Genomic DNA, 72,089 nt, shown 5'->3' on the forward strand with positions numbered 1-72,089 from the left:
AATCCACCCTCAATCTGGGTGGGCACAATCTAATCAGCTGCCAGCATGGCCAGAATAAAAGCAGGCAGAAGAATGTGGAAGGAGTAGACTGGCTGAATCTTCTGGCCTCCATCTTTCTCCTGTGTTGGATGCTTCCTGTCCTGGAGCACTGGACTCTTAAGTTCTTCAGCTTTGGGACTCAGATTGGTTTCCTTGCACCTCAGCTTGCAGACAGCCTATTGTGGGACCTCACCCTGTGATTATGTGAGTCAATACTCCTTAATAAACTCCCTTTTATATATATCTACCCTGTTAGTTCTGTCCTGCTAAAGAACCCTGACTAATACAGGGGGTTAGAGATGGGGGACAAAATAGTCAGTAAATGCCATTTGGAAAAACATAAGGATTCTAACCTTACCTGACGCCATACATAATACTAAAAATAGAGTAAAAAGTCAAATATAAAAACCAAAACTATAAGAGAAAACATAAGGGAATATTTGTACAGTCTTGGAATGAGGAAGGCCTTCTTGAGAAGAAAAATAAAATCCAGAATCCATAAAGTATAAGACTAATTTAGCTATATTAAAAGTTAAAACTTGTTATAAAAAAGACACTGCTAATAAAGTTCAAAGATATTTTACACACAGAGGGGGGGAAAATGCAACAAAAGGAATGGGGGGATGGTATGAAATAAGAAGTGGGGTAAACTATGGAGGACTGCAAGGGGCATGCTTTGGAATTTCAACTTTTTTTTTTTGTATGAGACGAGTCTCGCTCTGTCACCAGGTTGGAGTGCAGTGGCTCGATCTTGGCTCACTGCAACCTCCGCCTCCCAGGTTCAAGCAATTCTCCTGCCTCAGCCTCCCAAGTAGCTGGGACTACAGGCACATGCCACCACACCCAGCTAATTTTTGTATTTTCAGGATAAGAGATGATGACCAGGCTTATGATGGAAGTGAAGAGTAGTGGGTACATCCAATCTACATTGGAGAGATAAGTGAGGGAGTGAAGTTTACAGCCGATGGTCATAAAATGGCATGGGGCCAGGAGTAAGGCAAAGGAAAGTGTCAGGAATTACTTCAAGCTTTTTGACTTGTGTAACTGGATAGGTGGTAGATCCACGAAGTGGGACAGGAAACAATGGAATAAGCACATGCTTGGGGAAAAAAAAAAAGTAAAAGGTTCAGTTTTAGACATGTTGGATTAGGATGGGTTTAAGACCTTACTGCCAATGTATCTGAGTTCCATGGGTTGTGGTTAACAGGATAACAGGAAAACAAGATAACAATATAAAGATGTCAAAGTGTTGGCGTCTAGGAGAAAAATGAACAGATACTCTTTCTTGGCTCCCAGGAGCTTTTCCTCCCAAGAGGAAAGGAGATGCCCATACCATGAGTGATAAACAGCCATCTGTGAGGCCACACAGACCCTGTTGTCCCCTCATGTGGGGACACTTCATTTGACTCCAACTGAATCTGTGAAAAGTCTTAGGACTGGTTGAGTCTGAGGATAAGAACCAGGCCACTAATGTCCCAAGTTGGTGTGATCACAATAATCAAGATAGTGAGATTACAAATAAACGTAATTTTCTTCCGCTTGTTCATCACTTCTAAATTTTCTCTAATGAATTTGTATTACTTTACTGCAAGACTAAAAAATCAGTATAGATGAATTTTTTTAAATATGTCTTACAAAGAAAGAAAAATTGAAATACCGAAGATCACAAATGATTATTTTTCTTTTATTTTCCTTTAGCTTATAATAACACATAATATTTTAAAGACTAATCACATTTGGGAGGAAACACAAGCATGGAGGAGGCCCTGCAAGCCATCCATGTCCCAAGGCATGTTAAGACTCCATGGAGGAGGGGAGGGACATGGGAGGAAGAGCCCCAGAAGGAACATGGAAGAGAAACCACACTAACATCGAAACCAGCGACAAGCTGCAGCTGACTTCTTAGCTTAGAGTGACAGTCCTTTTTTTTTTTTTTTTTGAGACGGAGTGTCTCTCTGCCACCCAGGCTGGAGTGCAGTGGCGCTAACTTGACTCACTGCAGCCTCTGCCTCCTGGGTTCAAGTGATCCTCGTACATCAGCCTCCTGAGTAGCTGGGATTACAGGCCTGCATCACCACACCTGACTAATTTTTTGTATTTTTAGTAGAGATGGGGTTTCACCATGTTGGCCAGGCTGGTCTCTAACTTCTGATATCAAGTGATCTACCCTCCTCAGCCTCCCAAAGTGCTGGGATTACAGGTTTGAGCCACGGCACCCAGCCAAGGGTAATTTCTTAACAAAAATGTATTCAGAAAATTTCAAAGATGTCCTTTTTCTGTTTATCAGGATTACTCAATGCAGCTTCCAATTTGGAGTCTTTAATATTAAAACTTATCAAAGAAATTGAAATTAAACAAACTTCTTCCTTTCCACTGCCAGTTCTCTCTTATTTTCTTTTCCTTTTTTTTTTTTTTTCTCTTTCTTCTTTTTCTCGCTCTGCCACCCAGGCTGGAGTGCAGTGGCATGATCTCAGCTCACTGCAATCTTCACCTCCCTGGTTCAAGCGATACTCCTGCCTCAGCCTCCCAAATAGCTGGGATTACAGGTATGCACCACCATGCCCCACTAATTTTTTGTATTTTTAGTAGGCAGGGTTTCACCATGTTGGGCAGTCTGGTTTTGAACTCCTGACCTCAAGTGATCCACCTGTCACAGCCTCCCAAACTACTAGGATTACAGGCATGAGCCACCGCACCTGGCCTCTTTCTTCTTTTTATCTTACCTTTACCTAGCAATATGGATGCTCAGAAAATATTTCTTTTTGGCTGACTCGCTGATTCCCTGGCCCTATAGGATTTGGGCAGGAACATCTTGACACTTCCTTAGGTGCAGCCAGGATTAGTCTGCCTGGTGAACGCTGCCCCAGGCCCAGTTCTGCTAAGCTCCAAATCCTGTCTGGAAGAGGGTTTGTACCTTTCTGGACCTTCCCTGTCACTGACAAATCCCTCTCGGTGCCACTCTGAGCTGCATTTTAGAGTGTAAACAAGCAGATTATCTGACAGCTGCTTCCTGCCTGTGGGTCCCTTGTCTCATTTCCATCTCCTTCAGCCTAAAATTAAATGACATCACTAGGAAGATGTTCATCCCAAGAAAAGCCATCCACCCAGCAACACAACATGGCCCCAAATCTCAAGCTACCATTCTTGGAATCAGCATCTAATTTACACAAAAGGAGGCAAGCAGGAAGGATTGCCTTGGGGAAGGAACCACATAAGTAATTCAGTGTACCATCCTTCCCCAAAAGGGAAATTGGGCCCTCTATTACATTGAAGTTTCTCCGCAGCACCACAGAGAGCCCAACTCATGTTCAAAGTTGGGGTGGGAGACCTTAATGTTCACAACAGCATAAAATACAAACCTGGAGCTGTGTTAGCATCTCTGCTTTAATTAGAAACTGCTAGGAAGCAGTTAATTGTAAGACCATCAGAAACATCCCTTCTCTGACCATACATATAAATATAGGTATGTTTGTGAATATGTGTTTGCGGCTATAGATATAGATATAAACATAGATCAGCAAACTAAAGAAACTAAGGAAGCTAGGCTCGTTTTCTTTTTTTTCCCTCTAATCAAGATGCATTTTTTTGGAGTCTGCATTCAATTCCAATTAAGCGATGTTTTTATACCTTTTATAGAGGAACAACTATATTTAACACCACCATTCACTCTAAATAGTAATTGGATTTTACAAGGTATGAAGCTTTTAAAGCTACCTTGAGTCTCAAAACCTTCTCTCTGTTGCTAATGAGCCAAGTTGGCTGAGCTCAAAGTACAAGTGCACTGGCAGAGGCTACCCAGGCACCAAAGAATCCCATTGCACGTCTGCTGGTGTAGAGCAGAATCATCTGTGAACGTTTGGCTAATTTTCACAATTAACAAATAAGTAATTCCTTTAAAATATATATATATATATATATATATATGTGATTTAAGGTAATTGGCACACTGGCTTTTTAAATAATTCACAATTAGGTTTTAAACATAGCAACTAAAAAGAAAAAGGAAAAAAACATGTTTTCAGAAATATGTAATATTCTGTTGGAAAAATGTATCAGCTTTTTTTTTTTTGGACGGAGTCTCACTCTGTCACCAGGCTGGAGTGCAATGGTGCGATCTCGGCTCACTGCAACCTCCACCTCCTGGGTTCAAGTGATTCTCCTGCCTTAGCCTCCCAAGTAGCTGGGACTACAGGTGCATGCCACCATGCCCAGCTAATTTTTTTTTTTTTTTTTGAGACAGAGTCTTGCTCTGTGGCCCAGGCTGGAGTGTAGTGGCGCGATCTCGGCTCACTACAAGCTCCACCTTCCGGGTTCACACCATTCTCCTGCCTCAGCCTCCCGAGTAGCTGGGACTACAGGCGCCCGCCACCACGCCCGGCTAATTTTTTGTATTTTTAGTAGAGACGGGGTTTCACCGTGTTAGCCAGGATGGTCTCAATCTCCTGACCTCATGATCCACCCGCCTCAGCCTCCCAAAGTGCTGGGATTACAGGCTGAGCCACCGCGCCCGGCCATGCCCAGCTAATTTTTGTATTTTTAGTAGAGATGGGATTTCACCATGTTGGCCCGGATGGTCTCGAACTCCTGACCTCGTGATCCACCCGCCTTGGCCTCCCAAAGTACTAGGATTACAGGCGTGAACCACCGTGCCCGACCAAAAAAAAGGACTTTTATAATATCCATTAAGATTAATCATAATGTCTTCCATCTCAGTCTGCCTTTATGGCCACAAATCAAAATTTCTCCAATGTCACAAAACAATTCTCTGTGCAAAAATTCCAATAAGCCAGAATGAAACATCAATTGTGTCAACAAGATGATTTTTTTTTTTAAATTGACCCTTCAGACATTCTATCTGGAATGGGTGAGGCTTTCTTTCCTACCATCTAGCTTTCTGCTAGCACCCACACCACTTCCCTCCACATGCTAGTCAAGAGTTGATGGACAAAAATGCATCAAAAGGGGTCTGCTGGATTCTGAGAAGATGATGATGCAGTATGCACCAGAGATCTGCCACCTAGACAACAATTGCACTGGCAGAATTGTCTGATGTAACTATTTTGTAGCACTGGAGTCTACTGAAGGCTTGCAACTTTCAGGGGAAAGCTTGGATGGTAAACTCTGGTTAGTTGCAGTCAATTTCAGCTCTTAGCTCCCCAGTGGCTACCCATGCCCCCTACCATCAGTTCCGTGGTTCACATTTTCCTGAAGCAGCTGTCATGCAGCTTTCAGGTGCCAGGATTGGCAATGAGAAGCCTGTCCTCCAAAAATTGGGGATATATGTTCTGATAGCTGATTGCTGCTTCTGATCATGAAGGTGCAGACACAAAGGTGGGCAGCCATTGTTGCACTCCCTCCCCATTGGAGCAAGTCCCTCCCCACTGTTGCAAGTCCTTCCCCATTGTTGCACTCCCCCCCATTGTTGCAAGTCCCTCCCCACTGTTGCACATGCCTCCCCATTGTTGCAAGTCCCTCCCTATTGTGGCAGGTCCCTCCCCATTGTTGCAGGTCCCTCCCATTTTTGCACTCCCTCCCCATTGTTTCAAGTCCCTCCCCACTGTTTCAAGTCCTTCCCCATTGTTGCCCTCCCTCCCCATTGTTGCAAGTCCCTCACCATGGTTGCAAGTCCCTCCCCATTGTTTCAAGTCCCTCTACATTGTCGCAGGTCCCTCCCCATTGCTCCTCCCATTTTTCAAGTCCCTCCCATTGTTCAAGTCCCTCCCATTGTCCCCCCCCCCTTGCTGAAGTGACTTCCAGGGGGATTGAAAATGTTGGTGCTTTTTTTCTTCTCTTTATTTTCATCTTTTTCTACTTTGAGGAGCTAGACATTACAGACTACGGCATTCAAAATCAATTGCATAAACAGGAGATGTTAGAAAATTACTGCACATGCCCAGGAAAAGGCATCAGCTCAGAAACGACCTGAGAGAGTGTTACGTTTACACCTGAGGCTGATTCTTGGCACAGGGACAGCCTAAAACATTTTTAAGCAAAACAAAAGTAAAAAACAGCAAACCCTTGGGGAGGCAGAGAATCTGACTTCCAGAGTTACCACATTATTACATTCAAATTTTTCAACAACAACAAAAATCACAAGGCATACAGAGAAACAGGAAAGTATGGCCCGCTAAAAGGAGAAAAACAAACCACCAGAAACTATGTCAAAGAAGAAACAGATAACAGACCTGCTAGACAAAGACATTTAAACAAAAGACATCTTCAAGATGTTCAAAGAACTAAAAAAAAAAGTAGAAAGTCCAAAAATGATGTACAAACAAAACAGAACTATTAATAAAGAGATAGGAAATCCAAAAACAAATTATAGAACTATAAAGTACCATAACTGAAATAAAAAATTCACTAGAGCGAGTCAAAAACAGATCTGAGCAGGAAGAAGTAAAAATTGGTGAAATTGAAGATAGGACAACTGAAATTATTGAGTCTGAGAAAAAGAAAGAAAAAAGAATGAAGAAATGTGAACAGAGCCTAAAGGACCTGTAGGATGCAATAAAGCAGACCAACAAATGCATCGTAGGAGTCCCAGGGAAAAAGAAAGAGGAAATGGGGCAGAGAGATTGTTCTCTCTATTGGAATAATGGCTGAAAACCTCCCAGATTTAATGAAAGACATGCATATAAATATCCAAGAATCTCAACAAACTCCAAATAAGATGAACTCAAAAAGGCTGACACAAAGACACATCATAATTAAACTGTTAAAAGACAAAGGGATGATTTTTTTCTCTCTGCTTTCTCTCTCTTGAAAGCAGAGAGAAGAAATGATCACATATGAGGGGTCCTCAGTAAGATTAACATCGGATGTTTCATCAGAAACTTTAGAGACCAGAAGGTAGTGGGCTGATATATTAAAAGCACACACACAAAAAAAAACACTGAGGAAGTTCGTTGCCACTAGACCTGCCCTGCAAGAAATGTTCAAGGAAGTCCTACAGATTGAAACAGAAGGATACTAGTCAGTAACTTGAAGCCTTATGAAGAAATAAAGATCTCAGTAAAGGTAAATAACATGGGCAGTTAGAAAAGCTAGTATTGTATAACAACAGTTTATAGCTCTACTTTTTGTTTTTAACATGATTTAAGGGACTAAAACATTTTTTAAAAAATAATTATTAGTCTAAAAGCTAGTATTATTGTAACTTTGGTTTGTAACTCCACATTTGTTTTCTACATAATTTAAGAGATTAATGCATGAAAACAATTATTAATTTACGTTTTTGGACACATAACATATAAAGAAGTAATTGTGTGACATTAATAAATGGAAAAGATGGGGTTGGAACTACAAAGGAGCAGATTTTTTGTCTGTTATTGAAGTTGGTATAAATTCAAATTAGAATGTTTTAATTTTAGGATATTAAACGTAATCCACAATAACTACAAAGAACATAATTATAGAATATACACAAAAGAAAATTATAAGGAAATTAAAACATTTTACTACAAAAAGTCAACTAAGCATAAAAGAAGACAGTAAAGCAAGAAATGAGGGACAGAAAAAAGGTATCATGTATGTAGAAAACAAATAGCAAAATGACAGAAGTCCCTCCATATCAGTAATTACTTTAAATGTAAATGTATTAAACTCTCCAATCAAAAGACAGAGATTGCCAAAATAAATTTTTAAAACATAATCCAATTATATACTATTTACAGAAGATCCACTTTAAATAAAAAACACAATAGTTTGAAAATGAAAGGATAGAAAATGATATTCTATGAAAATAATGACCAAAAGAGACCAGGGGTGGATACGCTAATGTCCGACAAAATAGACTTTAAATTTTAAAAAATCACAATAGACCAAGAAGGGCATTATACATTAACAAAAGGTTCAACACACCAGGACAATATACTAACTATAAATAGTTACACACCTAACAGACCATCAAGACATATGAAGCAAAAATTGACAGGATAGGTTGGGTGCAGTGGCTCATGCCAGCACTTTGGGGGGCCAAGGCAGGTGGATCACTTGAGGTCAGGAGTTTGAGACCAGCCTGGGCAACATGGTGAAACCCTGTCTCTACTAAAAATACAAAAATTAGCCAGGCATTGTGGGGCACACCGTGGTCCCAGCTACTCAGGAGGCTGAGACCCTGCCTCTACTAAAAATACAAAAATTAGCCAGGCATGGTGGTGCACACCTGTGCTCCCAGCTATTCAGGAGGCTGAGACACAAGAATCATTTGAACCAGAAGGTGGAGGTTGCAGTGAGCCGAGATCATGCCACTGCACTCCAGCGTGGGCTACAGAGCAAGACTCTGTCTAAAATAATAAATAAATAAAAATGACAGGATTAAAAAGAGAAATAGACAATTTTACAATAATAATTGGACACTTCAACACCCCACTCTCAAAAATGGGTGGAACAACCTGACAGAAGATAAATAAGGAAATAGAGGACTTGGACAACACAATGAACCAACTGGATTTACAGACATATACAGAAAATTCCACCCAACAACAACAGTATATACATTCTTCTCAAGTGCACATGGACATTCTCCAAGATAGACCATATGTTAGGCCACAAACTGAGTCTCAATAAAGCTAAAAATCTATGTATTATACACAATATTTTATATCACAAGATAAAATTAGAAATCAATAACAAAAGGAAAACTGGAAAATTCATAAATCTGTGGAAATTAATCAACATGCTCTTAAGCAATCGAATGATCAAAAAAGAAATCACAAGAGAAACTAGAAGCAAAAAAATATATATAGGCCAGATGTGGTGGCTCAGGCTTATAATCCTAGCACTTTGGGAGGCCAAGGCAGGAGGATCGCTTAAGCACAGGAGTTCAAGACCAGCCTGGGCAACACAGAGAGACACTGTCTCAAAAAAAAAATTAAATTAAAAAAATACATACATAGATATACAATTTCCATATGATTTGGCAATTCCACTTCTGGGTATGTATCCAAAAGAATTGAAAGCAGAGTCTTTAAGAGTTATTTCTTTGAGAGCAGCATTATTTACAATAGAGAAAACATGGAAGAAACCCAAAAAATGAACAGATAAGCAAAATATGGTATTTACATGCAGTGGAATATTTTTCAGTCGTAGGAAAAAAATTCTGACACGCTACAATATGAATGAACTTTGAGAACATCATGCTAAGTAAAATAAACCACTATCAAAAGACAAATACTGTAGGACTCCACTTACATGAGGTACCCAGAAGAGTCAAATTCATAGAGACAGAAAGTAGAATGGTGGTTGCCAGGGGCAGAGAGGAGCAGGGAATGGGGTACTGTTTTTGAATGAGTATATAGTTTAAGTTTTGCAAAATGCAGAATTTAAGACATGGATAGTGGTGATGGTTGCACAACAATGTGAATCTACTTAATTACACTGAATTGCATACTTTAAAACGGTTAAGGTCATAATTTTTTATATTGTATGTGTTTACCACAATTTTTAAAAATTTCATTGGCTATAAGCATTGCAGCTAGAGGACATTTCTCGGAGTCTACCAAGGTCTGTTCTTTGTGGAATGTGTTGTTCAAGAGCTGTGGGGCTGTGCTACCTAGGTTTGATCCCAGCTCTGCAACTCATTAGCTGGGTGACCTTGGGTAATTTATTCAAACTCTCAGTGCCTCGGTTTTCCTATATATAAATGAAGATAATAATAGTCCCTACCTAATAGAGTACTTGTAAGATAAAATGTTAAACTGTGTATACAGACCTAATCAGAATTCCCAACCCATACTAGATCCTCAATCATTATTATTACCATCATTGCAGAAAAACAAGCATTTTAGAAGAAACCAGTCAGGCCCCAAAACTCATAATTCTACATTCTTCTTTTGTTTTCCACTGTTTTCATGGTCTTTTTAGTGGTCTCCCTTCCTCCAGTCTTGACTCCTTCCAATCTGGTATTCACCTTCAGGCTAAGGAAAACCTTCATAATGGCAAATCTGATCATGCACCTTCTCTGTCTAAGATCGTTCAAGTGCTACTGCCATGATCCGGCCCCTGTCAGGTTCTTGAACCCTACCTCTTGCTGTTCTCCAAGGCTTCACCCACGCTGCATTTGCACTGAACTGCTTGCGGTTCCCTGAGACTGCTTTTTTGCTTCTCACACCTCAGTGCTTTGTCCACACGGCTCCCCTCACGCCCCAGGAAAGTCCTTCCGTGCTTGGTCTACCTGGCAAACACCACTCATCTTTCAAAGCACAGCTTTATGGTCACTTTTCCATGAAATGTTTTCTGGCTGCCTTGGCAGTTGATCACAGGAGCTGTAATACTTGAGTGCATTACTTGTCTCGCTCTGGCAGGAGCTGATGCTTATTCCACTTCATGTGCCCAGTACCCAGCATGGGCCTGGCATATACTACAGAAATAACATGGAATGAATGGACCTACTGTGCACCAACAAAGACAAGCAGACCTAAGTCATGGTGTCTGCTCTCAAGGAACCTAATATTGAATTAAGGTTAGAGAATAATCCCAGTCAATAGTTCAGAAGGGATGCAGTTAAATGTCTCATGAGGGTGCAAATAGAGTCTCACCTTCAAAATGATGGCATAATTTGGGGAGATTTTATAAACATTAAAACAGCAGCCAGTATCTATCAAGCACATTTATTATATATATATCAGGAACATGCTAATTATGTTAACATTATTATCTCAGTTAAATCTTTTTGGTTTTTTTTTTTTTGAGACAGAGTCTCACTCTGTCACGCAGGCCAGAGTGCAGTGGCGCGATCTTGGCTCACTGCAACCTCTGCTCCTAGGTTCAAGCAATTCTCCCTGCCTCAACCTCCTGAGTAGCTGGGATTACAGGCACCTGCCCCTACACCGGGCTAATTTTTGTATTTTTTAGTAGAGATGGGGTTTTGCCATGTTGGTCAGGCTGATCTTGAACTCCTGACCTCAGGTCCACCCCCTCAGCCTCCCAAAGTGCTGGAATTAAATCTTAATATATTAAAACATCAGTCTGAGAAGATAGAAATCAGACACTGACATTTTACATAACTGAACTTACATCAGGCAGTCCTTGGTTATTACATCCATTTTCTCTTCATATGTATATGTGTTGATTTGTATTTATTAACCCTGTTATAGAAAGAATACAAACAGAAAGAAAAGACTTAATGTAATCTTATATAATCTTGGATTCTACAGAGGAGCAATGGTTTTGAAAGCCAAACTTTAAAAAAATAAAATAAAACCAGAGGAAGGGTGACCTTACCTCCAAATACTTCTTGTTCACATATCAGAGGCAATTCTGGCCAACTTGAAGGAGATAGTTGTACTGTAAACTGTGGATAGGGGGAACCCAGCTATGAAGTCAGGGAAGTTTCTGCCACAAGGAAAGGGGAAAGCCCATTCTTTCTGGCCCTCTGGAATGTGGGGAAAAGAGAGATGCAACAAGAGGTGAATCAAAGATGCCAGAGCACTGATCAACTTCACTTAGGGTGAAACCTAGAGGTAGAGGAGCAAAACCTAGAGGTAGAGGAGCAGATTTTTCCAACTCTGAAGGGAATCTGGAAGTTCCGTGTGTCCCAGAGGAGAACCCAGAGGGATTGGAAGGGCATATAGATACATAGCTTTAGAGGTGAGCCAAAGAGGCTGCAGAACATGGGCCTTAGGATCAAAGGACAATGACCCAGGCCACAGTTTTCAGCATTAGGTGCTCATGCAATATCCCAAAGTACCATATGACTTAGTCACACCTAAGCAGACACTCTGCAGGGATCCAGGAACAGGGTTAGACCAGTCACCCGGCAGGGAAACCAGTAAGGACACAGAAGACACCAGAAGATCATATACTTGCACAGACTAAGATGGACCTCTCTTCTCCAGGACCATCAGGTCTTAAAATCTCTCACTGTAGGCCCAAATCATTTGGGGACAAGCAAGGAGAGAGAAAGAAAATCTGAATGACTGAACATTTAATTAAAAGAGATTTATCTGGATGGGCACGGTGGCTCACGCCTGTAATCCCAGCACTTTGGAAGGCCAAGAAGGGTGGATCATTTGAGGCCAGGAGTTCGAGATCAGTCTGACCAACATGGTGAAACCATGTCTCTACTAAAAATACAAAAAAATTAGCAGAGCACAGTGGCACATGCCTGTAGGCCTGTAGACCTAGCTACTTGGGAGGCTGGGGCAGAAGAATCGCTTGAACCCCGGAGGCAGAGGTTGCAGTGAGCTGAGATCATGCCACTGTCCTCCAGCCTGGGTGACAAAGAGAGACACTGGGAACCAGAAAAACAAAGAACCTACATGCACAGATCTTGCATTCTAGTAGATAAGACACACACATATCATAAAAAAAAAAAGAAAGTATGTCTTATATCAGAGGGTGATGAGTACTAAGGAGGGGGTTGAGAAGTGCAGAAGGTTGCTATTTTATGCAAAATGGACAGGAAAACCTCAATGATAAGGTGGCATATGGGCAGAGATCCAAGAATGTGAGCAGGGAGCCAGAAGGATGGCTGGGAGAAGAAAATTCTGGGTAGAGGAAACAGCAGGTGCAAAGGTCTTCTACTAAGAGTATGTTCTGGGTGTTCAGAGAAAATCAAGGAGGCCAATATATCTAGAAGAGACAGACCAAGGGGAAGAATGGTCAAAGAAAAGCAAGGGGCCAGATCATGTAGGTCGTATGGGCTTCCATAAGAACTTTAGCTTTTGTTCTGAGAAAAATGAGAAACAAATGATGGATTTTGAACAGAAGAACAGCATGATCTGACTTATATCACAAAAGGATCACCTCTTGGCTAAGAAATAGTAATAGAGGCCGGGCACGGGGTCTCACGCCTATAATCCCAGCACTTTGGGAGGCTGAGGTGGGCGGATCATGAGGTCAGGAGATCGAGACCATCCTGGCTAACATGGTGAAACCCCGTCTCTACTACAAGTACAAAAAATTAGCCGGGCATGGTGGCGGGTGCCTGTAGTCCCAGCTACTCTGGAGGCTGAGGCAGGAGAATGGTGTGAACCCGGGAGGTGGAGCTTGCAGTGAGCGGAGATGGCGCCACTGCACTCCAGCCTGGGCGACAGAGCAAGACTCTGTCTCAGAAAAAAAGAAAGAAAGAAACAGTAATAGAAGGAAAGAAATGAAAAGAAGCCAAAGAAAGACAGACACATAGTAAATTCATAATAAGGTAATATGATTACACATACACATACATCAATAATCATAAACAATACAAATGGACTAAACTCTTTAGTTAGAAGACAAATACTGTCAAAAGGGTAAAAACATCAGCTGCATGTTCTTTATAAAACACGTTTTAAACATACAAACACAGAAAAATTTGAAAATAAAAGAAGAAACTGCTAACCAAAAGAAAATTGTCAAAATAGACTTTAAAATAGAAAGCATCACTAAAGATAAATTAAGTCATAAATGATTAAAGTTTCCATTCATCAGTAAGATATAAGAATTCTGGTGGCCTCCGTGCTTTGTAGATTAATGAAAACCTCTCTGGAGGAGAGTACATCCATGCTAAGCCTTAGGGAACTTCACAAATGATACTTCAAGGGAAATGGTGAACACACAGTCAAAGATAACCAAAGATAAAGACCAAGATTATTGACGAAAACGTTCAACTGTCCACTTTTCATAGAAAACAGCTAAAACTCGAAAAATAGAAAGATTGAAACTAAAAAGATATCACTTACAAAGCAGCTAAAAATAAAAAGAATACAGAACATGAACAGAATCAAATATAGCAAGAAATCTAGCATAAGGTAGGTAAGGCTTGAGGGACAAATTGTAATACTTATTGAGAGGCACTTTAAAAAGGCAAATGATTGGAGAAATGTACAATATTCCTGGATAGGAAGATATTAGCCCTTTGTCAGATGAGTAGGTTGCGAAAATTTTCTCCCATTTTGTAGGTTGCACTGTCAGTATTAGACAGATCAACGAGACAGAAAGTTAACAAGGATACCCAGGAATTGAACTCAGCTCTGCACCAAGCGGACCTAATAGACATCTACAGAACACTCTACCCCAAATCAACAGAATATACATTTTTTTCAGAGGCGGGTTTTGCCATGTTGGCCAGGCTGGTCTTGATCTCCTGGCCTCAAGTGATCCTCCCACCTTGGCCTCCCAAAGTGCTGGGATTACAGGTGTGAGCCACGGCGCCCAGCCCAGAAATGTTTCTATTCTTTTATTTATCTCCTCATCAAAAAAAGTTTAAAGAAAAATTGACTTCATGAAAATTTCCATAGTTTATTGTCTTTTCATTGTTCACGTTTGGCTTAATATTATTCCTTCTTTTTGTTGTCGTAAAATTTTATTTGCCTTTATTCTTCAAACTCGGGTTGAATCTTTGGTCAGTTTCATTCATTTCCCAATTCCTATTGTTTACTTTCATTATTTAATTTGAAATCTATTTCTTTCATCACTGCTTTTATAGTACCTGTGAGTCTGATATGGAGAACTCTCATTTTCACTGTTTTCTAAGATAGATAGATAGATAGATCGATAGATAGACAGACAGACAGACAGACAGATAGATAGATGTGTGTTTTTGTTTTGGATTTTGTTTTTGTTTTTGTTTTGTAGAGACAGGGCCTCGTTTTGTTGCCGAGGCTGGTCCTGAACTGCTAGGCTCAAGCAATCCTTTCATCTTGGCTTCCCAAAATGCTGGGATTACAGGCATGAGCCACAGAGCCCAACCTATAATATCTCCAAGATATTTTAAACCACAAGTTTAAGTTGAGGGTTCTTTTTTTTTAGGGGGATTTCACTCTTTTCCCATGTGATTAAGGTTTAGGATAACAGAAAATGCACATATCATTTCTCCCATTGGAAATGTATTAAGGTTTTCTTTGTGATCTAATTACATCTCATAGTTGTTCAACGAACTCTTAACAAGGACTATTCAACTATTTGTAAGATACAAATTTCAGACTGGGCGCCGTGGCTCACGCCTGTAATCCCAGTACTTTCGGAGGCCGAGGAGGGTGGATCACAAGGTCAGGAGTTTGAGACCAGCCTGGACAAGATGGTGAAACACCATCTGTACTAAAAAAAATTTTAAAAATTAGCCAGAGGCTGAGGCAAGGGAATCGAAATTTTAAAAATTAGCCAGAGGCTGAGGCAGGGGAATCGCTTGGACCCCGGAGGCGGAGCTTGCACTGAGCCAAGATCGCGCCACTGCACTCCAGGCTGGGCGACAGAGTGAGACTCCTTTTCAAAAAAAAAAAAAAAAAAAAAGACACAAATTTCAATTTAGTCTATTTAATTAAACTTAGTAATGTTATTATCCAGATTCACTATGTTCTCTTTTTTTTTGAGACGGAGTCTCGCTCTGTCGCCCAGGCTGGAGTGCAGTGGCGCGATCTCCACTCACTGCAAGCTCCGCCTCCTGGCTTCACGCCATTCTCCTGCCTCAGCCTCCCGAGTAGCTGGGACTACAGGTGCCCGCGACCACACCCGGCTAATTTTTTGTATTTTTGAGTAGAGACGGGGTTTCACCGTGTTAGCCAGGATGGTCTCGATCTCCTGACCTCATGATCTGCCCTCCTTGGCCTCTCAAAGTTCTGGGATTACAGGCGTGAGCCACCGCGCCTGGTCCAGATTCACTATGTTCTTAATTTTGGCTGCGTAATCCTCCAGAAATGTAGAAAACTATGCTTAAGTCTTTCTCTTCTAGGCTTTAAATTTTTTTCTTCTTGTGTACCTTATATAAAAATCTTTTACTGCATATGTCAATAGCATGTTATGGATTGCATGAATATTCCTAATCATTACGTCTGTAATGTGCCTTGTACTTTTCACAGGGGTAAAATGACCCTTCCATCATTTTTAATGCTTTTATACTTTTAATTCTTAATGATATATTAATATAGGAGTCTTTTAGTCATGATTTTTGCTTCTTTGTTTGTTGTCTGCACATATTAATTAACCCAACATGTTGGTTTCGATCTTACTGGGTTTTTTATTCGTCTTTCCTTTCTTAATAGATGTATCCTTTACAAATAACACATAATAAGATTTTGTTTGCTGGGGTTTTTTTCCCTATACTAAGGCTAATTTTATTTTACTCGAATATCTTGACCTATTTATGTTTACTGTCATGAATATGTAAAATGTATAAAATGTTCAATATTATTTATGTTCATCTTGTTTCATGCTTTTGGTTTTGGGAGAAATCTTTATTGTTGTTTTTCATGTTTTCTTATAGTTTCACATCATGTTCTATTTATTGTGCCTTCTGTAGTGATATGAAAATTGTCAATTTTAAAAATGTATACTGGTGATTACCCTTGAGTTCCACATTAAGACTTGAAACAGGCCGGGTGTAGCGGCTCATGCCTGTAGTCCCAGCACTTTGAGAGGCCGAGGCGGGTGAATCACTTGAGGTCAGGAGTTTGAGACCAGCCTGGCCAACATGGTGAAACCCGGTCTCTACTAAAAATACAAAAATTAGCCAGGCGTGGTGGCAGTCCTCTGTAATCCCAGCTTCTTGGGAGGCTGAGGCAGGAGAATCGCTTGAACCCGGGAGGCAGAGGTTGCAAAGACTTGAAACGTCTTATAGTTAAGTATTATTTCCTAGTTGATACTTTCCTACTACAGCAACCCTATTTTTTACTTATTTTGGTTCATTTCCTGGCCATCTTCAACGTTTTGTGGATAATATCCCAGAGAAAAGGTTCATGGGTATTTTACATTCTGGGCCTTTTAGTGTCTCCTAACACCCCTCCCTACCCACCAAAGAAAAAAGGTCTCATTGGTGCCTTCACTTACGAATAATTTTGGTAATACAAAATTTAGGGACTCAGATTTTTCTTTCAAAACAGTAAGTTCAAGAAGACTAGAGTCAGCCTGGATAGAAATAAATTAACTGCTGTCGTGTTTTCCCTCCCGGATTGGATAACTATAGAGCAATCTATGGATATGAATATAGACACATCTTTATGAAGGTACCACAACACCAGATGGCCTTCGTGTTTCCTTATCTTTATTTTATTAACTGTATTTGGTACTTCTTGGGCTTCAGACAGGTTTTCTTCTAGGTCTTTATCATTATTGCTTCTCTTTCCTTTGATCTCGTCTCCTGGATTTCTACTACTTTCAATACCACACTGTGCTTCAACACTACGCTGTGCTCCATGTCATCTTCTCTTACCATTATCTTTTTTTTTTTTTTTTTTTTTTTGAGACGGAGTCTCGCTCTGTCACCCAGGCTGGAGTACAATGGCGTGATCTCAGTTCACTGCAACCTCTGCCTCCTGGGTTCAAGCAATTCTCCTGCCTCAGCCTCCCAAGTAGCTGTGATTACACGCGGCCGCCACCACGTCCAGCTAATTTTTGTATTTTTAGTAGAGATGGGGCTTCACCATGTTGGCCAGGCTGGTCTCAAACTCCTGACCTCAGGTGATCCACATGCCTCAGCCTCCCAAAGTGCTGGGATTACAGGCATGAGCCACCAAGCCTGGCCAACCATCATCGTTTTTTGTTTGTTTGTTTGTTTGTTTGTTTGCACTTTTCTTCCAAACATTGGGAGCCTTTCTTAATTTGATTTAACATGAGGAGTTTTCTAATAGTTTTAGCCATAGAAACAATTTCCAACAAAATCTGATGCCCAAATTATAAAGAATTGTTTTTTAAAAAAAAAGATCAAAAATAAGCTGCTGTGGTTGTGGTTGAAGTGGGGCTAAGGAGCCCTTGGCCCACTCCCTAAAACCCCTTCACCCCCTACCCCAGCCTCTGAGACCCTATCAGGTGGCTCTAAGTTGCTCAGTTTGAAAACCACTGCATTTCTGATTAAATTTTCTGCAGGGTTGACTTGCTTTTTTACTACTTCTAATGTTGATTTTGCTTCTATGATTTCATTGTTAATACCAAATACTGTTTTGTGTATTAGACTCATTCCTCACTTCCTAAAGTTGTGTATCTAATTCCTGTATACACCTGTAACTTTAAAAAGCTTAGACCCTACATATAATTGGCAACAGAACCAAATACTTTCAGAGAAGTAAGATTTATTAACATTTGGAGAAATTTTAATAGCACATTTGGCATTCATTGATGGTATGTCTCCTCGAAAAGCCAGAGTAGTAAAAAAGGAATCTGTTTAACAATTTTCTATTCATGAAAAGAGGCTAAATGTACATTTTAAAATAAATTTTGAACTACTAAAAACATCTGTCCAAAGGTGGGAGGATTACAGGATGTAGAATTAGCCCTGGTAACTACATAAATTAAAAAGGAATGCGATGTGCTATATATTTGTTGTTAAGTTTTTGCTTCCAGATCCTTTATCAACCATTTAAAAAGTCATTAAATTTTAGTTTCCTTAAAAGCTTTCCTTATCACAGTAATCTCCCTTTTCATCAAAGTCTATTGTGTTTTCATCTCATCCTTGCCTTCCTGAAGTTTATTGAGCTCAAATTAGATGTTTTCTAAAATTTTCTGCTCTTTCCTATAATAAATTTTTTCCACGGGACACTATTTCTCTGCCTCTCTGGTTTTATGTTTTCTCTCTTCCACGTTCAATCCTTTGATCGGGGAGAGATCTGTTTTGATATTTGCTCACAAAAGCATGTGTGGTTTTGCTTTGGTCCCCATGCCTGTCTCTCTGCCTCCTGTTATAAACCAAATGTCTCTGCCCATTCTGAGACAACTTTCCCATGATTGCAACTTACTTAACCTACAGAAGGGTCTCCAAGTCATCTCTCTGGTCTGAAGCAGTGTATATTTCCTTGTCAAAAACATTGAATGAGAAACTTAGTCTCCTATTTGTACTAACCCCTGTTTATTCAGTTGCCAAATTCTCATCTCTTCATTAGCATTATTGGGAATTGTAGCCCAGGAGTAGGTGAAGAGAGAGATGGAAAGAGGGAGAAAGAAAGAGAGAAAGAGAGAGACTCTATAATGGGGAAAGAATTTCCTATGACCTCTTTTTCCCTACATGGCCTTACTTTGTTCCTTGAGGCTTCTTCTAAGTTCTGCAGAGTAGAAATTTCTCCTGGCTTCCAGTAAGTTGTTAAGTAATACTTCTGGCTTCCAACTCATGGAAATTTGAATACCTTTCTATATTTTCATAATTATGTCAGTGGGAAGGTGGGAGGGGTAAATGGGAAGTCTCTAGTATCCTGCCATCTTAACCCAGAAGCTAGTGTGGTAATTCAAATACGTCAGGCCACTGATCAAACCCGCGATCTTCTCTGAAATTTTGGGATGATTGGTAGTATTGAGACTGAAATCTGTGAACATGTACAAAAGGGAAATGTTCAACCCTAGGCAACCCTTGAAAGTGAAGAAGGCAGTGGAGGACTTGTGTGTATGCATATGTGCGTGCCCGTGCATAATGACGTGGACATGTCCGTGTCCATTTATATACATGATGCGGAGGTGGTAAAAAAGAAGGCAAGGGGTGAATAAGTAAGAAATTTAATAACATTTAAAATCAGTTTGTATACTAACTTCTGGAGTGTTCTTTGGGGAAACACTTGAAGGTCATTAATTTTCCTTTCCTCTGGACTCCAATCTACTTGGTGCATAGAATTGCAAGGTGCTTTGGTGGTGAGCCACTCAGCATCTACTCACCTCTCTCCCATCTTAACAGCACCCAAGTTTTGTTTAAATCCTCCAACTCCCTCACAGAGCCCTTGTGCTTTGAGGAACATTGACCTAACACTAGTGCCCCAGGTGGATCCTGATTGGTCTAATCCAATCAGGGTCATCCCATCTCCCTACCACAGGGGTTAATCAGGTAATTGGCCTAAGCCAATTAGCACCTGGCTATCCCCAGCCTCAGGGACTGATCTTCATAACCTTGGCATAGGCCAATGTTTCTTTTAAAACACACATACACACACATACACACACACACACACACACACACACAAAGGAAAAGATCGGCAAATTGGACTTCGTTAAATGAAGACTATTTATCAAGACACCATTAAGAGAGTGAAAGGCAAGCGACGGAGTGGGAGAAGAGGATTTTCATGCAGCACGTATAAAGAACTCCTACATATCAATCGTTAAAAAGAGAGACAACATGTTCAACCCTAGGCAACGGTCTTGAACAGGAACTTCACAAAAGAGCATATCCAGATGGCCAAAATCCATGAAAAGTTTCTCTACATTATTAGTCAGCAGAGAAATGCATGTTAAGAACACAATGAGATATCTCTATACATCTGCTAGATCATGTTTAAAAATTTCATGTAACAATACCACTTATAGACAAAGATGTTGGGCAAATGGAACTTTCATAGACACCTGGTTGAAGTAGAAAGTGATACCACCACTTCAGGAAACTATGCCAGTATGTACTAAAGCTACAGGTATGCCTACCCTATGACCCATCAGTTCTATTCCTATACACATATCCAAAGAAATCGCATACATATATACACCAAAATACATTATAAGAATATTCCTAGTATCATTATTTTAATAGCCAAAATTGGGAACAATCCAACTGTCCATCAGTAGTGGAAAAGGCATCTGGGGTGTTGGTAATATTTTATTTATTAATCTGGGTAATGTTTATGCAAGTACTTGCCCACATTGATCTAAAAAGTGGAAGGATTTCAAACTCAAGTATATCTGACTTCAAAGTCCTGTCAATTACAGTATTTTAATAAATGTGAGTATGTGGTGGTGATGAGGTCGACTTTAAAATGTGTATGAATTGAAACATGTTCCAATTACGTCTCCTTTTATCATCCTTTTGGTGACCAAAATTATATAACCATGACTAAGAAACTACTGCCACCTAGTGGTACCCTTCCCTAATTGCAGGATAAAGTATTGTGAGCGTGACTCAACTTCAAGCGTGTAGTCAACTTAAAATAGCATGATGACAACAAAAACTTCTGTTAGATTTCCCCACACCCACCCAATATTTGTTTCCCAGGAAATTACTTATGGAAAGCAATCACTTCTTACTCAGATAGCTTCATCCGAGAAATGTAAACATTTTATCTTTATCCTATTCTTATTTTTATATATAAAAATAGTTAAAATGATTACCTGCCAATCATTGAGCAGTTACTACATGTCAGACATTGCATTAATACCTTTGCATGGATTATGTCATTTAGTTGTCATAACAATTCTCTAAGGAGTCTACTACTATTATACCCATTTTAGAGATGAATAGACTTAGATATGTTGAGGTTTCCCAATGTCAACATAGCTAAGTGATCAAGTTGGAATTTTAATCCAGATCTGCAGGATTTCAACCCTCTTGCTCTTCTATCTTCCAAGCATCCAAGTTGGATATTTTTTCTTCATAGTAGGGAATCCAGAAATGTGAGTTCCAGTGCTAGAGGTGACAAGAACTCACTGTGGACCATGAGCAATTCACTTTACTTGTCAGAGACTCAATTTTCTTATCTGTAAATTAAAAATCTTGCCCAGGTGATCTCTGAGCCTCCTTCCCACACCATCACCTAATAGTTCCTGATCACAGAAGAAAGGTATTAATCTAAGCCACTGGCAATATGTTTTTGTGGTTTGGTGCAACTATTTTTAGACCATCACAGAATAAGAGCTCATTTCATGGAGCCAGTCACAAATTTCCCACAATCTTTGGGGGAAATCCAAGCCTGAGCGATTCTGGTGCTTAATGAGATGATGTAATGCAGGAAAATATATAGCTGGAAGAAAATTTTATTGGTGTGAGTAAATGTGCATTTTCAAGTGAATTACAAGACCTTAAGAAGTAAATGTATATGCCCCAGGGGAGAAATCACCTAAGACTTTAAAACAGAGCACGTAGTGTTCATTTGTAGGCATTCTAAGAACCTTTGCAGATGTGACGGAAAAGGAAAAATTGTGCAGAACCTTTAACCCTAGAAACAAAAACAAATGACCTCAGAAAAATATCTTCAATTAAGTAAATTGAGGATACCCCATGACAGGTGCAATTGTCAGATAAAGGGGCTTTATAATGCAACATGAGCTAACATATTCATTCAGGAGAGGTGTACTTAGGTAAATCTGCTAACGGGAAACCTACAGGATTAGCAACTTTAAAGAATAATGCATGAAACTAGTCTGGCATTCAAATAATGAAGCATGCACTCTCTAACATGCCTATTTTTCACACACACGAAAAGGCATGTTGGCTGATGCAAACACAAGAAGTAACATTCTGAGTCACGTAAATTTCTTGAAGTTTTTCTAAACTGCCACATACCTATAATATATTTGGCATATACATCCTAGCAAATTCCAATCCTGTGATGTCCATTTCAGAGTTCACAATTTTGACAGACTGTTAGTGACTGTTGGGGCTTTTCCCTCTATTATTTCAATAGCTAACTTTAAGTAGATATAATAAATACGGTAAAACATTGCACAATGAGAAAGATGCCCCAGAGAGATGCCTTTTTGTCCTGTTTTACCTGTTTTATCTCTGCAAAGGCACTCCTGGTATTTTTCAACCACAAAACAAGGATTTATCAGTGTATAAGCTAAGAATCAATTCAGACAAGTCCATCTTAGGAAATACCACTCATGGATGCTTTCAAAATCAATAGAGCATTGCAAGGAATCAAGGGCTGCACCATAAACTTGACAGGACTAAGGCAAATAACACATCTCCGCTCTGCAGTTACCATGCTCAAACAATCTGGCTCACAGCATGCAAGTGGCCACTGTGTACACACTTACAGACTAGAACGCTGAAGCACAGTAGGACAGCTAAACTGTGCCTGCCTCCAACAGACCCAACTGTTGGCGCCTCCAAGTGTGACCTGAGGGCTCCTCTGCAGAATGCTCCTCTGATCATTTCAGTCTTGCTGCTGCTGTTCACACCCAGCCCAACGGCAAACACCATCTCCAGGTGTCATCTGGCTCCCCATACTGCTATGCCCCTCAATGCTTGCTCTAACTGTAGAGGGTTTATCTCTCCCTTGCTCAGCAGAGATCATAAATCTATGGGAATGATACATTAAGGATAGACCTTCAGGATATCTAGCCTTCTCTCTTTCCGTCAGTTCAAGCCAACAAAAATGTACGCAACTAGCATAGTGCCTGACACAGAACAGACTCTCAAAAATTATGTATTGTATCTATGGATTTGCAAATTGTTTACATTTACAAGATGAGCAAGACCTATCTTCTGCTTTCAGTTAAGGGGATGGGACATGTTAAGAGTAACTATAATTGAAGAATAAGAAACCACAGCCATTCAGGGAGGCCCATGGAACGAGGTGGCATTTGAGGTAGACCCTACAGGATGGATGGCAAAGTATAACAGAGAGATAAGAAAATGCTTCCTCTTTCTTTAGAATCTTTCTCTTCTAGTTTCCTTGCATTCTTCTGAGAATTTCAGCCTCTTTGCTTAAGTTTTATCTCCACTCTCCAAATAGACAGGCTCATAAACAATCCCGACTGAGTGCTTGTGGGTTGGATAGATGAGTGGACAGATGGATGCAAAGTGCTCCCTGCTTAAGTTTCGCAACAGCTCCCTATTGTCTACCATATTGCATTTAAGCTAATCTTCATTGACCTAATTAACCAAACCCTAGTCACAGTTTCATCTTCACTGTGGTCTAGCACATTTCCTAAACATCTTGCAGAAATCTTTGCTGTACCCCATCTTTTGATTTGCCTACTGAATTCTTCTGCTGTACAACGGCCTGTTTACTTTTTCAATCTCTTCATCCTCCAAAGTTAAGTTCAAGTTTTGCTTCCTCCAGGAAGTCATTTTGGCCATAGTAATCCACAGGGATTCCTCCTTTCTCTGAATTTCTGCAGGACTTGCAATGGACACCACACAATCTGTTCCTAAAACATAATGCCCAGAATCTCCTCTGACTGTTTTAAATGACGTCAGATTGTTCTGTAAGTAATTTCTCTTCGTGCACAAGAAACATTTTGCATTTATGATGTATCCTTTCCTAGACTTTGCATAGATCTTGACTTACAAACTGCTGAGCAAGGCACAGTGAGGAGAGACGGAGAGAATGGATGGATTCTATGCTAGTTTGAAGCCCGGATCCCTCACATACATGTCATTATTTTCTTTGAGACACTACTTCCTCATCTGAAAAAAAAAATGAGATCAAGATACTTCTATTGCAAACATGGTAGGACAATCAAATGAGACAACCTATGTGAATGCACTTAATATGGCATTTAGCAAATTTGAGTCATTCAACAATGACTGAGTCCCTCTTCTATTAGAACTCTAAGATGTACAGGTGGGTTGCAGGTAAGGCAAAATAGCCTGCTTTCTCCAAGGGCTAATGTTACCAAATTCTGAAACTAATTGTCTGGTATTTAAATAATTCTTTTGAAGACAACTGAAAAAGTCAAGCCTTAAACTTGAAATCTGTTTTGCAAGGTCAGCCCTCATTCTAGAAAAACAAAACAAAAACCCTGTAATCCAGGAGAGAACAGGATGGTGTTCTGTGCAGGCAATATAAATGTGCCACAAGTCCACAGAGTCAAGGATTTATCAAAACAATGCAGTTCTACTACCAGCCAAGTTCCTGACAGCTACATTGTAACTCTATAATTATCTATAAAATGCCTGCAGATCATAATGGTGCTTCATTCTTTTCTGTGTCAATGGCAGCCTTTCCCTGCCATTGGGGCCCTTCTCTTGCCGCAGACATGAGCAGCCACTCAAAACAATGCACTCAACTTTGGGGTCCTCAATAAGAAGAGAACCCACACACATAGTGGCATCTTTCACTGGCCCTGTTTACAAACCCCTGTGGCAGAAATCTAAACTTGCTTAAGCAAAATAATAATAATAATAAGGCCAGGCGAGGTGGCTCACACCTGTAATCCCAGAACTTTGGGAGGCTGGGAGGCCAAGGCGAGCAGACTGCTCAAGCTCAGGAGTTCAAAACTAGCCTGGGCAACACGGTGAAACCCCTTCTCTAGTAAAATAAAAAAGAAATTAGCTGGGCATGGTGGCACGCACCTGTAATCCCAGCTACTCGGGAGGCTGAGGAATGAGAATTGCTTAAACCCCAGGAGGCAGAGGTTGCAGTGAGCCGAGATCGCACCACTGCACTACAGCTTGGGCGACAGAGCAAGACTCCATCACTGCAATAATAATGATAATAATAATAATAATAGGTGATGAGAGGGAATTGTTTTTTTCCATGCAGTTGGGAAAGGCCAGGCAGAAAGTATCCCTGCACTTAGTCCACAGTTCTGGATTCTCTTTCTCTCTGTGCACTGATTTTTTTCTCCTTCTATACATGGGCTTCCTCCTAGGACTTCCTCCAGTTATCCTCTTATTTCTTTTTTTTTCCTTTGTAGTCATATTTCTTGAAATCATAGTCTACACAAGACAGCCCCATGTACTCCTCTCTCACTCTGTCCTCAAACTATCCCAGGCTCCTTTCTGCCCTACTGCTTTATTCTGAATCTGCTCTCATGCCAGCTATCAATAATCTCCTAAGTGTCACTTTGGCCATACTTTGAATCCTACTGGGTTTTTCTTGCATTTCCTCTTATTGGCTCTCTCTCTCTTTTTTTTTTAATTTTTTTTTTTTTTTTTTTTTTTTTTTTGACAGAGTCTTGCCCTGTCACCCAGGCTGGAGTGCAGTGGCACAATCTCAGCACACTGCAACCTCTGCCTCCCTGGTTCAAGCAATTCTCCTGCCTCAGCCTCCCGAGTAGCTGGGATTACAGGCACCCACCACCAAGCCTGGCCTTTTTTTTTTCTTTAGTAGAGACAGGGTTTTGCCTTGTTGGCCAGGCTGGTCTCAAACTCCTGACCTCAAGTGATTCGCCCCCCTCAGCCTCCCAAAGTGCTGGGATTACAGGCCCGAGCCACCATTCCCAGCCTCTTTATTCACTTTTATATTTTTAAAATTATCTGCAACTTACATGTGTGACTTTTTAAATTTTATTTGTAATTGACAAATAATACTTGTAAATATTTACAATGTTTCTGTGTATCATTCTCTCTGGTCTCTTTCTGGCAGCCCCTTTTCAGGGTCGTTTACTAGCTCTCTTCCTCTACCCATCTCTTAAATGTTGTTATTCCCCAAGGTTCTGAGATAGGAGGTGGAACTTGACTCAGGGCCACTTGAACTCTTGTTTCCAGTTGTCCTCAGAATAAAGTGTTAAGTTTTCTTATCTGCCCCATGCATGCCTCACCAGCCTCATCCTCCTCCCCTGCAGTCTCAGGATCTGGCCTCACCAACTCTACGGAGTTGCTCAAATGTGGATACCCCTCTCCCACCTCTGCACCTTGGTCTGGGCTGTTTCCCTTTATAAAGTGCTTTCCCCTTTGTTCACCTAGAGGAATCCTACTCATTCTTCCAGGCTCAATTTAGCCATTGTGTTAGTTTCCTGGGCTGCTGTAACAAAGTATCTCTCGCTGGGTGGCTTAAACAAGAGAAATTTATTGCCTCTTGCTCAGCTCTGGAGGCTAGAAGTCTGCAATCCAGGTGTCAGCAGGATGTTTTCTTCTGAGGGCTGTGGGGGTTGTGGGGAGTGTTCCATGCCTCTTTCCCAGCTTCTGGTAGCCTCACGTGTTTTTTTGGCTTATAGATGGTGTTCCCTTTGTGTATTCAAAGCATCTTCACTCTATTTGCATCTCTCTCTGGGTCCAAAATCCCTGCTTTTTTTTTTTTTTTTTTTTTTTTTTTTTGAGACGGAGTCTCGCTCTGTCGCCCAGGCTGGAGTGTAGTGGTGTGATCTTGGCTCACTGCAAGCTCTGCCTCCCGGGTTCATGCCATGAACTCCTGCCTCAGCCTCCCGAGTAGCTGTCGCTGGGACTACAGGCACCCGCCACCACAACCGGCTAATTTTTTTGTATTTTTAGTAGAGACGGGGTTTCACATGTTTTAGCCAGGATGGTCTCGATCTCCTGACGTAGTGATCCGCCCACCTCAGGCTCCCAAAGTGCTGGGATTACAGGCGTGAGCCACCACACCTGGCCAAATTCTCTGCATTTTTTAAGGCCACTAGTTATATTGAATCAGGACCCACTCTAATGAGCTCATCTTAACATGATCATCATCTGCAAAGACCGTATTTCCATATAAGGTCGCATTCATAGGTACTCGTGGTTAGGACTTTAATGTCTTTTAGGGGAGACACCATTCAAACCATAGCAGCTAATATCATATCTAATGCTTTTTCTTTTTATTTACAATGACATCCCACTTCCACACGTAGACTTAGGAAGTCTTCCTCCCATAATTAACAAGGCAAAACTAAGAAGACCAGAGCCCAGGGAGACAATCCAGCCCTGCTAGCCATTTGTTCTTGCAGGGAAACAACTACTCTTTTGATGGCTTCCCAGGCCAAGATCCAAGGGATAGAAGGAAGAGCCAAAGGTCACCTCAAAGTTAGGAGTCTGATAGAGCTCTTAACCCCACATTATGCCATGATGAAGAAAAGCTGTGTCCCTGGGGTGAGAGTGAGCCACAGGTAAACTGGATTCCCTGCCCCCAAACCAGCACTGCAGTTCAGTTGCTTTGGTGCCCAGCAGTAAAGGGAGGGAAGAAAAGTAAAGGGGTAAAATCTATTTCTAAAGGTAGTGAACTAACATCAGCCCTTATGAGGCAGGAGAATAGGTCCGGAGGCAGGGAACCTAAGGCCATTTCATGCTGAATTCCTAGAACTAAGTTGACAGGAAAACCCTAACTTTCCACACCTAAGTAACAAAAGGACCAGAGACTACTCCCTTTGCAAAAGCCCACCTTCTCTGCAGGGCAGATGGGAGATTGAAAGTTCCTCTGATTGGTTGAATTTGCAACCAATAAGACGTTTGCATAGGAGTGTAACTTTGTAACTTCACTTCAGCCTCTGATTGCAGGCCAAGCCTTCATTTGCACAGAAGTGCAACTTAATAACTTCAGTTTAGCCTCTGATTGGTTGCTTTCCACAACCAATCAGCCGTTTGCATGGGAGTGTGACCTTTGCAACTTCCCCTTTGTAACTTCACTTAAAGTGCAGGCCACCACTTCATTTATAGTAGTTGAACACCAAGTGGCCAATGGGAAACCTCTAGGGGGTATTTGGATCTGAAAAGATTCTGTAACTGGGCCTTGCAACGCTGCTCAGGCTGCTCCCACACTGTGGAGTGTACTTCCATTTTCAATAAATCTCTGCTTTTGTTGCTTCATTCTTTCCTTGTTTTATTTGTGTGTTTTGTCCATTTCTTTGTTCAAAACACCAAGAACCTGGACACCCTCCACTGGTAACACTTACACAGAATCATCGCCGAAGTTCTCGTCATCAGGGTAGTCTCAATGCCTCATTCTCTCTCTCTTCCTCTCATATTGAGCCATTGAAGCTTAATCTTAAAGTACCTATGCACCCAAGGAAAATACAGGGACAAAAATGAACGGTGGAAAAAACATACAGCATCTTCAGAACAAAAACCAATTTAAATCAAAACCATGTAATATTAACACAGGGAAGAAAGGAGAGTGAGTAGAAAACTCTGTAGGTTTTTGGCTTGCTGCTTTTAAAATTCACATTCTAATAGTGTATTGTTTCAGTTATTAGAATGATATATAATAAAAATTCTCCATTCCTCTGATACCTGATTAAATTATTTCACTTCCTTCGTTTTTTTTCTTTTTTTTTTTTTTTTTTTTTTACTATTTGGGCTTTTGTTGGCAGAAGGTATTGTGACATTCTTGGAGAAAATTTTACTGCTTGGAATCCAGTGATTCTGAAAACATAAAGAAGCACCAATGTTTTCATAATGTCACAGTCAAAACAATTCTCAGGCGATGAGTTCTACCACCAAGCAGGCAGCCTCTGCATCCATGGCCTCAGGAAGCTGGAAACCTCCTTCAGGAAGTTTGAAATCTCCCTCTTCACCTCTACTTTACAGAACAATGTCAGCCTCCCTGTTAGAAAGCAGGTGGTAAGTGAGATAACCGGACAGCTGTCAAATAAAGTGAGGCATTTCGGACCTTGAAGGGGCCTTAGAAATCAATTTTCTGTAAAAGCTTAAGCAAGTCCTTTTGTAGGACATACGTGGTGGCTATTGAGCTGTTTCTGGAGCAACAGAGGCCCAGGTAGATGAAGCCAGGGTGGACAGCTCATAGAACAGCTTAGAAAGTAGAGGCACTGGCCAGGCGTGGTGGCTCACGCCTGTAATCCCAGCATTTTGGGAGGCCAAGGCGGGTGGATCACATGAGGTCAGGAGTTCGAGACCAGCCTGGCCAACGTGGCGAAACCCTGTCTCTACCAAAAAAATACAAAAATTAGCTGGGCACAGTGGCAGGCACCTGTAATCCTCACTACTCAGGAGGCCAAGGCAGGAGAATCACTTGAACGTGGAGAGGCAGAGGTTGCAGTGAGCCGAGATTGTGCCACTGCACTCCAGCCTGGGAGACAGAGTAAGACTCCGTCTCAAAAAAAAAAAAAAAAAAAAAAAGGAAGGAGGGGCATTGCCCGAAGACTTTGGTCCAAGCCACGGACAAGTTTTCAGGTAGTTCTCAAGCTCCAGAATCCCTTTATCACTGTTGCTGCAAGTTGGAGCAGAGCCCTGTGCACCTAGCAGGAGGGACAACGATCAAGGAGATAAGCCTCCCCCAGGGAAGGCACAGCCAGGGTAAGTGGTTTGCATAGCAGTGGTTGAAGAAGCAGAAGAACATCCCAAGATTCTTTAAAGTTCAGGTGTACACAGATCTAGAAGTAGCATATATGAAACAAAATAGATAACAGTTATAAAAATATAGCTGGTAAAGGCTTGGTAAATGAAATGAAATTTGAGCTATCTCAGATGAAAAGACTGTTTTTACCATGCAGATACAAGGAAGTGCCCATTCTCAAACAGGCCATTGTGGCATGTGGCAGTGGGTAATGTGTTAAAGAGAATGCATGAATGAATCGGAGCCAGAATGATTCAAAACGATGGGAAACCAAAAGGCCCGAGAGAGAGCCATTTCCCTTAGCCACACCTAGTTAAACTTGCCCACAGCTCCCTAGTGAAGTTCTTAGCTAGTAACATCAGACCCACCAGTGCAGGAAGTGCAACTTACTGAAGATAGGTCGGGCGCGGTGACTCACGCCTGTAATCCCAACACTTTGAGAGGCCGAGGTGGGGGGATCACCTGAGATCAGGAGTTTGAGACCAGCCTGGCCAACGTGGTAAAACCCCGTGTCTACTAAAAATACAAAAAAATTAGCCAGGGGTGGTGGCGTGTGCCTGTAATCCCAGCTACTTGGGAAGCTGAAGCAGGAAAATCCCTTGAACCTGGGAGGCGGCGGTTGCAGCGAGCCGAGATAGCGCCACTGCACTTCAGCCTGAGCGACAGAGTGGGACTCTGTCTCAAAAAAAAAAAGATAAAGAAACTTATTGAAAATAATTACCTTCAGTTGACCTCTTAAGGAATGGTACAGAGTTCCCTTAGAATAAAATGGGTTCACATATGCTCTTCCTCTAGTTGTCCTTTGTTAAGGAGGCCCTAGCGTACTGTGAGAACAGTACCTCTTCCGGACTAGTAGAACCCAAATAACAGGCAGAGCCATTGCTGGCCAGTGGGGCAGACCAGTTAAGCACATCCTTCCCCAAACTATGCCTATTCCTTCCTGGGTGTCTACGCTGGTCACTTTCGCCCCTCTGGGCTTCAGAGTCCTCATTTATGTAACAAATTAGTTGGGAAATATTATTATTTTTGTTCCTTTTAGCATCTTAATTATACTAGTTTTCTATTACTTCTATAACAAATTCTCACAAATGTGGTGACGTAAAGCAACACAAATTTGTTCTCTTTCAGTTCTGTAGGTCAGAAATCTGAAATGGGTCTTGCTGTGCTCAAATTAACTTGTGGGCAGGGCTGTGTTCCTTCTGGAGGCTCTGGGGGAGAATAGGTTTCCTTGCCTTTTTCAGCAGAAGCTGGAAAATGAGAGGAAAATGAGCTGGAAAATGAGAGGCTGCCCCTTTCCTTGGCTCTTCTTCCTTCTTCCAGCAATGCCAGGGTGAGCCCTTGTCCCACTGTCATCGCTCTGCTTCTGTCTCTCTCGAGGTTTTTTCCAATTCTATGGACTCTTAAAATTCCACTGGGGCCACCCAAATAATCCATGAGAATTTCCCTATCTTAAAGTCCACTGATTAGCAACCTTAATTCCATCTGAAACCTTAATTCCTCTTGTGATTTAACCTAACACATTAACAGATTCTGGAGATTAGTACACAGACATCTTTAGGGGGCCATCATTCTACTTGCCACGTCAGTAACACCAACCTCTTTTTCTATAATAATCAGCTTTCACTCCTATCACTAACCTTAACTTCCCTAGGGCCCAAAGGGTGAGTGTCATTTAAATAAAGAAGAAATAAATTGGCTTATGAACCACCTGCTATTGGGAAGGTGAAAAAGAAGACACTGACATGTATTGAGCATCTAATGTATATCAGCTACTGTGTTACATGCTTCATCTACAGAAACTACTTGTTACACACAGAACCCTGCAAGACAATCATTGGGACCACCATTTTTAGGAGAAAACTAAGATTCAGACAGTTTAATTAAAACGTCCAGGCCAGGCGTGGTGGGTCACGCCTGTAATCCCAGCACTTTGGGTGGCCGAGGTGGGTGGATTACTTGAGGTCAGGAGTTCGACACCAGCCTGGCCAACATGGTGAAACCCCATGTCTACTAAAAATACAAAAATAAAAATAAATAAATAAATAAATAAATAATAAAATGGCCAGTAAGTGGTAGAGTCAGAATCAAAATCATAAGCCTCAGAACAGCTTCAGAGTTTACGGTCTTTTTAATACATAAGTCCTTTGACAGTCCCTTGGTTTATGTGTTCATGATGACTTTCCAAAACGCAAATGTAAGAACAATGTAGCTGAATATACTCAATTCAAAAAGGTTGTCTTTTATTTGGAGTTTTTTTCCTTCCTAGTTTTTTTGGTTTCAAAGCTATTTTTAGTTTAAGGAATGCTGGGGGTGGAAAAAGAAGATTGTTGGAGTCATACCGACCCAGACTTGAATATCAGCACTGCTGCTTCCTGCCTGTGTAACTGCAGAGCCTGGAGCCTCTGTTTGCTTATCTATAAAATGAGGATAATGAGGCCTATCTCATAAAGCTGTTTTGAAGATTGAGATAATGTGCAGTGCCTGACAGGGTGCCTAATCCACTGTTGATGTTCATTCTCTCACTCCACCGTCTTTGCAACGCCCACCAATCACTTGGCTCCATCCATCACTTGCATGTAAATGAATCCTGCATCCACACTGTCAGGCCTTTCCTCTTCCTGGTCCCGGCCTGCTAAGCACCTCCACCCCCATGCCTTGCCAGTGTCTCAGGCTCAACATATCCAAAGCTGAACCCTCCCACCCCAAAACCTTCTTTCACTCCTGTTTCCTTTGTTTCTGTTAATGGCACACCCATTGGCCCTGTCACCCAAGCCAATAACTTGAGAGTCATTTTTGATTCGCTTTTCCTGTACAACTGATGGGCTAACATAGCCAACAGTCTCACCCTCCCGATTCTCACCGCCACTCTCCCACGCTGGTTCTTAGATCCCACACAGGGACCACACTCACTCCCGATGACTTCACCTCCAGCATCTCTGCCCTGGATTGGTTTTTGAGAGGTAACATCACATCCCTGTCCAGAAGGCTTTAGTCATTTCCAAAGGCCTCTAAGATCACATCCAGACTCCTTAGCCTACTTCTCAAAACCCTCTGCAACCTCACACCACCGTTCCTGTTTTACCATCTTTCTCCTACCATCCCGTGATACACTCTAAACTCCAGCTGAATTATCAAAGACCCACTTTCTGCCTTACTCTCCCCCAAGGAGGCCTAGCCCCATGCTTTTGCATATACTCTTTTTTTTCCACCAGATTTCCTGATGTCTATTTTTTAATGCGGTACATGTGATATTTCAGTACACATAAACAGCATGTAATGATCAAACCATGATAATTGAGATATCTATCACATCAAATATTTATCATTTCTTCATGTTGGGAACATTCAAAAATCCTCTCTTCTATCTATTTTAAAGTACATAATAAATTGCTGTTAACTGCAGCCAACCCCACAGCACGTGGGAATTTATTCCTCATATCTAACTGTAATTTTATACCCATTAACCAACCTCTCCCTGTCTCCCCTCCCCCATACTCCTCTCAGTCTCTGGCAACTACTATTCTACTCTCTATTTCTGTAATTTTAGCTTTTTTAGTGCCCACATATGAAAAATTGCCCAATATCTTGATGAGACCTCCCCAGGAGGATCCCCTCCCGAAGCCCTAACACTCTCCAAGCAAATGCCAGCTTGTTAGAGCTCGACTGAGCCAAGATTCTGCTCTTTTTAGTAGTCATGTAGTCATGTCTATAGGTCTTAAATATAAAGCTGGCTAAGTATGATACATTACTTCAAATTTAGTCCTCAATGCTTTGTTTGAAATATAAGTAGGTAAGCTGGCTTTCAGTTATATACTCAGAAAGAACAGGTGCATCACTTATGTCCTGGCAACCAAGCTTCACCATACCTGGCCTGTGTCAATAAGAGTTAGGACTGCACCCACTTACTCTGTAAATCAGGGGGCTCAGTGGTTCTCCCTCTGAGACAGCCTGAGGCCACAGCCTGAGGCACACCACTCCTCTGGCACCCACCAAGATCCAGTAGGGAAGGTATCACCTCTTCTCTGACTGGATGAGAAAGAGCTGGTTTGCTAGGGGACAGGGGCTGTGGGAACACCCCCAAAATCCTTTTTCTTCCCCATCAGACCTGGGGAGACAGGAGGCAGCATTAAGCTTTTAGCTCTCCTCTTACTAGTCGTTCCCACCACCCCTTTCAGCCACCGCTTGTTGTAGAATTCCTTACCAGATTCATCTCCTCTCGGAGGGGACCTCCCACCTGGTCTAGTGTACAGGGAGAAGAGCAACTCCCAGCTCTACTCCTGAACCTGGAAAGTGAGTCCTTAATGGAATCACTAATCCTTCCCTTTGTCCCATTTCCACATGCTCACTGGCTCCACCTCTATCATGTGCCAGTGCTAAAGCCACATGGTGTTGGAGGCCTCTCCAGTGCTATCTCTGAGCTGGCTCTCCTGCTGTGAATTTCCACTGCCCTCCATCGGGGTCGTTTCTAGTCATGATGCTGTGTTAGAATGACCCATGGAGCTCTGCAAGTGCTGAAATTCCCACCCCTGCCAGGCCCAACCATAACCTCCAGGGGATTGGGCCAGGTGTCTGTACTCTATATCAGTGGAGCACCCTTATTTGTAGTTTGGCATGGGGAGAATGGGCCCACAACAGTGTCCCGAATTACAATATTAACGCCCACATGAGTGTAAAATTTAGTCACTCTCCCTTGGGAATGGCCCCTCCTCCAACACATACCACATGTCTGGGAATCCCCCACATGCCCATCATTTCCAAAGCTTACCCTTTCCCGGAGCTGCCCCAAGGGATGCACAAAGGCCCCTGGTGAGTGTGGTGAACAGTCAGCTCAGTGCCCTGCCAGCTTGAAGAAGCCCAACATCCTCCTCATGTGGCTCTCCTTGTATCCCTCATGGGAGGGGGCATCATTCACGGTTTTTATAATGCCTTCCACATTTGCAAATAAAATTAATTCCGCTCCACCTTAAGAAATAAGTTGAAAGAAAGAAATCAATTTTTGAAGCCAAATTCAATGAACTAAATTCGTAATTTAAAAAAAAACCTTTAAGATTCTTTCACTATATTTCCCCCTCTAGTTACTTTTTATTACTACATTTCAAATTCCTACTTCTGACATCCCTTTTTCACTGAAGTTCAACCTGTTAATTTTTTTTTTTTTTTGAGATGAGTCTCACGCCCAGGCTGGAGTGCAGTGGCACCATCTCGGCTCACTGCAAGCCCCGCCTCCCGGGTTCACGCTGTTCTCCTGCCTCAGCCTCCCGAGTAGCTGGGACTACAGGCACCTGCCACCACGCCCGGCTAATTTTTTGTATTTTTAGTAGAGACAGGGTTTCACCGTGTTAGCCAGGGTGGTCTCAATCTCCTGACCTCATGATCTGCCCCCCTCTGCTTCCCAAAGTGCTGGGATTACAGGCATGAGCCACCATGCCCGGCCCATTTTTTAAAATATATATACTTCTATTAAATGCCAAGAATGATGGATCCAAACCAACGCCAAAGATAAATGCATGTTATCCTGTTCTTGGAGGAAATCGGCTACACACATTGTTTACTTCAAACCCAGCACTTGATTCAGTTCAGGTGCCACTAATTTTGCTAATTTAAATTATCTTGCAAAAACTTAAAACATTCCGAGATCCTTTGCTACTTGCTTTAAATATTATTCATACATTGTCCAAAAAATTCTTGATTTTCTTTGTGTGCCTTTTCTGAATAAATAGTTTCCCTTCTTTCTACAAGGTGACTACATTTTGTCTTGAGATCAAAATATTTCCAAAGAAACATATGGCCAATGTCATGGAAAAGCCCTCCCCATATGTCAGCATTTGATTTACATGCCACACATCTACCTTCAGGGGGGTGGATATGTAGATGAGAAATAGTCATGGTGGCGGTTCCCCGGTTCATCTTTCCCTTGAAGCATCCTAAACTCTGGGGAAGAGAAAAACAAGTATTTTAGAACTCTGGATAAGCATCAGCAGGCCATTTCTGGGGACTCATTTTGTAGTTCAGGTGCAGAATGGTCAGGTTGGTATTGCCAAATACCAGAAACATCATGGCACAAGCTGCCCATAAACATCATGGCACCATAAAAAGTCGGCCAGGCTGAATTGCAAAGTCATCTAGGAGAAAAAAGAAGAACTAAAATCTTTCGAGCGCCTATGATGCTCTGGACACAGTGTTCATCCTACTTATCCCAATAACATTAAGCGAGAAGCAGGAGACTTTGTTGTCGCCAAGGATATACTGTGAAAAATCTCTAAAAATACATTTCAAACTTGCAGCTTACCAAAAAATTGTTGTTACCAAAGGCCGTGAGAAATGAAGACCCTTACCACTGCCCTACACCCATCATCAGCATTATTTCCTAAAGTGTGGCCGAGGCCGAGGGATGTGATGAAGTTCATTGAAGAAATGATGAGCAAACAGGAGTTAAAAAAAAAAAAAAAAGGCAGGTAAAAGTGAGGGAAGGGCTGGAGGCTAGGGATGCACATTGGCTACCTATTGCTGAGTTTAAAATTACCCCCAAAACTTAGTGACTTAAAACAACAAACATGCATGGTTGTTGTCCCAGGTTCTGTGGGTCAGGAATTAAGAAGTGGCTCTGGGCCAGGGGCAGTGACTCACTCCTGTAATCCTAGCGCTTTGGGAGGCCAAGGCAAGTGAATCACTTGAGGTCAGAAGTTCGAGACCAGCCTGGCCAACATGGCGAAACCCCATCTCTACTACAAATACAAAAAAAATTAGCTGGACATGGTGGCTCACGCCTGTAGTCCCAGCTACTCAGGAGGCTGAGGCAGGAGAACCATTTGAACCAGGGTGCCAGAGGTTGCAGTGAGCCAAGATTGTACCACTGGACTCCAGCCTGGGTGACGGAGCGAGACTCTGTCTCAAAAAAAAAAGTGGCTCTGGCTCCCTTATGAGGTTACAGCCAAGATGTCAGCAGGAGTTCAGGTATCTAAAGGCTTAACAGGGTTCTCAAATTCTCTGGCGCCTTGTTAGCAGGAGGCCTCAGTTACTCACTGGCTCTTGGACAGAGGCCTCTGCTCCCTGTCCCACAGGCCTTCTCATAGGGCTTCTTGAGTGTCCTTAAGACATAAAAGCTGACTTCTCCCAGAGCAAGTGATTCAAAAGAAAAAGCACAAAAGAAGTCTTAATGCCTTTTATGACTTCGTCTAAGAAATTGCATGCCATTATTCGCACTTTATTCTATCCATTAGAAATGAGTCACTAGGTCCAGCCCACATTGGTAAGGAGGGGAATTAGACTCCACCCCTTGAAGGAAGAGTATCAGAGAAATTGTACGTATTTTAAAACCACCACAGAAAGGGTAAGGGAGCAGGAATAGTTCGGTAGCAGGGAATTTTGTTGTGTGCATAACTTGGCAATAAAAACACGACTTTTACATTCTAACACAGTTGCTTCCAAACAGCCAGGTCAGACCCTTCAGACCCATTTATGGTCACTTTCAACTCCAACAATCCGTGACTCCGTATTCAAGCGGTCTTACAACTCACTTTATGTTTGGGTGCTCAAAGCCAATGAGCAATTGTATCAACCTTATTAAGAAAGTCTTATAGGTCATGAGCCTATAGGGAGGCCCAGGCTAAGTTCACTGTCCTCAGACTGACCTCCCAGATTTCATTGCCTGTTGCAGTTAAACAGAATGTGTTGAACAATTTGTACATTTGACCCATGTATTAAATTCGTATAATTTTGTAGCAAGAGATGGCTTTGTCCCTCCAAAGGCTCTCTCACTCCAGCTCAGATAAAAATAAGTAAAGCTGCTTTTAGAAGCTTTGTATACTTTTTCCCCTTCTGACAGCCTTCAAGTGGCAGCATATGATTTGGTCCCTGAGACATACAAAGTGTTTTAATTAAAGGTTGTCTAAAAATACAGAATGTTTCCACAACCACATCTGCCATTAACTCTTCTGACATCCTGGCAGCATTAAGTCCTAGAAAATTCTTACATATTAAAAAGAACCCAAGTATGCCTCTGCTGTCTGTTTGCTCCGACAAAACCAAACAGCATGTTTGTCGTTGGTGACCACAATAATTACAGGCACTGTGGGGCCTGTTACAATTTGTTCTTACAACTTGAGAACCAAGCGTAGAGATTTTGTGGCATTTTGCTGAATGGCTTTATTTAAACATTCTGTGTGGAGGAGTAATGGCTTAAGCGTCCACTAGACCAACCCAGGGTACCAGCTTTCTGTGACTTTGGACAAGTCCATTAACTCTGGTGGGCCCCAGTTTTTGTTTTTAATCCATCATTGCCATTGAACAATGGCAACATGCCAAGGACCATGCAAAGTGCTTTACATCGATGATAGCACCTAATCCTGTCTCATCCTCATGAGACAGGTCCCACTATGTCCATTTTATAAGTGTTCTTCATCTTGATTGTTTACGCCTTATCTGATGTTAAAGAAAGGCTTTCCAGCAGTGGCTGGAAAGTGGCTCAAGCCTGTAATCCCAGCAGTTTGGGAGGCCGAGGCAGGAAGATCTCTTGAGCCCAGGTGTTCAAGACCAGCCTCGGCATCATAGTGAGACCTCATCCCTAATTTTTTTTTTTTTTTTTTGAGACGGAGTCTCGCTCTATTACACTGGCTGGAGCGCAGTAGCACAATCTCAGCTCACTGCAACCTCCGCCTCCCGGGTTTAATCGATTCTCCTGCCTCGGCCTCCTGAGTAGCTGGGATTACAGGCATGCACCATCACGCCTGGCTAATTTTTGTATTTTTAGTAGAGACGGGGTTTCACCATGTTGGTCAGGCTGGGCTCGAACTCTTGACCTCAGGTGATCTGCCCGCCTCAGCCTCCCAGATTGCTGGGATTACAGGCATGGGCCACCACGCCCAGCCTAAAATTTTTTTAAAAAAGAAAGGCTTTCCTTTGAGAAGCAATGGAGGGTAGTGTAAACAGCATGTACATTGGAGAGACAGCACCTAGGTTCAAATGCTGGCTCTGCCATTTACTATTACAGCTGAGTGATCTTGAGCTAACTACTTAACCTCTCTGTGCGTCAGTTTTTCCCATCAATAAAATTTGGGTCTCAAATTTAACAAGACTTATAGTCTTCTTAACATGAATTAAATAAGTTAAAGAGCTTAGAACAGTGCTTGGTACATAATAGTTTGCCCCAAGAACAGTAAATCCGGTGTGACCTTGAACCAGTCCTTCACTGCACCAAAGAGGTAGACTAGGGAATTCGATCCTTGATTGGTCAAGAGAGAGAAAAAATACGCTTTCAGGAATGACCTCTGTGCAGAGGCACTTCTAGAGACACCAACCTGAGCCAGAAAGAGAAGAGCCTTAAGGCTTTCCTGCATGCCAGGTTATCTGGGAGATAAGGCGGAGCCTGCAGCAGTGTCAGTCTTCCTTTGGCGACAGGGCCGTGAACGGCAGCAAGGCCCTGTCCGATGCACCTCAACAAGGGCCACCTGCACTGTAGGACAGATGTCATGACATTTCATGCAGAATTCCAGCTGCTAGTGCCCATTAGGCCCATTATGAGACTCCCTTCCTCATTCCCTGTAATCTCTACAACAACCTTGTAATCGATCAACACCCGGAAGCCTGAATCCAACTTTGGTTACGGGCTTGCTTTGGCCCACAAATGCACAGCAGCAATGCATGAATAAAATCTTTGTTCTTTCCTTCCTTCTTTACCCCAGATATTCTTCCCTACAAATGAGATGCTGCCATAAATATTCCCAAGGCTGCTGTGGGTACTATAGGAGACCTGGTCTTTAAGATAATAGGCTGAAGTTTTCCCTAAACAGGAACCACTTTATATATCTTTGCAAAGGTAACAAAAGATAAACATTTCATTCATTGGAACCTGAGGAGTGGAGTAAAAAATGTAAATTACTGAGAGAAGAGCACTTCAAATGAGAGAGAAAAACTACATTTCGCAAGGGGCTTTTGGCAGCTGGAGGTCATGAATAGCACGTATATCTGCATTGAACAGGGGACTGTTCAGGGAAGTAAATGAGATGACAGCAAGAGAAGAGACAGGATCTCAAGGAAAATCTCACTCCTATTGAGTTGAGCATTGTGTTATGGGAACAGCTGCAGTCCACATGAAGGACACTTAGAGAAGGAGACATGGAAAAGAGAATTTCTAAGAAGTGTTGCCATGCACGAAGAATCTCCCCCTCCTTCCTCTAAACCACCCCTCGGAGACTTTTTGAGAGACTAAGTAAAAACTGGAGGTGTTTTTAATTATCTTTTTCTGAGGGACTTTTAATTTATTGATACTATACAAAGTTGGGGCCACATGGGGCCCCAGTTATGGTTAGGTTATATATACAAAACACACTAACTCAATAGAATCTCAATCCTGGGATTCCATAGTTCTAAGAACACAATATCTGGGCAAATATTACCTAAGCAGTAGTGTTTGTGCCAAGCCCCCATAAGAAAATGTGCCTTTTCATCTTGTGGGGCCCTGCAACCTACGTAAGGGACAGCACAGAAGGCAGATCGCTCGGGGTGGAAGAATGGGACTTGCAAGACTCTCCTGGAGACCTACACTGATCAGGAAGTTATGGGGTTCCAACAAATCCCTGTGGATTCAGAACCAGTGAGCTCTCTCTGGTTACCTTTGTTGTAAATCTCCTTTACTCCTAGGCCAGGAAAAGAGGACTACTCATCAGAATTCTTTAGCCGTAACACAATGTCACCCATAAGACATAAGAGCGGCCAGGCGCAGTGGCTCACCCTTGTAATCCCAGCACTTTGGGAGGCCGAGGCGGGCGGATCACAAGGTCAGGAGATCGAGACCACGGTGAGACCACGGTGAAACCCCGTCTCTACTAAAAATACAAAAAAAAATTAGCCGGGCGTGGTGGCGGGCGCCTGTAGTCCCAGCCAGGAGAGGCTGAGGCAGGAGAATGGCGTGAACCTGGGAGGTGGAGCTTGCAGTGAGCCGAGATCGTGCCACTGCACTCCAGCCTGGGCGACAGAGTGAGACTCCGTCTCAAAAAAAAAAACACACACACACACACACACACACACACACACACACACACACAAAAGACTTAAGAGCACACCGTTAGTGTAAAAAGAACTGGAAGGAGCTGAGCCAGGGACCACGTATTCTTCTATCACTGGAATGAGCTATCTCTGTTCTCCATCAAAACAAACATTTTCTCCACTTTCTCCTCTTCCCTTTACTCTCAAATCCTAGAGATGTTTGTGAGCCCGTCATTCCGACACTGATGACTCATGTCAGTAAACACCACGGATATTACCTTTTTTGATTTTTTAGATTTGTATGGACAGGTTCTCACTCTGTCACCCAGGCTGCAGTGCAGTGGCACAATCACAGCTCACTACAGCCTGAGACTCCCGGGCTCAAGCAATCTTCCCACCCCAGCCTCCTGAGTAACTGGGACTACAGGCACATGCCACCACACCTAGCTAATTGTTTAATTTTTTGTAGAAAAGGGGTTTTACCATGTTGCCCAAGCTGGTCTCAAACTCCTGGGCTCAAGTGATCTTCCCATGTCAGCCTCCCAAAGTGCTGAGATTACAGGTGTGAACCACCGCCCCCGCCCTCACAGATATTATTGAGCCCTCATCAGACAAAGCTTCTCATCAGCCTTCAGTGCCAGTGACACCCCCTCATCTTAAACAGTCATCCCTCCCCCTTGGCTTCCATGGTGTGGCACTGCCTTCAGTAGTTGTCCTAATCCTAATCCTCTGGCTAGGCCTTTCCTACCGCATTGCAGGCCCCCATTCCTCCACATACCCATTTTATTTTCCCTCAAGGACTCCGTCCTAAGCTTTCATTTTATCACCCTGTGTCTCTTCCCTGGGCAGTTTCAATGCACACGGCTTCATTACCATCCAAAATGTCAGAGCACTTAGAACTCAAAAGTGCCCTAATTGTACACTTTAAATCTCCACTTGAGCATCTCCAAGAGGATTCATATTCAGTGTGTCTAAAACTGAACATGTTATCAACCCTTCAAACTTGGTTCTCTGCCAATATTCCTCCCCTCAGTAAATACCAAAAATAATAATAATGATAGCAAATATACACTCTCTGTTTACCATATGCCAAGCACGTACACATATTACTCGTCATTTCTATAAGTCTCTTACTTTGTGCAGAAATTCTAAGGGGTCGCACTTTATTCGCTTTATATTATAAATAAAGAAATTACAGGAGGTCAGGTGATTTTCCTGAGGCACTCTGTTAGTAAGCAGTGGATTCACAGTCTGCATAGTTGTTGATATGGTTTGGCTGTGTCCCCATCCAAATCTCATTTGAATTGTAGCTCCCATAATTCCTATGTGTTGTGGGAGGGATCCAGTTGGAGGTAATTGAATCATGGGGGCAGGTCTTTCCTGTGCTGTTTTCATGATAATGAATAAGTCTCATGAGATCTGATGGTTTTATAAAGGCAAGTTTCCATGCACATGCTCTCTCTGGCCTGCCACCATGTAAGATGTCCCTTTGCTCTTCCTTCTTTTTTTTTTTTTTTTTTTGAGACGGAGTCTCGCTCTGTCGCCCAGGCTGGAGTGCAGTGGCACAATCTCAGCTCACTGCAAGCTCCGCCTCCCGGGTTCACGCCATTCTCCTGCCTCAGCCTCTCCGAGTAGCTGGGACTACAGGCGCCCACCACCACGCCCGGCTAATTTTTTGTATTTTTTAGTAGAGACGGGGTTTCACCGTGGTCTCGATCTCCTGACCTTGTGCTTCCTAAAGTGCTGGGATTACAAGCGTGAGCCACCATGCCCAGCCAGCTCTTCCTTCTTCTTCTGTCATGATTGTGAGGCCTCCCCACCCATGTGGAACTCTGAGTCCATTAAACCTCTTTTTCTTTATAAATTACCCAGTCTCAGGTATGTCTTTATTAGCAGTGTGAAAACAGACTAATACAGTTGTCAAGCCAGAAACCAGGGAGGCATCACTGACACTTGCCCTTGCCAACACCCTAATTCCTCACCAAGTTCTGTTTATTTTTGCTTCTAAATAGATGTTGATTTTCTCTGTTCTCTCAATCTGTGTGGCTACCTCCCTATTTCAGCTTCCAATGCTTCTTGCTGAGATGCCTGCAATGGCCTCTCCATCTTCCTATATTCCCTCTTGTCTATGTCTAACACATGGGAGCCACAATGACTCTTTCAAAATGTGAATCTGATCACTTATGCCCTTAATGTCTTCCCCCTTGCTTATTAAATAAAAACAAATTCCCAATGATAAGCCACACAGATTCTGAGGGTCTGCTGCCGTCCCCCTCCAACTCTCCAGCATGACATGTACACAGTCTTCCCTTCTTGTTCTCTAGGCTGCAGCCACACTGTTCTTTCAGTTCCATGGTTGAAATCTTCTTTGCTTCTTGCAATCCTTCTTCTTCTTCTACCCCTGCTCTTCCCTCTGCCTAGAATGTTCTTTACCAGCTCTCTACCTAGTTGACACCTACTTGTTCTTCAGACCTCAGACCAAATTCATTTTTTCGGCAAAATTCCTTTGCCCCCAAATGGTGTGTGTGTTCTTTTCTTCATAGTGCTAATCTCATTTAATAATTTTACAAGCATTGTTTCACTGTTGGATTGCTCTCTGTCTCCCTCACTTGTTGGAAGTGGCTTGAAGGCACCAACCATGTCTATTTTGTTTACCACTGCATCTTCCTTTAACCTGGAAAGGAGCACAAGACCTGGAAAATAATTGGCACCCATTGATGTCTGTTGGATGGATAGATGGATGGATGGATAGATATGAAATGAAGAGGGGACAGAGAAGCCCAGCCTACTGCCCATTTTTGTCATCCACATTCATCTGAAAGATGATCTTTTTTCTTCTTTGCACACTCAGCCATGTCTTTAGTATGCAGTGTGGGTGTTAAGCACTGGAAGACAAGTGATTCCTATAAACCTAAAAAGAGGCTGGCTAACAGGCTCATGATAGCAATGAATAAAACTGGAGGAAAAAAAAAAAACAGAGTTCTGATCACCACAGGAGACAGTGTGAAGAGCACTAATATGAGGTCTACAAATGTGTTTCCAGGTACAACTTTGTCATACATTAGCTGTGTGACCCTAGAGAAATCTCTTTGCTTATTTGGTTTCTCCAAATGGTATTTTTTTAAAAAGATGGAGCTGTAATGTTGTCTTTACCTTTAGAATTCCTGTTTGCTTATTAATGTTTCAGTTATTTCTATTATAGTATTTGAATTAATTACATAGAGCATTTCACGTAGGTTATAAAAGGGAGGTTTAAAATTAGAAAATTTATATAAAAAATAAGCATGGCTTTTAAAGTTCATTTGGCATTGTTTCCACACCAGGTACTAGTGTTTTGCTGCATTTTAAAATAGCAATTAAATGTTCCACCCCTTTTATTCACTGTAGCCCTATATTTGCCACTCTATAGACTTTAAACTAACATGGAAGAAGCCATGTTACTTAATTATCAAAATTATTAATTTGTCTTTATCATAAAATGTTGCTGAGTAGAATTGGTTTATATACTACTATTCAGGGCTGCAGCATATCATCTATCTTCAATCATCAAAACACATTTTCTTTTTTTAAGAAATCAATAAACTATAAGCACCACAAGTTGAGCTTCATCTTCTTGCTGAATTCTATTTGTACACTTTCCAGAAATTACCTCTGAAAGGGAAGAAAAGCAAACTTCAGATCTGTGTTGAGTCTAATTAAGATAAGTACACTGGGTGACTTGGAATGAGACCCACACCACCAGGAAACTTCATTTCATTTCCCAAGTGTAAATAAACACATCCACTTTGCCGTTAATAAAAGAAATGGCAGGGCAATAAAAAGCTTGGCTGACATGAATAAAGATGAAGTTGTGAATACTTAATGACAAAATGCCCCAGTTAAGAGACATAGACCTGGAATAAGTTAGTTGGAATACATGTGAATTTCCACCAGTGAGGGGCAGGACCTGTAAGTTTCACAGTAATGCTGAGCTTCAAATGTGTGAGTTCCATAAATTCACTTTCAAATAAGACTTTGGGGTTTATTTTAGATCTGGCATTTAAAATGCAGGAGAGAAGCAATGCTCATGGATGGCGTACTTGGTGTTTCTTTATCAGTTGGTGGGTGAACATGGGTTGACGAGGAGGCCAAGTTGGAGATTTATAGAAATTCAATCCTTTTTATATAAAGGTTAATTCCAAATGTACCATTTTAGAAACCTGTTTAAAAGTGTTCATATCCAGAAAGCAAATGAGGGATTTTATCTAACAGGAAGGAAGAGAGATACAGGTGGTAACCATATTTTGTTTAGGGCTCGTACAAATTTGTAGATTGGCAAACAGGTTTGTAAGCATCAGCTTACAAACTGATCTTTGGGCAAGTCCCTTCCCCAGTATGGGCCTCAGTTTTCCAAGCAATACACTTTTTATTTTAAAATGGATGTCTTTCGGCGGGGCGCAGTGGCTCACGCTTGTAATCCCAGCACTTTGGGAGGCCGAGGCGGGCGGATCACGAGGTCAGGAGATCGAGACCACGGTGAAACCCCGTCTCTACTAAAAATACAAAAAAAATTAGCCGGGCGTGGTGGCGGGCGCCTGTAGTCCCAGCTACTCGGAGAGGCTGAGGCAGGAGAATGGCGTGAACCCGGGAGGCAGAGCTTGCAGTGAGCCGAGATTGTGCCACTGCACTCCAGCCTGGGAGACACAGCGAGACTCCATCTCAAAAAAAAAAAAAAAAAATGGATGTCTTTCAAAGTCCTTTCAGCTGTAATATTGTAGGATGCTGTAAGATTATTTTAATGATTTCATGGAAGCATGAGTTGAAATTATTTCTGCCTCTGAGTTTTCATTAATAAAGATTTGCCTTCTGATTTGCATGAGTATCTTGTAAGTTTGTTTGGTGAAAGTCATTCCAGACAACTTGATCTGCTCTACGGCACCATTCAATCATTAATTCAACAAACACTTATTGAGTGCTAGGAACTATGTCTCCAACAAGTGTCAAGAGCTCCTCGACTGAAAACCAAGCTTAGAAATGAATGCTTTCATTTGAATGTGGTCACTAGGGAGGCCCTCTCCATTCAGCAGATGATCCCTACAATCATCTTTATTTCAGTGTTTTCTAACTATATTGGTATTCCCAGTATTGATCTATATAACCAAAATAAAATTTACGTATGCCTAAGTCTTTGTTACAGCACCAAACTGGACAGACTTTTAACAAATTTATGGAGAATATTTGGAAGAGCCAACTGTATGATAGCCAACTGTGTGATAGTACATGAAACACCTGGAATTTACTTTGTGTGGCCTAAGAGCATACTGAGAGATAGGTGGCCCTCCTCAGAGGCAGCTAAAACTAAGGTTCAACACGATGTCCTGACACCTGCCAATTAAGAAATAAATACATTAGGATATTGTGAGATAGAAAACAAATACTCATTTCAAGTATTAGTCCCAAATTCCAAGAACTGATTTGCAGCCAAGCTGTTTGTCAGTGAACAGCTCTACGTAGCATGATGAAGTGAAGTGATAGCAAGAGTTTACTTATTTAAAGATGATTAACAATTCTCCCAAGTGGCCAGGCGCGGTGGCTCAGGCCTGTAATCCCAGCACTTTGGGAGGCCAAGGTGGGCAGATCACAAGGTCAGGAGTTCAAGACCACCCTGACCAATATGGTGAAACCCTGTCTCTACTAAAAATACAAAAATTAGCTGGGCATGGTGGTGCGCACCTGTAGTCCCAGCTACTAGGGAGGCTGAGGCAGGAGAATCACTTAAACCCAGGAGGTGGAGGCTGCAGTGAGCCAAGGTGGCACTACTGCACTCCAGCCTAGGCAACAGAGTGAGATTCTGTCTAAACAAAAAAACAAAAACAAAACAAAACAAAAAAATTCTCCCAAGTAACACTGAAGGAGTCATTTACAAAAGTTACTTATTTACCTCCTTAAGTACTCTGTATTTACCTACATATAAAACAAACATTTATTAGTAAGGTTACCATGTGGAAAGCAGAAGACTAGCAGTGCATTAAATATGATCTCAACCCTCTAACCTGTAAGTTAGAGAGAAAAGATAGTGATGTAAGTATTTTAGATGCCCAATTTTAAATGGCAGAGTAATGATAGTCCTACTCCTTTTATGTCTTTGAAATCACCCGAAAACAACAAATAAAGAGTAAATATAAATGTGCAATCCAGAATTTGGACATACACAAACACACACATACACACATACATACATTACATTTGCAGGAAACCATTCATTGTTGAGGAATAACAACCTCCATTACAAGCAGCCTTATTTCTGCCAAGCTCTGTTTGAGAGGTGAAGCCAGCTGGACTTCTGGGTCGGGTGGGGACTTGGAGAACTTTTCTGTCTTACAAGAGGATTGTAAAATGCACCAATCAGTGCTCTGTAAAAACGCACCAATCAGCGCTCTGTGGCTAGCTAGAGGTTTGTAAAATGCACCAATCAGCGCTCTGCGGCTAGCTAGAGGTTTGTAAAATGCACCAATCAGCACTCTGTAAAATGGACCAATCAGCACTCTGTAAAATGGACCAATCAACAGGACATGGGCAGGGACTAATAAGAGAATAAAAGCTGGCCATCCCACCCAGCAGGGGAACCTGCTGGGGTCCCCTTCCACACTGTGGAAGCTTTGTTCTTTTGGTCTTCACAATAAATCTTGCTGCAGCTCACTCTTTGGGTCCATGCCACCTTTAAGAGCTGTAACACTCACCGCAAAGGTCCGCGGCTTCATTCTTGAAGTCAGCAAGACCACGAACACACCAGAAGGAACCAACTCTGGACACACGTTGACTAGGTAGAAGTTTGAATCCTAAAACAATTCACCCACGTGTACAAAACCCCAAGTAATGAGAAACCAGGGACAATTCCTGCTGGCCTAAAACACAGTTCTGGGCTGGGTGTCATGGGTCACGTGTGTAATCCCAGCACTTTGGGACGCCGAGCCGGGTGGATCACGAGGTCAGGAGATCAAGACTGTACTGGCTAACATGGTGAAACCCTGTGTCTACTAAAAATACAAAAAATTAGCTGGGTGTGGTGGCCAGTGCCTGTAGTCCCAGCTACTTGGGAGGCTGAGGCAGGAGAATGGCATGAACCCAGGAGGCAGAGCTTGCAGTGAGCTGAGATTGTGCCACTGCACTCCAGCCTGGGCGACAGAGCAACACTCTATCTCAAAAAAAAACAAAAAAACATAGTCCTAATCTCCCCCACTGAAACTTCCTAAAAACAGCTAGTCCAGGAAAAACTTTTCATATTTGAAACTGAGTAGGAATTTTTTGTAAGAAAAGATTACACAAAAGTGTCATAAGAAAAAAAAATGGGTAAAGAATCTGGAAGAATAAATGACAAAGAACCCTCATTAGAAAACATGAAAGCAGATGAAAATTATAATCAACATAATGCTATGAATTTTTAAAACTGGAAACAATCACAACTAACAAACAAGAGCACAAGGCAAAAACAAAGAGCTAGAAAAGCTATGAGATTATAAGGAAATGATATTTTAACTGGTAGAACTTAGGAAAGAAGTAAAATGGATAAATCATTATTAAAAAGGGTTATATTGCGGTGGCTCACACCTGTAATCCCAGCACTTTGGGAGGCCGAGCCAGGAAGATCATGAGGTCAGGAGATCAAGACCATCCTGGCTAACACAGTGAAGCCCCATCTGTACTAAAAATACAAAAATTAGCCAGGCATGGTGGCGGCTGCCTGTAGTCCCAGCTACTCGGGAAGCTGAGCCAGGAGAAGGGAGTGAACCCAGGATGGGGAGTTTGCAATGAGCTGAGATTGTGCTACTGCACTCCAACCTGGGCGACACAGTGAGACTCCATCTGAAAATAAATAAATAAATACATAAATAAGATACAAAAATTAGCTGGGTGTGGTGGCAGGTGCCTGTCATCCCAGCTACTTGGGAGGCTGAGGCAGGAGCAGCACTTGAACCCAGGAGTTGGAGATTGCAGTGAACCGAGGTCACACCACTGCACTCCAGCCTGTGCAACAGAGCAAGACTCCATCCCAAAAAAAAAAAAAAAAATCAAGTGATTTCAGATTTGTCTGCTTGAACCTAAGAAGTGCCCCACTGGAAAAATGCCTACAAAGATTTTTGAGGAATAAAATATGACTCAAGAGTTTTAAACTCAGCCAAACTGTCATTCACATATAAAATCTGTAGATAAATACATTTCCCATGAGACTTTTCTGAAGAAACTACAAGAAGAGAAAACTCAATCAATGATAAATGGAGAAACTACACTGAAATAACAGACATTGAACATTTAATCCACTTAACTGTTTGGCTACAACTAAAGAAAACATAGAGATAAAGGCTATGTAAACAAATGTAAATGGGAGTGGGAGTCCAGCACAGTGGCTCGCTCCTGTAATTCCAGCTGCTCTGGAAGCCAAGGCAGGAAAATCACTTGAGACCAGAAGTTCAAGACCAGCCTAGGCAACATAGCAAGACTCCTATCTCAAAGAGAAAAAAAAAAATTTTTTTAACTTAGCCAGGTGTAGTTGTGCATACCTGTAGTCCCAGTTGCTTGGGATGATGAGGTGGGGGGATAACTTGACCCCAGGAGTTTCAGGCTGAAGTTAGGTATAATCACACTACTGCATTCCATCCTGGGCAACAGACTAAGAACCTCCTCTCTCAAAAAAATAAGATAAAATAAAATAAATGGTATACACTCTGACAACATAAAAAATGATTAAATAATAAGATTGGGAGACATAAAAAAGACAGGGAGTTACATAATATAGTAATTTTCTCATATTTATAAGCTAGAAAATTAAGAAATGGTGGTAATAAAGTTATAAGTATACATAAAGCTATAAAAGTACATGTTAAAAATATACATAAGTAACCCAAAAACTAAATGGAAAGCAGAGGAAATACACTGATTTCAATATTGAGGAAAAATGCAAACACAGAAGAACAGTGACAACAAAAATTTCACCCATAGAGATTATATGGAAAAAAAATTTTGGCCAGGCAAGGTGGCTCACGCCTGTAATCCCAGCACTTTGGGAGGCCGAGGTGGGCAGATCATGTGGTCAAGAGATCAAAACCATCCTGGCCCAAATGGTGAAACCCTGTCTCTACTAAAAATACAAAAATTAGCTGGGCATGGTGGCAGGTACCTGTAGCCCCAGCTACTCGGGAGGCTGAGGCAGGAGAATCGCTTGAATCCAGGAGGCGGAGCTTGCAGTGAGCCAAGATCGCGCCATTGCACTCCAGCCTGGGCGACAGAGCCAGACTCCATCTCAAAAAAAAAAAAAAAAAATTAAGCACTAAAAACAGAATTAACATAAAATATAATGACAGGACAAAGTTGAAGTCTATCTGTATAGCAGCAAATGATTTGATGAAATACGTTTACTAAAAGAAAATGATCCAAGCGATGAAGCACCACATAGCAGTTTTTGAAAAATAACTATCAAAATCACAGCTGCCTTTCTTGCAGTAATTGAAAAGCCAACCCTAAAATTCATTTGGACATGCAAAAAACCCACAATTGCCAAAAACAGTCTTAGAAAAAACAGGAACAAAGTTAGAGGACTCATAGTTCCTGATGTTGATACTTACCACAGGGCCACAGTAATCAAGACAGTATGGTACTGGCTTAAAGACAGAAATATAAAACAGTGAAATTAAATTGAGAGTCCAGATATAATCCCCTACTTCATGATCAACTGATTTTTAGCAAGGGCGCTAACACATTTCAATAAGAAAAGAATAGTCTTTTTGACAAGTGGTGCCAGTACAACTGACTATCCACGTAAAAATAAATAAAGATGGATCCCTACTTTACAAAAAAAAAAATTAAGTGGATCAAAGCTCTAAATATAAGGGCCAAAACTATAAAGCTTTCAGAAGAAAACATAGGAGTAAATCTTTCTGATCTTGGATTAGGGAATTACTTATTAGATATAATACAAAAAGCATAAGAGACAAAAAAAAAAGTTAAATTTGACTTGAACAAAGTTAAAAAATTTTATGCTTCATAAGGCATCACCATAAAAGTGAAAAGGTAACCCACAGAATGGGAAAAAATGTTTGCAAACATTTGTAAATATCTGCTAAAGGACTTCTATCAAGAATATATAAAGAACTCTTACAACTAAACAGTAAAAGGACAATTAGCCCAATTCTTAAAATGAGGAAATGATCTGAGATTTGATTAGCTACTTCTTTCAAAGAAGATATACAAATGTCCCATAAGCACATGAAAAAAAAGTGTTCTACATCATTAGTCTTTAGGGGACTGCAAGCCAAAACCACAATGAGATACCACTTCTCACCTACTAGAAGGGCTAAAATCAGAAGATGGACAATAACATCTGTTGGTGAGGATGTAGAGAAATTAGAACCCTCCTACATTGCTGGTGGGCATTTTAAAATGGTGCAGCCACTTGCCAAACAGCTTGGTAAGACCTCAAAAACACTAAATATAGAATTATAATTAGATCCAGCAATTTCACTCTTAAGATATCTGTCTTAATTCTTTCAGGCTGCTATAATAAAATGTCTTAAACTGGGTAGCTTATAAATAACAAAAATTTATTTTCTCACACTGCTGGAGACCGAGGAGTTCAAGATCAAGGCTCTGGCAAATTTGGTGTCTAGTGAGGCCCCATTTTCTGCTTCATAGATGTTTGTCTTTGTGCCATAATCTTGCACAGTAGAAAGGACAAGGCAACTTTGTGGGACTTCTTTTATAAGGGTAGTAATCCCATTCATGAGGACTCTGTGCTGGAGACCTAACCACCTTTCAAAAGCCCCACCTCCAAATACCAACATTTGTGATTAGATTTCAACATACAAATTTTGGGGGAACAAAAACATTCAAACCATAGCAATATCCAAGAGAAACAAAAACATATGTCCTACCAAAAATTTGTACATAAATATTCACAGCAACATTATTCGTGATAGCCAAAAAGTAGAAACAACGAAAATCTTCATCACATGACGAACTGATAAATAAAATGTTATATTCCTACCACGAAATATTATTCAGCCATAGAAAGAAATGTAGTACAGATACATGCTACAACATGAATGAACCTTCAAAATATTATGTTAGCGTTTTAAAGAAGCCAGAAACAAAAGGCCACAGATCATATGATCCCCATTAATAAGAAATGCCCAGAACAGGCAAATGTATAGAAAGAAAGTATTTTAATGGCTGCCAGAGACTGGGGGGAGGGATGACTGGGAGTGGTTTTTCACGGGTATGAGCCTTCTTTTGGAGGTGATAAAAATATTCTGGAATTAGATACTGGTGATGGTCTCCACATTCTGTAAATATATTTTTAAAACCCCTGAATTGATCACATTGAAAGGGTGAACTTTATGGCATGTGAATAACCTAAACGAAGCTGTTATGTTTTAAAATGAAAGAGAATTAGGAGGTGTTTTGACGTGATCACCAAAATACATATAATAAAGGAAAAAAACAAGGTGATATAGTGTGTGTAATATAGTACCACGTGTGTAAAAACTAGATAAATAGGCAGAGATACAGATTATATATAGGTAGGGAGAGAGAGAGAGATTTACTGACAGGTGTGGGAGGGCAACCAACATGTTATTCTATACACTTTTATGCTTTTTGTTGTTTGAACTATGTCCAGGTGTTATATCTATTAAAATAGTATGAATTCAATGGCTTACTCTAAGGAAGACCATGATCATCAGCATGTGAGAGGCAGACAAAACACTATCCACAGTAGGATGAACACCTACACAGCAGGTAGAACATGGGAGGATTCAAGGTGGTAAGAAAATTTAATATAAGTCTAGGCCTGGTGCGGCGGCTCATGTCTGTAATCCCAGCACTTTGGGAGGCTGAGGGGGGCAGATGACCTGAGGTCAGGAGCCAAGACCAGCCTGGCCAACATGATGAACCCCGTCTCTACTAAAAATACAAAAAAAAGGCCAGGCGCGGTGGCTCACACTTGTAATCCCAGCACTTTGGGAGGCCGAGGCGGGCGGATCACAAGGTCAGGAGATCAAGACCACGGTGAAACCCCGTCTCTACTAAAAAATACAAAAAATTAGCCGGGCGTGGTGGTGGGCACCTGTAGTCCCAGCTACTCGGAGAGGCTGAGGCAGGAGAATGGCGTGAACCCGGGAGGCGGAGCTTGCAGTGAGCCGAGATCGCGCCACTGCACTCCAGCCTGGGCGACAGAGCAAGACTCTGTCTCAAAAAAAAAAAAAAATACAAAAAAAGTAGCCGGACGTGGTGTTACATAACTGTAGTCCCAGCTACTCGGGAGACTGAGGCAGGAGAATCACTTGAACCCGGGCAGCAGAGGTTGCAGTGAGCCACGATCGTGTCATTGCACTCCAGCCTGGTTGACAGAGCCAGACTCCATCTCAATTAAAAAAAAAAATTAAAGAAAAGAAAAAAAGAAAATTTAATACAAGTTTAGAAAGATCTGGCCAGGCGCGGTGGCTTACACCTGTAATCCCAGCACTTCGGGAGGCCGAGGCAGGCAGATCACAAGGTCAGGAGATCAAGACCATCCTGGCTAGACCAGGTGCAGTGGCTCACACCTGTAATCCCAGCACTTTGGGAGGCTGAGGCGGGTGGATCATGAGGTCAGGAGATCGAGACCATCCTGGCTAACACAGTGAAACCCCGTCTCTACTAAAAAAAATACAAAAAATTAGCCGGGCGAGGTGGGGGGCGCCTGTAGTCCCAGCTACGTGGGAGGCTGAGGCAGAGGCATGAATCCCTGGGGGGGCGGAGCCTGCAGTGAGCCGAGATCATGCCACTGCACTCCAGCCTGGGCGACAGTGAGACTCCATCTCAAAAAAAAAAAAAAAAAAAAAAGACCATCCTGGCTAACACTAGATGAAACACCGTCTCTACTAAAAATAAAAATAAAAATTAAAAAATAAAAATTAGCCGGGTGTCGTGGCGGGCACTTGTAGTCCCAGCTACTTGGGAGACTGAGGCAGAAGAATGGCATGAACCTGGGAGGGGGAGCTTGCAGTGAACCGAGATCACGCCACTGCACTCCAGCCTGGGTGACAGAGTGAGATTCCATCAAAAAAAAAAAAAAAAAAAAAAAAAAGCCGTCATTGGGGACAGTAAATGCCAAGCTGATGTTGCAGAAAATTGAATTAGTAATATGAAAAACAACTAGAAAATCATTCTCAGATTTAAAAGAAAGTGATGATTAGACTAGAATGATAAAACAATTTATAAAAGATCATGAAACAGTGTTCTGACAGATACATGATTGAGATTCCTAAAAAGCATACCATAACAAATAAGAAAATAATCATCTAAAACATAATACAAGAAAATTTCCTTCAGATCAGTAATTCTCAAAATGTAGTCTTCAAACGTTTGTGGGTCCCAGGACACTTTCAGAGAGTACATAAAGTCAAAACTATTTTCATAAAAATGTGATGACATTATTTGCCTTTTTTCACTGTTTTGGTAGTTAACAGTCATAGCACAAAAACCATAGTGGATAAAACTCTAGCACCTTAGCTCAAATCAAGGCAGTAGCACCAAACGGTATTTGTAGCCATTATATTATTTTCCCCCATGCACTTACGTTTTTAAAAATGCCAGTTCCATTTAAGAATGTCCTCATTTAAACAGTGAAAGTATTAATTTGATCACATCTTAGCCTTTTCAAACAAGCATTTTATATTCTGAGTGATGAGTATAGTATGGTATTCAGCCTCCAAGCCAATACAGGGAATCTGTCCTCCTAGGATTCACACTCTTGTATAGGCTTCTCTCACACTGACCAGGGATGACCTACGTAACCAACAGAATATTGCAAAAATAATGGTGTGTGACTTCCAAGACTAAGTTATAAAAGATAACTTTTAACTTTTCTCTCTGAGTTTGCTTCCTCTGGAGAAGCCAGCCGCCAGGTTATAAAGACCCTTAAGCAGCCCCACGCAGAGGTTTCCATGAGAGGAATTGAGGTCTACTACCAATAACTGGCATTAACTTGCCAGGTACATGAATGAGCCATCTTGGAAATGGATCTTCTAGCCCCAGTCAACCCTTATGATGAAACTGTGTGAGATAATAAATGTTTATTTCTGTGTTAAGTTGCTAAATTTGGGGGTAATTTGTTATACTCTAAAATCCTATGCCACATAGCATAGTATAATGGTTGCTCCATTAGTGTGCAAGAAAGGTTAATTTCTTGCTCACACTACAGGCTTTTGATGACACAGCACCCACTTTGGAAATTTGCAGTCATCATGGCAGAGGGGAATGAGGGAAAGCATGATTTGGTTTCGGACTTTCACCTGGAAGTGACACATGAGTCTCCTGTTTATAATGGGGTTATTTTTTAGGTGAATTCATTGCCAGTGGAATCAACATTAAAAGCTGAGAAATGAGAAAGCTGTGTTATGAATAAAATGTCAGTGATCCCTGAAACCAGATAAACTAAAATAACACTAAATATTTATTTGTCATATATCTGAGCATAAAATGGAAGGCAAATAACCAAAATTATTTTTGCAAAGGTGTCATACTCTCTTCTCATGCTGCTAATAAAGATGTGCCCAACTCCGTCTCAAAAACAAACAAAAAAAAAGATGTAACCGAGACTAAGTAATTCATAAAGGAAAAAGGTTTAATGGACTCACAGCTGGGGAAGCCTTAGGAAACTGCCTTTATGAAATAGCATTTTTAATGACAAACTATGGGTATTCATATATGGGCATGTTGCAGACATTTTTCTCAAAAATGAACAAAGTGAATCTGTCACTTCAAAGGCAACTGACAGCATTTGTTGCAAATGATAAAATTTGGGCTTTTAAAGGAAAATTAAAATTTCAAAAATGTATATCTGCCACCATGAATCTGACATTTTCCAATATATAAGGTTTTTCTGATAAAATAATGGCAATATTAAACAATGTGACTTTTCTAACGTAGTATAATGAAATATGTCAACTTTCAGAAGATCTATAAAGTTCGGTAAATCAATATTTTCCAAATGACCAATGCATCCATTCTAAATGCAAGATAGAGCAATGGATTTTAATGTAATGCAGGAAAAACAGATCATTAATATGATTTTCACAGTTCACGTTGCAACTCACCTTTAAGAAACTACTACTTGCCAAGTTTTGGCGAAATATCAAAGAAAAATATCCATAATCATCCAAAAAAGCTTTTAAAATATCCCCCTCTCTTCTCTAATTACATAGCTGGGTGATGCTGGGTTTTCTTCATATGCTTCAGTCAAAACAATGTCATGCAGCAAAGTGGATGGAGAAGCAGGCATAAGAATTTCACCATTTTTTATATAGTCCCTCTTAAAGAGATTTGCAATAATAAAAAACAATGCCACTCTTCTCATTTCATTTTATTTTGTTTGGGAATACATAGCCAGTTTTCATAATGGGCTAAGATATAATGGTTTTTTTTAGGTGAATTAATAAATAAGTATTTTAAAATTCTCGGTTTTAATTTTTAAGATGGCAAATACTGATAGATATATCACACACAAACAAAAGCTTGGAGAGGTAGACCCTTTAAACTTGAGACCATAAAGTTTGAAAACAACTGCCTTGGCCGAAGAAACACATATGTGTATGCCTAAAGGAAAAGTTTACCATATCTGTTACTCAGAATGGGCTTGGTTATGCTGTGGTAACAAATGCCTCCCAAATCACAATGCCTTACAGCAAGAAAGGTTTATTTATTGCTCAAACTATAGGCTCTTGAGGAAACAGTATCCACTTTGGAAATTTGCAGTCATAATGGCAGAGGGGAAGGAAGGAAAAGCATGATTTGGTTTCAGACTTTCACCTGGAAGACAGACATGTGTCTCCTGTTCACATGTCGTTGAATAAGGTAAGTCACAAGGCCAAACCTGACTTTGCATGAAAGGGCACTAGATTAGATATGGTGAATTGTAATGGGGTCTATCATACCACATTCCAGGCAAAAGTCAATTTGAAGGACCCACATCATAGACACATCATAAAAAAATTAATGACAGAAATAAAATAATGCAAGTATACATGCAGAGGGAGAAAAGATTGCAAGAAAGAAAGAGAAGGAAAGAATAAAAGAAAAAAGGAAGGAAAGAACAGAGGGAGGGAGGGAAGGAAGGAAAGAAGGAGAAAGGAAGGGAAGAGGACTGGAGGGTGGGGAGGGAAGGGAAAGGAAAGGCAAATGAAGGTGGGGAGGGGGAAGAAGAGGAAGAAAGAGGGGGAAGGGGGTGAAAAGGGGTAGTAAGTTGGGGAGGTGGGTGGGGAAGGGAAAGAGAAGGGAAGGGAAGATCGAACTGTGCTCAGTCTTCTCTGCAACTTTAAATGCCAAACCACAATGGATAGCTACACAGTTTTAAGGGTAAAATCATGTGATCCAAAAATTGTGTTGGTCAGATTTCAAAGCAGTAGAAAGCCATTTGAGATGTTTAAGGATTTAGAAATATACCACCCTTGAATACAACCTCAAAGGTATTTCTAAATGACTGAAAAATTAACAACATTAAAAGCTGAGAAATGAGAAAGCTGTGTTATGAATAAAATGTCAGTGATCCCTGAAACCAGATAAACTAAAATAACGCTAAATATTTATTTGTCATATATCTGAGCATAAAATGGAAGGCAAATAACAAAAATTATTTTTGCAAAGGTGTAATACTCTGTTCTCATACTGCTAATAAAGATGTACCCGACTCCATCTCAAAAAAAAAAAAAAAAAAGATATACCTGAGACTAGGTAATTCATAAAGGAAAAAGGTTTAATTGACTCACAGCTGGGGAAGACTCAGGAAACTAACAATCACAGCTGAAAGGGAACCAAGCATGTTCTTCTTCACATGGCAGCAGGAAGCAGAAGTGCCGAGCAAAAGGGGGAAAAGCCCAACCATCAGATCTCATGAGAACTCACTCACTATCTCTAGAACAGCATGAGGGTAACCACCCCCATGATTCAATTACCTCCCACCAGGTCCCTCCCATGACAAATGGGGATTATGGGAACTAGAATTCAAGATGAGATTTGGGTGGGGAAACAGCCAAACCATATCAAAAGGAAATAGTATATAAAAAGTAACAGCTTAATAATAGCAGTTGGCAGGGCACAGTGGCTCACACCTGTAATCCTGGCACTTTGGGAGGCCAAGGCAGACGGATCACAAGGTCAGGAGTTCAAGACCAACCTGGCTAATATGGTGAAACCCTGTACTAAAAAATACCAAAATTAGCTGGGTGTGGTGGCGCCCACCTGTAGTCCCAGCTACTCAGGAGGCTGAAGCAGGAGAATCACTTGAACCCAGAAGGCGGAGGTTGCAGTGAGCTGAAATGGCGCCACTGAACTCCAACCTGGGTGACAGAATGAGACTCCATCTCAAAAAAAAAATGAAATAATAATAATAAGTAAATAAATAAATAACAGCAATCAAGAAATTTTAGGTATCTTTCAGCTAAACAGACTATGAAGTGGGAATTGAATGAGATACAGTTTTAAAATTTCTATTTCTGAAATCAAATGATATTACTTCCCTTTTGAGTCTGATAATTGGGGAAATATAGGCTAAAAGCTTTAAAATTTTTCAATGTAGTTAATAATCAAAATAAAGATTACATATACATCTTTCAAATAATATAAAAGATTAAAACAATGAAACCCTTTAATAAAGATACAAGAAAAAAGCTTAATGCAGAGAACAAAAAAAGTAACTTTTCATAATTGTTTGTGGAGAACAAATTTATTATCTGAATTTTAAGCCCTTTAAAATGCCTTTTAAGATTTTTAATTTGGAAAAATCACAAAAGAAAAGAGATCAGACAGAGAATAAGAATTATCAAAATAAAAATAAAGGTTGAAAAACATTGTTTAAGCAGAGATAAAAAACAACTTCAGGTAAATTGAAATATTATATTATACTTCAATTCATACAACAAATTCTTTCCTTTTAACATAAAAGATTGAAAAAGCTGTCTAAATTTTTTAAGTGACATCATAAAACATTGAAAGCAACTACACATATTTATGGAATCTTAAGGCAGAAAAGTCCTTTGAAAGCCTGACACCTAAGGGAAAGATTTGAACACAGAAATTCTAAGATTTCCTCATGTTAAGAAAAAAATTCACAAACAACATTAAAAGACAACATAAAATATTTGCAAAGTATATGAAAAAGAATTAAAATGAACACCCAAAAGAAAATTAAGCAATGGATATAAACAGATAATTTGCACACATAAAATGTTGCTAAATTTTACTAGTGATCAAAGCAAAATCAAAAAAATCAATTATTATTTCCTTATTAGATTAGCAAAAATGAAAAAAGTGATAATGTTCATTACTGGTGAAGTTGTGAGAAAACAGGTGTAAAAAAACACAGACTCATACACAGCTAGTGGGAGTATCAATTGTTACCACCTTTCCAACAGGCACTTTGATCTTTCCAATAGACCTTAAAATCTCCAAAAATGTACTTAAATTTTGACCCAAGAATCCAATTTTTAGAACACTATTGTAAGAAAATAATAATCCAAGGGTACAGTGATACTTATACTTGAAAGTTTATCACAGAGGAACTTACAATTTTGAAAAGTTGAAAACTACTGGAATACTCAAAGATGAGTTTTATAAATTAATTACACTATCACCTACACAATGAATTATTATTTAGGTGCTAAAATAAAAGTGAAGTCTTACATTTGTTTACCTCAAATTATGCTCTCTTACAAGTGGAAAAAGTTGAGTAAGGAGATTGAAACAGTAATTAATAATGTCCCATAAAACAAAAACCAGGACCTAATGGCTGCATGAGTGAATTCTATCAAATGTTTGAAAAAGAATGAATACCAATCCTTTTCAAATTGTTTCAAAACACTGAAGAGGGGGAATCTTTTTCAAACTCATTTTACAAGACCAGCATTACCCTCATACCAAAGCCAGACAAGGATGTTACAGGAAAAGAAAATTACAGTTCAATATCACTGCCGAGCACAGATGCAAAAATATTCAATAAAATACTAACAAACTGAGTGCAACACCACATTAGAAGGACCATAAATCATGATCAAGTGGGTGGGATTTATCCCTGAATGCAAGCATGGTTCAACATAAACAAATCAATATATGTGATACACCATATTAACAGAATGAAGGGTAAAAATCATATGATAATGTCAATAGATGCAGACAAAGCATTTGACAAAATTCAACATTCTTTCATGATAAAATTAGAAATAGAAAGAACATACTTTAACATAATAAAGGCCATCTATGAAATGCTCACTGCTAACATCATACTCAACAATTAAAAGTTTAAAGCTTTTCCTCTAAGATCAGGAAAAAGAAAAGGGTGGTCACTCTTGCCAGTTCTACTCAATGTAGTACTGGAAGGCCCAGTCAGATAAAAGGCATCCAAATTGGAGAAGAAGAAGTTACATTGTCTCTCTTTGAGGATGACATGATCTTATAATAGAAATCCCTAAAGACTCAGAAAAAAAAAATAAAAACTGTTAGAACTAATAAATGAATTCAGTGAGGTTGAAGAAAATCAAATCAGTTGCAAAAATCAGTTGCATTTCTACATACTGACAACAAATTATCCAAAAAAGAAATTAAGAAAGCAATCCCACTTAGAATAGCATCAAAAAATATAAAATACATAGGATTAAATTTAATCAAAAAGGTGAAAGACCTATATACTAAAAACTATAAAACACTAATGAAAAAATTGAAGAAGGCATATATAAATGGAAAGCTATCCCATGTTCATATATCAGAAGAATTAATAATGTCAAAATGTCCCTACTACCCAAAGCAATCTACAGATTCAACATAATCCCTGTCATTTCAATGGCATTTTTCACAGAAATGAAAAAACAATTTTAAAATTTATATTGAAAAACAGAAGATCCCCAAATAGCTAAAGTGATATTAAACAGGAACAAAAATCCAGAAGGATCACACTTCCCGATTTCAACCTATATTTCAAAGCTGGGCATGGTGGTATGCATTTGTAATTCCAGTGACTCAGGAGGCTGAGGTGGGAGGATCAGTTGAGCCCAGGAGTTTAAGGCCAGCCTGGGGAACACAGAACCCCAACTCTTTTTTAAAAACTATATGACAAAACTATAGTAATCAAAACCGTATGATATTGGCATAAAAACAGATACATAGACCAATGAAACAAAATAGAAATCCCAGATATAAACCCATGCACATAAGGTCAATCAAGCTTCAACAAAGGTGCCAAAAATACACAATGGGGAAAGGATAGTCTCTTCAATAAATGGTATTGGGAAAACTGGATATTCACAAGTATAAAAATGAAATTGGACCCTCATCTTACACTGTACAGAAAAATCAACTCAAAATGGATTAAAGACAACATAGGACCTGAAGCCATAAAACTCCCAGAAGAAAACATAAGAACTTGGTTCTATCCCTCTCCTCCTCTGTCTATTCTACCTTCTGGGTAATTGCAAGCAGTTCCTTTACTTCAATACCCTCTGAATGTCAATGACCACCTCAGTGAGCTTCAATATGCTTCAGACTCATAGATCCAAGCATATCCTTGGTATCTCACATTTTATATGGTCCAAAAAATTATTTCTTTAACCTCTCAGTAAGTGATAAATCCATCAAACCAGTAATTTTAACCAAAAGTCTAGGATTTGTCCTTGATTCCTCTATTTCCTATACATCTACAGAAAAAGTTATTTGAGGGCTCTACCTCCAAACTCTCTCTCCCTTAGTCCCCTTTCCTCCTTCTTCAGGGCTGTTGCCTGAGTCTTTATCCTGCCAAGTGAGCCCTGCATAGCAACTACCCTCTCCCTCCACCACTATGATCTAATATCAGGACTTTTCACTTGTTACTGCTTCCGCCTGGAGCATTCTATACCTGACACCTTAATTGCTGGCTTCTTTCTGTCATTTATGTCTAGGATGTATTACTGCCTCCTTTGAGACATCTTTCCTGAACTCATTCTCCTCTGTAGATATTCTCTATCCTATCACTGTTTTATTTTATTTATCCGAAATAACTATATTTACTTACATTTTTATTTGCTTATTGTACGTCTGTCTCCTATTGAATGTAAGGTCCCTGACAACAGGAATCTTGTATTTCCTTTCACTATCATGGCACCTTGACACAGAGTAGGGAATGAATGAGTGAATGAATTATTTAGTTAATGCCTCAAATTACATATGTTAAGAAACTTATGTTAGAACGTTTTGGATTTATAGAAAAACGTTTTGGATTTACAGACAGTTCCTACATACTCCACACCCAGTTTCCCCCATTATTAATATCTTAATTAGTATGGTACAGTTGTTAAAATTAATGAACCAATACTGATATACTTTTGTTTTGTTTTTTTGAGATGGAGTCTCACTCTGCCACCCAGGTTGGAGTGCAGTGGAGTGATCTTGGCTCACCGCAAGCTCCACCTCCCGGGTTCACGCCATTCTCCTGCCTCAGCCTCCCAGGTAGCTGGGATTACAGGCACTTGCCACCACCCCCGGCTAGTGTTTTGTATTTTTAATAGACATGGGGTTTCACTGGGTTAGCCAGGATGGTCTCGATCTCCTGACCTCGTGATCCACCAGCCTCGGCCTCCCAAAGTGCTGGGATTACAGGCATGAGCCACCGCACCTGGCTGATACTGTATTGTTAACTACAGTCCACGGTTTATTGATACGTGCTTAGTCTTGACCTAATATCTCATATATGGTTAGTCTGTGTCCCACCCAAATCTCATCTTGAATTGTAGATCCCATAATTCCCACGTGTTGTGGGAGAACCTGGTGGGAGGTAATTGAATCATGGGGGCAGGTCTTTCCCCTGCTGTTCTCCTGAGAATGAATAAGTCTCACGAGGTCTGATGGTTTTATAAAGGGGAGTTCCCTCGCACATGCTCTCTGGCCCGCTGCCATGCAAGATGTGACTTTGCTCCTTCTTTGTCTTCTGCCATGATTGTGAGGCCTCCCCAGCCATGTGGAACTGTGAGTCAATTAAACTTCTTTCCTTTATAAATTACCCAGTTTCTGGCATGTCTTTATTAGCAGACTCCTTTTTGTTCTGGAATCCCATTCTGGATACCACATTTCATGTAGTTGTCACGGCTCCTCGCCCCTTTTAGCTGTGACTGGTTCTCAGACTTCCCTTCTTTTTCATGACCTTGACAGTTAGAGGAGTACTTGTCAGGTATTTTGTAGAATGTCCCTTAATTTGCATTTGTCTGATGTGATTCTCATGATTCGACTGTGATTGTGTGTTTTGGGAGGAAGATCATGGCAAAGTGCCATTCTCATCAAGGTATGATCTACCACCATCATGACTTATCACTGCTGATGCTTACTTGACCTCTTGGCTGAGGTAGTGTTCATCAGGTTTCTCCACTAAAAAGTTACTTTTATTTCCTGTTCTCACACCATAATCTTGAGAAAGAAGTCACTGTGTGCAGACCACACTTTAAAAGGGGAATGTTACTCACTGCATACTTGAGGGTGAAGAATCTACATAAATTATTTGGGATTATTCCACATGGGAGATTTGTCTGTTCTCCTCCATTTATTTATTTAGTCAAATCATTATTTATATTAGTGTGGATTCATGGATATTTATTTTATACTGTAAGTTATAATCCAGTACTACTTTATTTATTTTGCTGCTCAAACTATTCCAGCTTTGGCCTTTGAGAGCTCTTTCCAGTTGGCTCCTGTGACTCTTTAACATACTCCATTTTTTTGTTTTGTTTTGTTTTGTCTTTTTTTTTTTTAAGTATTTCTTTACTTTTAAACCCTACAATGCTCCAGGCTTATCTTATATGTTTCCTCCCCCAGACCAACAATTAGCATTTCTCTAAGGAGCTCTGGTTCCATTGGTCAGAAAATGGTATTAGAAACCAAGATATGGGAACTGGATATTAAATTACCTTTTTAAAAATATGATTTGAGGCCGGGCGCGGTGGCTCACGGTTGTAATCCCAGCACTTTGGGAGGCCGAGGCGGGCGGATCATGAGGTCAGGAGATCGAGACCACGGTGAAACCCCGTCTCTACTAAAAATACAAAAAAATTAGCCGGGCGTGGTGGCGGGCGCCTGTAGTCCCAGCTACTCGGAGAGGCTGAGGCGGCAGAATGGCGTGAACCCGGGAGGCGGAGCTTGCAGTGAGCCAAGATTGCGCCACTGCACTCCAGCCTGGGCAACAGAGCGAGACTCCGTCTTAAAAAAATATATATATATATATGATTTGATGCTGACAGGATGTGTTAAAACTAGAATTTTTATCCATTACTGGTGAAGGAGTAAACAATATAATTTTTCTAGAAAGCAATTTTTCAATGTGTACAGAGCCTTAAAAATTGTTGTATAAATTTTGATATTATAGTCACACATCTGACACTCTAAAATGCAAAGATTTTTTCATATTACTTATAACAGCACAATATTAGAAAAGCCAAACAATATGGAAGGGGTTAAATTTAAAAATAAGAGTCTTGCTCAAAAAGTAAGTTTAAACCACCTTAAATTATTTGTTGTATAAGATGGAGAAATAAATAGATACCCAAATTTATGGATGCCATGGACACATCAGTTTTATGTGAATGAGAAACAGTAATATTATATACACATACATATATTTGCTTGCGTATGTGTCATATAATTTGTTTATTTTGTTGATTTTTTTTGTTTTGTTTTGTTTGAGACGGAGTCTTGCTCTGTTGCCCAGGCTGGAGTGCAGTGGCACGATCTCGGCTCACTGCAAGCTCTGCCTCCCAGGTTCATGCCATTCTCCTGCCTCAGCCTCCCGAGCAGCTGGGACTATAGGCAGCCGCCACCACGCCCGGCTAATTTTTTCTATTTTTTGGTAGAGATGGGGTTTCACCGTGCTAGCCAGGATGGTCTCAATCTCCTGACCTTGTGATCCACCCGCCTTGGCCTCCCAAAGCGCTGGGATTACAGGCGTGAGCCACTGGGCCCAGCCTGTTTATTTTGAAATATATGTATCATGATTTGTTTACATGGAAACGTTTAAAAATGGAAGGAAAATTTCTAAAATGTTCATAGTTATGCTCTCTAGATGACAGGGTTTATTATGTTTATTCCGTTTCTTTATATTTTTCTGTTTTCAAGTATTATTTTAAATATGGGTACTTATAATCCTAAAAAAACTAAACACAATGTAATTTTATCATTTCGTATAGCTATGTAACAGGAACATCTAAACAATTATTGCTGGCTATTCATAGTTTGTAGATGACTGATTTACCCAATCGCTGAAGGACACCATGATTTCTTGACAGTAAGCCCCTTGTCTGCAATAGAGGAGGGGGGCCTTAACCACGAGATGTTTCTCCCCAAATCACACAGCAAATTGGTGGCAGTAATCGAACTCTTTATAGCACGGGGCACTGGAACACACAGGATGAAAGGTTAGGCAGTCAGAACTCCTCTGGATTGATTAGTTTTGTCATTCTTCTCCTGGCCTTGCTAACGTGTCAGAAATGGATGCACTTTCCTGGGTCATAGGGAGGGCTGGGGAAAGGAGAAGATGAATCTGAAAGTATTGCAGGGAGTGAAGCATGTTGAAATTACAAAGTCAAACAAACTTGCCTTTCAGATGATGGCAAGGCGGGTAATTAATTCACATGGGACTTTGAGTTCTGGATTTGTTTTTCTCTTATGTGAATCTGGGTTTGTTTTGGTGAAGTAGGTAATAATTTTGTGTCGTTTTCCCCAGCTACAGAGCTAGGTCACATGACCCAAAGTTTTACCAAAAGCAGCACTTTTATTCTGTAAAGTTGCCAAGGCAACACCAGCTGCTTATGACATCATGTGACTGAGGGGACACAGACTGATTTTAGAAGCCTAAAATTATCACTCAATCTGCTCACCAAAATTCTGAAACAGCCAAGACGGCCCCAAGCCCAAGGAAAAGCTTCAGAAACACTGTTCTGTGAAAATGATGATGGCAATGAATTATGCATTGTTCTCTAAAGTCTGGTACCACGGCCTCAAATCACATACTAAAAACATACTCAAGATCAACATAAGCTGGGCATGCAGGACACACCTGCTAATCTGTTTTCAATTAAAGTTTTCCCATCACCATGATGGATAAAAGTAATTTTTAGCTTTCGTTAAATGAACTTTAAGATTTAAAATCTATTTTTATGTACATCAAAATTACATCTCAAATTATTCTAATTCAAGATATACCAAAGATAAAAATTAGGAAGAATATTTTGTTTTTCTATTATAATATATAATTATACAGTAATTAGAGATGTATTTGCATGTTTCAATATTTTTATAATAATAAGCAACAGTCCATGGACCATACTAAAAGTCTAAATTTTACAGGTTCCCAGAGAGAATTAACTACATAGACAGATTCAAGAGAACCATAATATAATTTGGAATTGATCATTTTTCAGGCATTTAGAAGCAGGGAAGCTGGTCTCAACCTTACATTACCACCCCCCCAAAAAAACAAATAAATTAGAATGGAAAGTAAAAATTAGACTAACTGGATTATGCTGCCCAAGTTTCACCCCTTTTTGCTCTCAAAAAACTCACTCTTAAATAAAGATGGTTGCATTGCAATTTATACTTCTACTGGCAAAATGAGTGATATTGTTCCTAAAGGAAAATGCCCAGAATGTAAATACTTCTTGTAAAAAGAAATACTTCCCAGATCTTTGTAGTTCATTTCACACTCATTAAGAGATGATCACCTACTATGTGCAGGCCAGTGTGCACTGTACTAGGTTCTATGGAAATACTGAGGTGGATTAAATGTCATCTTTTCCTCCAAGGAGATAAAATAAAGACACACGTAACTAAACGAAGATATAAATAACTAAAACTAAAAGCAAAAGAGCCATGGGAACACAGAAGAAGCAAAGATCCCTTGTGGCTGGAAGGACCAGGGGGACTTCGCAGAGAAGTTGGCATTTTGAAATTGAGCCTTGAAGGATGGGTAAGTCTTTAACAAGTTGAGTAGGAAAGGTCATGCTAAGAAGAAAACAGCTTGGGCAAAGATCAAAGGAGGTAAGGGGAGAGCTTGGTTGGGAGGCAAATATATTTAGGAAACTGATGGAATATAAGAGTAAAACATAGACTGGGACCACATCCTGGCAGAAGCTGATACCATTCTGAGGACACTGGACTTGATTCTGAGAACAGAAGGAAATCACGGAAGATTTTAGGCAGAAGAATGACATGTACTGTAGGAAGATGTATTTGGGGACTGTCCATTGAATGAAGGGTGACATAGCAGCAGGTTGCATTGAAATTCTATCAGGGGCCTGTGGAAACAATGGTGGTAAGAGGCAATGCGGATGGGAGCTGGGCGAGGAGAATGAGCAAACAGATGGACGTAAGGCACACGTGAGGGCGTGATTGGCAAGACGGGGTAGCCAGCTGCATGTGCGTGGGCGGAAGGGAGTATTTAGAGACAGTCCCTTGAAATGTGTTCTCAGAAGTAGAATTGCTAATTTAAACGCAATTTGATCTAAATCAAAATGTCTTCACCTGATATATAAAATCAATCTCTCCCATTTCTAATTTTGGGATATCTGATAGGAAAGAACAAAGGATCATGAAATTTCATGTAGTGACCTTCACCATTATATCATCCTCTCTTTTTCTGCTTTTCTCATGTGAAGTAATTAAGCACTAAAAGCAGGAAGGTAAACTGAGGCTGGTGCTAAATGAACTATTGTGCCAGAGAGGTGATTAGACACTAGAGGGAAGTGTATGAGGGGCACGTGTTTCTCCATCTTCTATTTCTGAGCATGGGTCTCTGGTTTCTACACCCAGTTCTGACAGCACATGACACTGACAAAGATTCTTTCCTTGACCAAACTCCTGCCAGGCTCCTCAGAGCCCTCCTCTTGGTGAGGCCTCAACCTCAGCCTATAAAGGGATTGAACATACACTAACACAGTTTCTAACCGCTCGAGGCTGTTAGGATGACTTAGAATGACTTCTTGAGAAAACTCATGGCTGCCAAAGCAATGGACTGTTTGTTCCAGCCATCACCTGAAGATAGAGACCCTGTCTCCTAGCCTCTGCACAAGGGTAGGAGCCTGGCTTCGATAAGCGCCAGTTAGCAAACCCAGAGGGGTTTCACATGAACTAACTCCGAAGCCCCTTCCTGCTTTTTGTAATTGTTCACTTCCCTGAATCTACTGAGGCCCCACACTGCCCTATCCATATGCCTTCAATTCTCCCTTTAAAATACCCAGTCACCTCCGAATAAACCAAAGCTGAGGTCAGTTCACAAGGGGCTCTTCCCAGTTGCAATAGTGGACCACAGGTTACAATCTGCCCTTGCCACATCAACCCAGCATCCAGCTTTGGTTACCTTTGACAACATCTGTCTGAGGCTTTGCCTCGACCTCCCCTGTCTATAGTGCCTCAGGCCCATCCCCCAATGCCCCAGAGTCATGGGAAAAAGCCATAGCAATGAACTCTGATTCAACAAACTCAGACCTAGATGGTGCAATAACAATATGTGTCTCCAAAAAAAAAACAAACAAAAAAGCACTCTAGTGCTTCAACAAAGTGAACAGGTTTTCTTGATTGAAGATTTTCTCAGAGCCTTTATAGTGCCATTATACTCTGTGAATTTCCAAAAGGGAGATACAGGATATACTACTTTCCAAACTTGTTTGACTATAAAACCCTTTTTCTCAGGACTTTTTGAAGGTCTATGGATTGATAGGAAAAATGTTAGGAACACTGTGCCCCACATTACCACTTCCTCCTCCCTTCTACCCAACACCTTCTCCTGTTCTATCAATCCCTCCAAAATGTTGAAGTTCACTCACCAGCAAAGCACTATGCTAGTATTTTTGAAACTAAATAAGCAGGTGGTCACTGCTCTCTGTCCCGTTTATATCTCTTTTGTAAACCCATCTTTAGCCTTCAAACCACTCTCCTAACAGAACCTTTATTCTGCAAATTGTTCTCTAGTAAACACATGTATATTTAGAAAGATGTATACAGCATGTATCAAGAACAACATATGTTGGCCGGGTGCGGTGGCTCACACCTGTAATCCCAGCACTTTGAGAGGCTGAAGCGGGCAAATCATGAGGTCAGGAGATTGAGACCATCCTGGCTAACACAGTGAAACCCTGTCTATTAAAAATACAAAAAAAAGGTTGGGCGCAGTGGCTCACACCTGTAATCCCAGCACTTTGGGAGGCCGAGGTGGGCAGATCACCAGGTCAGGAGATGGAGACCATCCTGACTAACACAGTGAAACCCCGTCTCTACTAAAAAAAATACAAAAAATTAGCCAGGCATGGTGGCGGGTGCCTGTAGTCCCAGCTACTTGGGAGGCTGAGGCTGGGGAATGGCATGAACCCGGGAGGCAGAGCTTGCAGTGAGCCGAGATTGCACCACTGCACTCCAGCCTGGGCAACAGAGCGAGACTCAGTCTCAAAAAAAAAAAAAAAAAAATACAAAAAAAAATTAGCCGGGCGTGGTGGTGGGTGCCTGTAGTCCCAGCTACTTGGGAGGCTGAGGCAGGAGAATGGTGTGAACCCAGGACACGAAGCTTGCAGTGAGCCAAGATTGCATCACTGCACTCCAGCCTGGGCGACAGAGCAAGAATCCATCAAAAAAAAAAAAAAAAAAGAACAGCATATGTTTATATGTTTTACACTAAAGCTGAATCCACCTCAAGATCATCAGCCATTCATTATGAATAGGTAAGTAAAAAAGGTAAACCAAATATTAAATATCACTGGAAGCAAAAATATATAATAATCTGGGTTTAAGATAAACTGCAGACCTTATGGCTCACAATGTAGACATCTGAAAACGAGAACCTGAAAATGCAAAGCCATTTTAACACATTGTTTAGTAAGTTAGTTTTCAGAAACTAAGATGTACACCTCCTTAGCAGTCAGTAAACATATTTTTTCCTTATGAAACCAGGCTATAAATGGCTAGCATGGATAAAATGAAAGCATTTGGTGAACGTCTGTCTCTTTTGGGATTTCTGCTTAACTGAGGAATACATTATATTCAGATATTTCCTGAGACATAAATACCATCTTGATTAAGACATAAAGTTTCCTAGTTACACATCATGGAAACAGACTTTGGACTCAGACCATCACCAGTGATGGCCAATGTGTTTAGGGCAAAGCTTTGTTTGCAGAAAGAGCCATAATTTGAGCACAAATTATGCGTTGAAGTCACCACTCCAATTTGCCTATTTTTTGTTAGAAACTTTATGTGAAATTTGAGGTTGAGGGATAGGGGTTACAATTGGCATCTTGGGCTGGTTTCCCGCAGTGCACCCACAAAAAGGCTGCTGTGGACAAAGGCCTCAGAATCTGGCTTCCTGGAGTGTGGGTGGAGCTGAGCTACAAGTGCATGCCCAGTACCAAGTGGGGTCCACCCAGCCTCCACAACTGGAACCCTATGTAGACAAACCCCTCAGCTTCCAGAGACTAAATGCTAGACAGCTTAAGCATTCCATGAAATAAAACCAGCAACTGTAGCTTGGAAAGTAATACAGGCAAAAGCTCAAGAATAGAGATCATAATGTGTCCTAATGGGTCAACTCATAGCTCCAGCTCTTGGATTCTGTGGAACAGGTTAGATTTCTATGAGCTGGAAGGCACTGCTGAAAGGTAAAGATGGAGAAGGAATGGGAATGACCTGGAAAACAGAGAACCCAAGAGGGCTTGGATCCAGAAAGGATTGCCCAGTAATCCAGGCCTTCCCAAAGAGATAGTTTGCTTCTGTCCTCTTCCAGAGTCCATCATGACCAGAAGCTCTCCTGTTAGCTACCATGCCCTGCTCCTATTTTCTTATCATTGTCTATGTCCTGAGCACAACCATTGTTGGCTGTTTTTTTTGTTTTTTGTTTTTTGAGACAGAGTCTCGCTCTGTCACCCAGGCTGGAGTGTAGTGGCGCAATCTTGTCTCACTGCAACCTCCGCCTCCCAGTTTCAAGCGATTCTCCTGCCTCAGCCTCCCGAGTAGCTGGGATTACAGGAGCCCACCACCATACCCAGCTAATTTTTGTATTTTTTAGTGTAGACGGGGTTTCACCATGTTAGCCAAGCTGGTCTCGAACTCCTGACCTCATGATCTGCCCACTTTGGCCTCCCAAAGTGCTGGGATTACAGGCGTGAGCCACTGCACCCAGCCCACTGTTGGCTTTTGACTACCACGAATTCTGGCTGGGAGTTCCTGAAGGTGTCAGAGGCTGTCACAGATCAGTCTTCCCTCCTTCTGATCATAGAGTGATGGTTCCACCATTCTCCCAGCTCATGACCTGGAAGTCAATTCCAGAGTTTCCAACTCCTTCTTCTCCAAATATAATTACCTGTTAAACTTTGAAACTCTCCCCATTGTCCTTCATACCCACAAGACATACCACTTCCCATGCTCCCAACCTTTCTTGAAAATACTGCTTATCACACTAGACTCTGAGACTTGTGAGATCAAGCCCATGTCTAATTCATCTTTCTAATTCTGGCTCCTGGTACAGTGCCTGACTCATGGTTGACTTAGAGATGTTTGGTTGAAAAAGTATGATCCAGCCAACTTTTCTGTTACATGTGTTTCCTCCCTTGCTTTATATTCCTGCCAACACCTTCATCATCTTTCAGCTAGACATTCAATAATATAATGATTAGCATTCAGATAGGGAATGCTGTGAAGGAAATAATGTATAATAAGAGGACCAAAGCAAGAGGTGGAAGGGAGGTACCATTTTAGATGAAATAGTCAAAGATGTCTCTGAGGAGTTGACATGTAAGCAGAGATACAAACAATGCAAAGAAGAGAGGCATGTGGTCATCTGGCCGGGGAGGCATTCCAGAGGGAAACAAGAGGAAAGTTAAGGTCCCTGAGGTAAGGATAAGTATGTCCTGTTTCAGAAAGAGCAGGAAGGCCAGCCTGGCTAGAGTATGGTAAACTGGAGGAAGAGGAACAGATAAGGCTAAGAAAGTAGGCAGGGTCTAGATCCTGTCCTTGTAGGTATGTCAGGAAATTTGGATCTTAAGTGTAATGAGAAGCCATAGCATGGTTTTAATTAGGGAACTTAAGTCATCTAAGTTACTTACTTCAAAAAGTCACTCTAGATGCTGTCTGCAGAATGAATTAAAGGGAACAAGAATGGAGAAAGACCTGTTAGGGAGTGTATGCAGAAATTTAGGAGAGGTGATTATGGATTGTTCTTGGGAAGAAAGAGTGGAAAGAGAAGTGGTTGGATAAAAACTAAATTTCAAAAGAAATTTATTTAAAAAAAATAAATTTTACAAGACCAAAAAATGTGTTAGTAGATTGGATATGGGGGATAAGGAAACCAGAAGAACCAGGGAGGATTCCCATGCCTTAGGTCTGGGGTAAAAGATGGGGCCATTAGGCCATTACCTGAGATGGAGAAGACTTGGGGAGGGGCATTTTTTACAAGGTGAATGGGGTAAGAAGCCAAGGGAAGGAAAATCTATTTAGGATAAAGTGAAAGTGTCATGTGGGCAA

This window comes from Nomascus leucogenys, chromosome 6, assembly GCF_006542625.1.
Source record: "Nomascus leucogenys isolate Asia chromosome 6, Asia_NLE_v1, whole genome shotgun sequence".
NCBI classification, from domain to species: domain Eukaryota; kingdom Metazoa; phylum Chordata; class Mammalia; order Primates; family Hylobatidae; genus Nomascus; species Nomascus leucogenys.